The sequence below is a fragment of the Schistocerca piceifrons genome, chromosome 3 (assembly GCF_021461385.2).
Source record: "Schistocerca piceifrons isolate TAMUIC-IGC-003096 chromosome 3, iqSchPice1.1, whole genome shotgun sequence".
NCBI classification, from domain to species: Eukaryota; Metazoa; Arthropoda; class Insecta; order Orthoptera; family Acrididae; genus Schistocerca; species Schistocerca piceifrons.
The window spans coordinates 418,881,668-418,953,756 of record NC_060140.1 but is presented as its reverse complement, the minus strand read 5'-3'; positions in this window follow the sequence as shown (position 1 = coordinate 418,953,756).

Here is a 72,089-nt window from a genome sequence, read left to right as displayed (position 1 = left end):
ACCGTTTGTATTTGTGAAGCACGCTCGGTAGGAGCCCAGCAGGTCAGTCTGTCTGCGGCTAAGCCCGTGTCTGCTAAGTCCGTAGGACAATGGATTTCTTACGTTCAGCCTAACTGAAAATTTAATCACCTTTATTTCAGGTTTAGCTCGAAAATATCTAATGTTATTGCAACGCAGTGTAATTCGAGTGTGACATTCAGAATATATTCCGGTAATTGTTTTGTCACTACTTTGTGAGTAAAGTGGAAACACGTGTTGATCAGTAACTCTAACTAAGATCATCAATCTTAAATGCGAATGTGTGTGAGATTATAACGTCTCGTCTTGACAATATTTTTCAATATAGCAACTTCTCTTTATATTCAACCCATGTGGGGTGTACTTTGTGAGACCAGTACCACGTACTTATACAATTGTTTGACCCATCAGGTTAATAGTAAGACGATAGTAACCAGTTCGAGGTTTTTCTTTTGTAAATTGCTTTTCGATCTAGTTTATTTTAATTATCAAAATTATTGTGGAGTTACACTCTTTGTGTAAACCAAGTTGACCACGTGAAGCATGTGGTGTAATCATCAAAGTAGCCCTCAGCTACTCTTTTCGGGAAGATTTCACAGGAGTTAGTATGAATTTAGTATACCAGTGTGTGGTAATTACATGACGGACAGGATTGTGCTACGAACGTAACTTCTTTGGGTGAAAATTGAATCGGTTGGTTGTGGTTAATTTCCTCTTGCATATGTTTCAACATTCTTCGTGTGTTATTTTATGAATGCAGTGTTGTATGCAGTCTCCCAATCTTGGCTCCACATTTGATGTGTTCCGTAAGATTACAATCTCACATTTTCACAATCCTAAATAAGGCATCAGTTTAGTTATGAATCAAGTTTAATATGCTGAAATTTCAATGATCAATGTTAAAACAAATTTCCAAATATAAACTGATTTATTTCTTTTTATTTAAATTCTGTCTTATATATAAATCACCGGTTGTCGTATGACTATTAAAAGATTATAATTAATGTTAGTCTGGTTGGGAAATTGGTAAGCTAGACTGGATACCTGGTGAAACAGTTGCGCAGTAATGCAAGGTTAACTTCCCCAGACAGCTCACAGCTTTTAACCCGCTTTTATTGTCTATCAGCACCGCTTTCATAGCAAATTAAAGCAACAACGTTACAATACTTGTCGGGAGACGCTATTCCCTACGCATCTTTACGTGCTCGCTGTTCATTCAGAACTTTAAAGAGCGACATGACACGCTCGACGGGCATACTGGAGACACTGCCCAACCCATCTGTGCAAAGCTTTACCGGATTTTCCCTGTGGTTTCCATTTCGCAACCGATCGGAAGTTCCTCTCTGGGCAATCCTCGTATTTCTTTACCAGTGGATTATCGCCACTGAGAGAGGAATAAACTTAAAGGTTTGGTGGTTCCACAACGAGGTGGTCCATAGACTTATTAAAATTTAGGATTGAACAAGTGTGGGGAAGGCAAATCGTCGTTAATTTCGAAAGGAAGCGTAATTGCATTCGTTTTATTTAAATTACAAAATACAGAAATCTGGACGGTCGGACGGGGACATGTTTTCCAGCATACTTCGTACATACGATTCTGCACTCGAAAATAAAGATGTACAGATTGATGCAATATATAAAATCGATGTTTCCGTTCCCCACTTCAAATGGTTCAAATGGCCCTGAGCACTATGGGACTTAACATCTGAGGTCATCAGTCCCCAAGAACTTAGAACTACTTCAACCTAAATAACCAAAGGACATCACACACATCCACGCCCGAGGCAGGATTCGAACCGGCGACCGTATCAGTCTCGCGGATCCGGACTGAAGTGCCTAGAACCGCTCGGCCACCCCACTTCAAATGATGAATAGAAATTATGGCTTCATGGCTTTAATTGTTACTTCTGTACATTGTTGGTAGTATCTAACTTTTGGTTAGTTTCAACAAAATGTACGCTGATAAGCTAAAACATTATGACCACTTCAAACCGCGACGTTAGATGCCATCTGGTAGCGTTGTGGGCACTTGCCGCTGTAACGGCAAACACGGACGGGGGTCGCCCTAGCGAAGATATGGGCTGCAAATGGAGATATCCGTTGAGATAAGCGGCTTTGACAAAGGGCAGATTATTATTACGCAGAGCCTGTGAACAAGTACTTCGAAAACGACGAACCTGGTCAAATGTTCACGTGCTACTGTCGTGAACATCTACGGAAAGACCAGGAAGACAGCAAAACCTACCACTAGGCGCGAAATGTTTGGACGTCTACTAAGTGGCGTTCAGAGGCTTGCCTGCTTTGTAAAGTAGGATAGATGGTGGCTTCTCTGTCGAAAGAGCACAATGCTGGTGGAAGCAGAAGTGTTCATCGTAGATTGCTGATCATGGAGCTCCGCAGCAGACCGCTCCTACATGTTCACCCAACGACATCCTCAATTACGATTGCAGTGGGCACGCGGCCATCGGGATTTGATTGCCGATCAATGGAAACGTGTCGGCTGTTAGACTAAATCACATTTTTGTATACAATAAGTCGACGATCGTCTCCACAAGCGCCGTCATCGAGGTGAACAGCGGATCGAAACTTGCAGCGGGCCACGGACACAGGGTGGTGGGAACAATATTATGGTATTGGAGACATTCTCCTGGCCTTTCATGAGACCTGTGGTAGAAGATATGCTGACAGATGTGTACCACGTGCACCCCTTCATGTTTGAGGACTCCTCCGACGCTGATATCTTTCAGCAGTGCAACTGTCCGTGTCTCGGAGACAGAGCAGTGTTACAGTGATTTCAGGAGCGTTGCGGTAAACTTACGTTAATGTCTCGACAACCAAAATCACTTGATGTAAATTCTACGGAACCCATATGGGTCTCCATTGGGCGCCATCACCGCGTACGCATAGTAGAGGCCTGTTATTTACAGGACTTACGTAACTTGTGCATAGACACCTTATGCCACATGCCTTCAAATACTTACCAACAAATTTCCGTATCCCTGATACGCCGAATGAAATACGTATTTTGTTCCATAGAGTGACAAACAAGCTATTAAACAAATGGTCATAACATTTTGTCTCATCTGTGTACATCCACAGTCATTACATAACAGTCTCTGTTTCAGTCTATGGTAGTACAGTAAACTACAGGCACGTCAGTGTTGCTATATCCACTTGCTTTTTGTTAAGGCAGCGAAAAATCTACTACCCAAAGAGGAGTCAGACAAGGAGACATAATACCACCAGAACTCTTCTCAGCATTCGTAGAGAAAGTTTCCAGAACTTGAAACTGTGAAAATGAAGATGGAATACGTTTCAATGGAATATATCTGAACCAGCAGAGTTGTGTTGATGGTATACTGTAAGTTCTCTTGGGTGTAGATATTCTTCGACAACTAATCCATTAGTTCAATAGTGCATGTTTGAAAAAGTTTTGAAACTTTGTTACAATAAGAGTAAGAACATAAATACCATTGTGAAAAGAAAATGTTACGGATTAGTACAAATTCGTAGAAATAGTGGTTTAGTTCTATATTTGGGGTAGTTTAAGAAACCGAAATCTGGAAACCTCGAACCTTCGATTTAATTGAAAATCGATGGACGAGATTAGAAAAATTGGAGAGTCGCCAGTCTCCTGACTGGTTTGATGCGGCCCACCACGTATGCCTCCCCACTGACAACCCCTTGTAATATTCAAGCATATATTTATTCGGAAAATTGTTTACGACATCATTTTGTGTGGAATCTGAGTGCACATTCTCGTGATATTAATAAATAAGGTCTTCATCGTTACTAAAATAATAAATAATTATTTTCAGTGACATAATTTAATATCCTGTAAAAACCTGTATCTCAGACAATACCTATGGGAAAAGATAATGAAAATCTATCTTTTGATTTCTATGATTCTTCTAGAATAATCCTCCTACTTGTTGGAACTGTTGTACTGATCGGATGTGATTGATGTCTTGTAGCACTGAGGTCTGTAAAAATTGTATTACGTTGTTAAGTAATATTTGAAAAATAGAGATTCTGTGTCATTGAAATCAACACGTCTGTTTGAATATTTATTTTAATTTGATTCTAGTCCTGTATAAATTATAAGTTTTCTGTTCAGCTACAATGGAGCGCAGCCATTAGCGCTATTGATCTGAAGCGCGGTTTATGGGTAAAATGCTGAATAATAAGTGATTTGGTAAAATGCTGAATAATAAGTGATTTGGTAAAATGCTGAATAATAAGTGATTTGGTAAAATGCTGAATAATAAGTGATTAACACTGAGAAATAGTTTTAAACATTAATGCATACAGTAGAGGTACAGAAAAGATTTAATATATAGCGGGTGATCAAAAAGTCAGTATAGATTTGAAAACTTAACAAAACCACGGAATAATGTAGACAGAGAGGTAAAAACTGACACACATGCTTGGAATGACATGGGGTTTTATTAGAACCAAAAAGAAAATTCACAAAATGTCCGACAGATGGCGCTGGACAGTAAAACGTCAGTGACTGCGCATGACAATCGTGTATAAACGGAGCTGTAATGAGAGAGAGAATCAGATGCGGCAGCAGTCGCAGCATGTTGATGTTACCTGAAAAGGCGCTTTTAGTGAAGCTGTATTATCAGAATTATCAGAATCAGTCGCACGTCGCACCAGCGTTCCATACACTACTGTTTAGTTGGCACTTAGGCGTACCCATTGATGCTATCCGTACAAAATCCATCAGCATCATGAACTGTTACCTGGCGATTTAGTGAAGCGTAGGGCATTTGCGGTGTGGGCGTTTCAAAAGATGGCGGAAGACGACGATTGGTTGAGTAACGTGTTGTGGACCGACGAAGCTCATTTCACGCTACGAGGGTCTGTCAACGCCCACAACTGCAGAATTTGGGCTAACGAAAATCCTAGAACTGTCGTGGAAACTCCATTGCACGACGAGAAAGTCACGGTATGGGTTGAATTTACCACATCTACCGTTATCGGGCCTTTTTTCTTCGAGGAAATGCGTGATCTGGTTTTGTAACTGCTACCGTGATGTGTGAGAGGTACGCCGATATGTTACAGAATCGCATCCTGGCTGATAAACACCTGCTGGAACGTACGATGTTTATGCAGGATGGCGCTCCACCCCATATTGCTAGCTAGACGCGTGAAAGATCTCTTGCGCTCGTTGTTTGGTGATGATCGTGTGCTCAGCCGCCACTTCTGTCATGCTTGGCCTCCCAGGTCCCCAGACCTTAGTCCGTGCGATTATTGGCTTTGGGGTTACCTGAAGTCGCAAGTGCATCGTCATCGACCGGCATCTCCAGGGACGCTGAAAGACAACATCCGACGCCAATGCCTCACCATAACTCCGAACATGCTTTACAGTGCTGTTCACAACATTATTCCTCGACTACAGCTATTGTTGAGGAATGTTGGTGGACATATTGAGCATTTCCTGTAAAGAACATCATCTTTGCTTTGTCTTACTTTGTTATGCTGATTATTGCTATTCCGATCAGATGAAGCGCCATGTGTCGGACAGTTTTTGAACTTTTGTAATCTTTTGGTTCTAATAAAACGCCATGTCATTCCAAGCATGTGTGTTAATTTGTACCTCTCTGTTTACATTATTCCGTGATTTATTCAGTTTTCAAATTTATACTGACTTTTTGATCACCCGGTACATTATTAGTTAATAGTAAAACAAAGCCTGAACCAGATTCAATAAGTGATTGTCTTATGTTAGCTGCCATCTTAGTGAAATATTGCAGCGGCAGTTTTAAATTGAATTTTTAAACAGACATCAATTTTGATGGACAATTATTGCGACAATAATTGTGTACTGGTAACCCACAGCCCACTCAGAGGTAATAAATTCCACTTAGATTGTGAACAATCTTTAAATAAAGTGCAACAGCATCTTACCCGATAGAATTTTTTCTCTACTAAAGTATGAAGCCTGATTATTTCGTAAGAACTTTTATGAAATATTTTTGACAGGAAAGAATACATTAGTGTTGTGCGCGTGTGGTATTGTGTGTAAAAACAGTTCATTTTGCTTAAAGAAAAGTGTTGTCACGTCTAATGACAGTAGCGGTATATTGTATAACATCACTTTTGTGCATAAACATAGTGCCATTTACACTTCTTGACAGACAACATTGTTACACGATCCCAGGTGGAGATTTCTTTAACAAAATAAGGACAATTAGCCGGGAGAGGCAGTGATTAAATAAAACCTCATGTTACGCTAATAATAAGTAATTGGTTTTGTTGTAGTCCTGCCCAAAAATTGCAAAACACTGCGATACCAAGGCACGCCACACTGTTTATATTAGGATAGCACGTGCACACTACGCTCTGTATCAGTTGTTTGAGGCACGTGTATCCCTCTACGGCTTTTACCCTTTGGAGCTCCCAACACTACTATGAAAGTTATTTCGTGATGTCTTAACAGGTGTCCTGCCATCCTGTCCCTTCTTCTTATCAGCGTTTTCCATACATTCCTTTCCTCTCAGATTCTCCGGAGAAGCTCCTCATTCCTTACCTTATCAGTCCATTTAATTATCAACATTTTTCTGTAACAATACGTCTCAAACGTTTCGATTTTCTTCTCTTCCATGATTCACTACTCCAAACGTACATTCTCAGAAATTTTTTGTGGACTGTAACGCAAGCAAAAGTCTACAGATGGCATTTTTCGCGGTATGTACTCGTATGTGAAATGCCCGCTGCTAAAGCTGCGATCCCAATAGTACCGACGATCCGAGTTTTTAAGCGAATTACCTTTTCTTTCTGTAATTCCAAATCTTCTCACAGTTCATGCGAAATGTTCAGACAGCACTGATCTACCATAACCGCACTAGAAACTGGCATTATGCTTATGTTGTCAACATTAATTTTACTTAACTTATATTGGTAATCCAATTTGACTGAGATTTGCTACAAACAAATGAAAGAACACGTTTTGTGTTACAACTCACTGTTAGATTTATTTCATAAATTAAGCAGTGACTAGTACGAGTAAACTTGTTGATTTATTTTATATCAATAACATCACAGTAAAGCCTAACCTAAAGTGTTAGCATTTACTGATAAGCCAAACAAATATCTTTGTAACAAGCTGTAACAGAAGAGCCTACCATGGGAACTTCGAAGATTTCTTTGAAATGACAGAGGCAGCCCTTAAATGGATTGACAAATTAGATATGAATTTATAGACTTATTTTTAAATTATAAATTATGAAATTAATATACTTTTGTAAAATTTTGTAAAAACATTCCTGGTCGCTGTTCATATGTAATGCCACACGCTAAATAAATAAATAAATATTTAAAAAAAACATATTTGTGGTTATACTTGATATGCATTAATTTTGTATTTACATCTGAAAATCAATTTCCCCACTTTTCATTTGTACGCAGTCGATGGGCTACATTGCCTGTACACGTTCGACACGTGTAGGAACGCATTCCTGTCATTTCATCGTACAGGTGTGAAGAAGAAACACAGTATCAGTTCATATCAGACTTTCTCATTACCATGTTGATAGCACTGACATTATCTTAATATTTGTATCAATTATGATGACAATTTTCTTAAACATTGTTAGTACTGTGGTTCTTACTGATCTGACATTTTATGGAAAGTGGTATGTTAAGCATAAAGAAACTCGTTAAAGACTGCAGATCAAAGGCTGGAGGCCGTCTCAATGTCTTCATCCTGCCAGGTAAATTAAGGTAAAACAAATCGCTGACACTTTTAAGAAGAAGCTCCGCCTCGCCATGGAATACACCATTACAAACGAAGAGCGATCGACTCAGAGGTAGAGCTCGGCACCCAAGAATTCAAAAATATTGCGAGTATCCATTTATTAATACTTCTTTGTGGTGTATCTCATCAAGTAAAACTGACGGGTGACACAGGAAGGCTTTTGTTATGTTTTTCACAAATCACATTATGTTATAAAAATTAGGAAATTGACGATTTTACGTAAGGTTCATGATGGGCTATTCTGGTGATAAATGATGATTGGTATTCATAGGGAAATAACATATGTAGCGTGTTTCAGAATGACGTTTGGGGTCAAGTTCCTTACACCAAAATAAGAAAAAAACTCGAGTTAACATCGGCTCTAAAATGCATAGCTTAATGAGCTCTTCTTCATCCAGGACACTGTGAACCACAGCTCTTCTGCTGCAAGCTCTTTGGTTTCCATATGTTACGTAGAGGTAGTATGGACCGAAACAAAGACAGAATGTCCAGTAAACACGGACTGTAAAATGCATGCCTTACGAGTTACGAGCACTTGTTCATTTTCACTACAGTGAAACACATCTCTACTGGGCAAGTGCTAACTGCTCTAAACTATGGATTTTGGAGTCCATGTACAAAGGAATTTTTCTTATTGTTTTGGTCCATACTACCTCCTCCCAATACCTGGAAATCGAAGAGTTTGCTGTAGAACCAATGATTTTACAGTATGGAGGATGAACGAGTACTCAGAGCTCTTGCATTTTACAGCTCATGTTTATAGAATTTTTATTCTTGTTTCAGTCCATACTACTTCCTCTCACTATATGCAAAGCAAAGAGCTTGCAGTGGAAGACAAGTGCTCCTTAGTATTGGGATTGCATAAGTGCTCATAGTTCTCAAGGTATGCATTTTAAAGTCCATATTCACTGGATATTTTTTTCCTTCTACTGGTGGAAGGAACGGGATAGCAAATTTTTAAAACATCACCTTGAACCAGCGAGTAAACACCTGTTTTAGCTCCTCGAACTTAGCGGGGTCCCAGTGGGGGCGGAAGCGACTGTCCTCAAGCCGCGTCGGCGGCTGGCAAACTTATTAGTTTTTGAGGCGCGACTAAGTCCCGACTAACTACACTTGCCAGTTTCCCTCGGGAAGTCTGTTTTGCAGACGATTAAAATATGCGCGGTAAGTTTCCGAGAAGAAGGATCCCGGTAAATAATCCTATGTAAATCTTTCGTCGCCGGAGCGGCGCGGCGGCGCGCGCGGGGCGCGTCCCTAATTCCCCGCTCCCCTCTGCTCCTGCGCCACCGCCGCCCCCGCCACCCCCTCCGCCCTGGGCTGGGCTCCTCGGCGGCCGCCTGGAGGCGCGCGCTAACTACTGTGTGCTCTCGCCGCTCATCAGCGCGGGCTCGCCCCGAATAACGAGCAAGCCGGCGGCTGCTTATTGTTCCGCCGCTCACTCAGGGATCGCTCCGCCCACACGAAATAATTGCAACAAACTCGTTACACCGTCCGCCGCCGCTACCGCCGCCTGCTGCCGCTGGCGCGTGTCTCCGGGCCGGCGACCTCTGCTCTGCTGTTTCCCGGACAGATTTTGAGACGTGCATGGAGGCCGTCGCTGGTGGAAGCTATCCGCCTGCTTGGTGGTCTTCTGGTACTGACGGGAATGTATCTGAAGATCCCCGAGATGTGAACTGCGGAAGCTGTGTGTTTACGGCAAAATGTAAATGTGGATCAGAAGCTGTAACTGGAGGAAAACTGCAGATGACTGATTCTTTAAACCCACTGCTTAGTAAGTTAGCAGACCAAGATGACAGATTATACAGGCTGTTTTAAAGACCTTGCTACAAAACGTCTAGGGGTGAGAGATCATGTTTTGAGAAACAACTTTTGTTAGATACGAACTGTTCGCTGACTCTTCGTGGTGATGCTAGGTGTCTTTTAAGACTTGAATTGCCTTTGGGAGGCGGCTTGCCGTACACTATCTGCGGCGTTCGCATGCGATGTGTGTTGCCTATCATTCAATCATACGCTCTGCTTTAGGGGAGGACGTTGATGAAATTGATCAAAAATGTCAATTTTCGATTTATATTTTATTTGTTAGTACAACTCATGGACAGTAAGTTCCCAAAGTTTCAATGTTGAAATCGCATCTGAAGTGGCTGAAAATTAATTAAAAGTGTGACGCGGTCTCCCTGCCACGCCCACGTTTTGAAACAGCACTGTAATACCAGGTCAGTGAACAATGGTTCTGTGTATTACTTTCGACCAAACGTGTGGGATACAACTAGAAGGCTGTGATGCATACTCTTTGGTTTTATAGATCATCTTTGGCCGATCCTGCGCCTCTCAAAAAGTGTGTTCAAATGAGTCTCTAAATTCACTCATATGGAAACGATGCTCTAAAAACACATTTGCATCTAATACAGTTTCCACAATTGCAACTTATGATGCAGTTATTGTATTTAATGATGGGAACGTCGGGAGGATGAAGGTATTAGAAAGAATGGGCTTCAAGATAGGAAATTTTACTCAAGACATCCTGGAAAAATAGATTTGCAGCGCGTCTGTGCAGCTAAAAGTCAATTGAAGACCTGGTAAAGGAAAGAAGACAGACAACAAGAAACCAGAAGAGAAGCCTTGAAGGGAAAGACGACCAAGAATACAAATGTGGTGTCTTCTGAAGAAGTAATATAAGGAAAAAAGTTAGGTTGAAATTTAAATTGCGTTTCCTGGAAACTTTGTTTTTTAAAGTTTATGTACCTTTTCCTCATATTCTATGAATCCTATAATTATGAAATTTTGTACACTTATTTTTGTAAACGTAATAATTGTCTCAAGAGCAAATTTTGGAATTCTGATTCCTAACTGAGATATGGGTCAAGGTGCTTCGAATTTTGCATGAAATTAAAATTGTACTTGTGGAATTATAATTAAAAAATTATGAAAATTCTCCTATTTGAACTATTCCAAAAACCTCAAGAGAGAAGCTTACAACACATAAAGAGATGGAACAGAGAAGTTTTTGTAGAAATCTCTTGAATACTTTCTGAGAAAAAGGAACATACATTATTTTTTGAAAATAAAACTTCAAATTTCATTCAAAAAAAAGTTGAGCATATACAATCAAAGGATTTTATATGTAAATGTGTTACATTTATGTCAAGCGTGGTATAAAATTTCATTGCCATATCTCCAAAAATGTGGATTTGGTACATTTTAAAAATAGTGCGTGTTTTTCATTTTCAAAATTAAATTTCCCGATTCACCTCTAAAATATTTTTCTCGGCTTAGGAACACTCTTTCCTATGGTTTTCTCATTGAAAAATGTTGTCAGTTTATTGGGTTACATAAAACGCTGCACAACTTGCAAGTCGACTCTGCTATAAGGGACAGTCAATTGAAAACCGAACAGCTGGATCGTGGAATGGTTCCATTCAAAAGTAATCGCCACAAGTTTCAAGGCATTTGTCCCAGTGGGAGACGGGACCATCATTTCCTGCTTCGTAGAAAGCGGTTGGCGCTGGCGGATCCACCACATTCTTGCAATTTTTCGTTTGACTGAAACGGACGTCCAAGCATATCTTTCTTCAGATTGCCAAATATGTGAACATCACGTGGTGGAAGATCATCTAGATCTACATCTACGTGATTATTCTGCTGTTCACGATAAAGAGCCTGGCAGAGAGTTCAATGAACCACCTTCAAGCTGTCTCTCTACCGTTCCACTCTCGAACGGCGGGCAGGGAAAACGGGCACTTAAATGTTTCTGTGCGATCCCTAATTTCTCTTACTTCATAATGATGATCATTTTTTACTTTGAAGATGGGTGCCAACAGAATGTTTTCGCAATCGGAGGAGATAAGTGGTGACTGAAATTTCATGAGAAGATCCCGTCTCAACGAAAAACGCCTTTGTTTTAATGATTGCCACTCCAATTCACGTATCATGTCTGTGGATCTCCCCTATTTCGCGATAGTAGAAAACGAGCTGCCCTTCTTTCTATGTCTTTCTGTGTCATCCATTAGACCTACCTCATGCGGATCCCACACTGCAGAGCAGTACTCCAGAATAGAGCGGACAAGCGTGGTGTAAGCAGTCCTTTAGTAGCCCTGTTGCACCTTCTAAGTGTTCTGCCAGTGAATTGGTTTGCTCTACCCACAGCATTATCTATGTGATCGTTCCAATTCAGGTTACTTGTAATTGTAATCCCTAAGTATTTAGTTGAATGTACAGCCTTGAGATTTGCGTGACTTCTCGCATGATCGAAATTTAGCAGATTTCTTTCAGCGCTCATGAGAATAACTTCACACTTTTTGTCATTCGGAGTCAACTGCCACTTTTCGCACCATACAGATATCTTATCTAAATCATTTTTCAAATTCGTTTTGATCATCTGATGACTTTACAAGACGGTAAATGACAGCATCATCCTAACGTGGTACCGCGTCCATCACATCATACCCTTCCTACTTTCAACATACACAGACGTTCCCACCACTATGAAGAGACTCCTGTATCCCAGCACAAAGGATGCCTTGTGAATGAATGGGGGATTATGACTGGCTCTTATCGAATTTACCTGCCGAATTACTGATGTCGCTGGTGTGGAAGCACCGTGCACCTTTTTTTTCTTTCTGCAGACAAGACTTTCAGCCGCAAAAAACTTGACCTACAAATCGTCAAATATGGAAAGACTCTTACTCAACTACACTGCTATCCAACTGAGGACATGCGCTTGAATATTAGAGCATGTAACCGATCTCCAACCCAGCAATATACCACCACATACTGTGTCGATGTAGATAACATACAATTCGTATCGTGCACCATACGAAGTCGCCTCTTTTACATTATTAGTACATACTCCGTGAAGATGGACAGCATAAGTACATGCACTGTAGGTATACAAGTGGCACTAGATATTTCCTGCAAGGTCGGGCAGTCATCCTATCCCAGTGCATGACCAGAGCGCCCTCAGTGGATCGATGTCACTCTCAGAACTGTTGTGCATGATCTGACTCGTTTTCCCCACGGCACAAATGCGTTACTGTTTTTGGTCAGGACCTGCTTGCTTGGTCGCTTTTCTACACACATCTCGAGAATCTATGATTACAAGAACATAACTAATTTCACATGGTTTGCTAGAATATCATACCATTTTCACGGTACTTCTCGATATGAAAACATATCAATATCGCTTGCATAGCAGTATCGCTCTCGCGATATAATTCCAAAGATATGGACTGGAAATTACTTCTCTACAAACCCGAAACTTTAGCTAGGCGGAGCATGCTGTAACCCACAGATTAACTAGAAACTTATCCTGTCTGGGAAGACCTTAACGTGAAAAAACATGACAAAAGAAAAATAGAGTAAAATGATATCTCCACTCGCTAACAGATTCCAAATCATCCCTATAATTTACAAAGTCAAATAACGTGTTTCTCATGTCTAGACAGCCACCTGATAGATGCATACACTACAATCGATGTTGTCTCAACTAAATAAAGACCCGAAATACGAAGAAGAAATCAACCAAACTATTAACATGGGCGGGGATAATGGCCCAGCGCAAACACACATCCATATTCAACCTTCTTAAATTTTCACGCTATCACGAAAGCTGTCTAACACATTCTAAGTATCAATTCGCTATTCAGCTATCTAGAGAACCACAGGGGTAAGTCAGCTACATTCCTACACTCCAACAGGCCTTTCCATTCGGACAGCTCCTACCGTTAACGGGAAACGTGAATCATTTCCGCCACCGGCGCTGCATGCCAAGCATGCACAGGCAGAATCATTATAGAAAACCGGTCACATATATAATTTATCATGTACTTACAATTAAATGCTACGATCGCGCTTTCAATTGAATGACATTCGACCATGAGCGAAGTTTCGCAAATACGCTCACCTGACGACTGTGGCTCTGGAAATTAAAGTATCTGTACCATTCTTATGACCTGAAATACTCTTCACTTTGTTGTCACAGTATTCCACATCAAATCCATACTTTCTTTTGCACATGGCTGAACACAAACACATACTTTATAAGCCTGATGCCCAAGGCAAACCTATCACACATCCCCTACTACTAAGTATAATACCTCGCCAATAACTGATTGCCGGCGATACGAAATAATACTAACCGAAAATCAACTATTGGTGGGCATGTTTCGTAAGTTTTTCTAGCGAGTGGTACCAATGTGTCTTAGAAAGAGAGACGTAATCGTCTTACAAACCGTCACATGTTAAAAAACACAACCATATTACCATCACAAGCGGCGTTGGTTCTACAGGTGCACACAAGTATCCATGTTAAAAGCTTTACTGGCTTTATAAATCGAGGTATGGCATTGCCATCGAATGAATTGGTTTTTGCAGACAAATACCGAGACGGTGATCGTAGGAGTGTATAGTATCAGACCAGCAGTCCAGTTACACGTACCCCATGATGCAACCTCGTGATAAAGTCGCTGAATTTTGAAAGTGATTCGGCTAAGGAACGTGGTATGAAACAGGTATTCGCAACTCCCTCACGTCGGTAGATTTTTACCAGTATTTGTAATGCATTCTGTTCGATACCATGTCAGAGGTTTAGTGATTTATCCACTGAGTTATTGGTGATGACTGATTGAGGAGGTTCACAAACAATGGTAGATGTGCTAAATTTAATTCGTAAGAAATATACAGTAGCTTTTCAGATCTCTTGTGTCTCGCTATCCACTAGAAATGATGTCTATGATTTGGAATCAAGTCCCTCCATTCAAGCACATAACGGCGTTGGATCCTATGGAGAAGTGCTTTAATGATTACCAGTGAATAATATCTCTGAGACTCTTATATCTCGAAACGAGTCACCTCTCTCTAACCTATCTGCTACAGTAAAATTCCAGCCTCGTTTTAGGTAGTCCCTATGCATCATGCAACAGTCGTCTCAGACTTTGCGCTACAAACCCTGCAGCTTTGCGCATGTGATCGTTCCAGTGCAAGTCGGAACTGAGTAGAAGTCCGAGGAAACTATATCTACCACCTTCTGTACACCGTGTAGAAACAGGCTAAGCTGCGTTACTGCGACAGGACTGTGTATTGACCATTCAATGGAAACAGGAACCGAGAGAAGGATGAGGATTTTTGATACTGTACTGTGGTGGACCCCCAAACTACATACAAGTACTACAGATTAATCAGAGAAAAATTACGAACTATAAAAGCTCAACTAACTTCATCCGAGAGAGAACTAGATAGGATTTTTACCCCATACATGCATAGATACTATTGAATACACAGATATTGATCAACTGCACAAACCAGTTTAAAGTTTCATCACTTGTAATGTAGGAGGATGATCGTATCAAGTGTACTATACTGTAATTCGCATGAGACGCTCCCTGTGACCCTGTGTCGTTATTTGAAACATTGTTTCTTTTCTGCTCTAACACGCTTTGTACACTGCCAAACATTTTGTTTTTCTGCCATGACTTCGAGGTCTATGTCAGGTTCTAAACTGACATTAAGATTCTGTCGGGATGCATCCATCATGTGACATAGCCTGCGTTCGACTTAAAGCACTGTCTATGTGCGATCGTTAATGGTAAACCTGTCGGTCATCAGAGGACTTTCATTTCTACTGATGGTTCTAACATGGCTCCCCACCCATCACACCTTACCCTCTCTTCATTCAACACACACAAATGTTCTCACCACTATGTAAAGGCTCCTATATCCCACCACAAAGTATGTCTTGTGAATGAATGGGGGATTATGATTGGCTTTTATCGAATTTACCCGCCGATACTAATGCCGCTGGTGTGGAAGCACTGCCCACCTTTCTTTTTCTTTCTGCAGACGAGACTTTCAGATGCAAAAAACATCCAATAGGATGCTGCGAATTAAAAAAGAACTATTATCGCATACATGTGAAAAATATCGATTTAATTAATTTGCATACATTTTTTATACCAACGTGGTGTTAGAGGTACAATAGTTAAAGTGAGGGTGTGCATGAGTGGGTGGCATGGAGCAGAACAGCATGTTAAGTGCAGACCACTAGGTTAAATTGCATAATTTTTATGTAAAATGCAATACAGTAGTTGAAGAGGGTGGGTGACAAAGAAGAATGGAGCAGAAATGGCGTTCAAAAGTATGTGAAAATCGAAAATTGTACCATCAAATAATGGGAGGTCATAACTAATTACTTAATTTGGTATCAAAGGCGGTACTATAGTTTAAGGAAATGGGTGTGACATGGAAAACCACTTGTAACAGAACAATAGGTTAAGTGCTGACAGAGGGCCAAACATTAGGTTAAGATGCCCAAAGTACAGTGCCTAATACTAGGTTATGTAACATATTTCCTCCATGTAATTACTTCTTACAAGACCTACATGTTTCCAAACACCAGAGAATGATAAGCAAGAGAAATCCAACCCCCCACAAACTGATTTGTTTGTAAGTATGCAATATACCCTTCAATTTCCTGTTATGAGACTCTTCCTCTCCACCACCAGACCATCATCTTGGATTTCGTCACGGAAGGGACGACAGCACACTCTGGTGGTGGTACTGTGTACTAGGCCTGGATCTCATTGCAAACACACTGCTTCCCACCATTTTCCCACACCCCAGACCGCCATCTTGGATTATATCACAGAACGGATGACAGTGCCATTTTGTCACAGTACTGTGTACAAGGTCAGTTGGACTCTGGACCTTGCGATTAACACACTGCATGGAGTTACTGACTTTAATTGTTTAAATAAAGACTGAAAATAAAGTCTTATGTCCAGCACACAACCTCTTCCCACCAATTCCTAGGAAGAGGTGGCGGTCGGGTGAGTATGGATAGTGGAAGTAGCACAAGTACCCCTTCCTTCCTGCCATTTTCTTAGGTTAGTAGAAATAGTCCAAGTGGCCTTTCTTTAGTGTCAAAATTCAAATTTCCCTTCAATCCCTAGGAAGAGATGGCGGTCAGATGACTTATATTAGTGGACGTAGCCAAAGTGACCTATTTTCCCGCTATTTTCTTAGGATAGTAGAGGTTAGATTGTTCTGATAGAATTTGAACTTCCCACTAGGGAGCATGGCAGGAGGAGTACCACTTTCCCACAAAAGCCGCCATCTTGGATAACGGTACTTGCATCATCAGTGAAGTCATGGCAGCCATCTTCGATCACGTCATGCGCTGTTGCGAAGTCTACAGGCCGCCATCTTGGATCACGTCATCGCCACCATATTGGATACATCTGGCAACAATGGAGAGTGGGGTGACACCCCTGTAGCGCCCCTACTCGCAGGACTGCCACAACACTGGACCGATCAGGGGACATGTGGAACAGGTTCGACAGCTCTCGCATCCCCGTATCCCACCCCCCACAGTAATACGGGTTGTACGGAGGATGTTGCAGTGTTTCTCAACCAAATCGCTGCAGAGTAGCTCTCGTCCGATTGGCAGTGTTAAGGTGGTCTTTATGGTGCAACTTACCTGATACTCTGTATTGGTATATAACGAAATAATAATTAATAGATTCAGATTTTTTTACTTATTGCTCCTGTATATTGTTTAGAATCATGGCATTTTTGCTGTATGCATCTTATTGTTGACACTCGGAAATAATGCGGTAAGTATAAGAAGAGCACTAAGTGCCCGGAACCGGTAAAGAAATTAAATTTATTTTATGCAATTGGTTGCTTATTATTACATTGTATTTACCTGACTTCTTGTGAACAGCTTTAGATTTATTGTGGGGGGAGGGGGGAGATGTGGTACCACGTGGGTTCATGATGACCACATTTTTCAACTGCAGGGGCCCTCTGTTCGTCAAGATCCTCGAGCGTGGAGGGCAGCGCTATGAAGACACTTTGTAGAAACTGCGATGTGCCATAAAGTCGAAACGCCCGTGATCGCTGTCGGTCGGACTCAACCTGTTGCACGAAAAAGTCCTCCGGCACACTGCCAATCGGACGATGGCTACGCTTCAGCGATTTGCTTGTCAAGCTCTGCAACATCCTCCATACAGCCCGGATCTTCCACCATATGATCTTCACGTTTTTGACAATTTGAGGAAAGACGTCTTGGAGATTGGTTTCAGTCGGGCAAGGAAGTACAAGACTGGGTGCGGTTGTTGATATGTCAGCAGCCGAAGGTGTTGAACGAAAGAGGATCGTTTTGTCTCCCAACCTTAACGCGTCTGGTGATTTCCCTTGAATGGAACCATCCCACGGCAGGTGTTCGGTTTTATTTGGCTGCCAGTTGTATTTCAGTTAAATCTCGTCTCTGGGAAGAGTCTTCGAATGTAGTATTATGTGCAATGCTTAAAATGGTGAATACATGCCCGAGGAAAAAGTCATTTACTGGATGTAAGCTGACTAAATTAATCCTGTATTACTCGTTACTGATATTTTCAAGGGTTAGAAACCCTCCATCTTTAGGCACAGACTATCACAAGAACCAGAACACGTCATCGGATAAAAACAACGACTAGTTTCGTCATATGAAAATGCTAATATCGTGACTTGGAGAACCACAATACTTGCCTGTAGTCGGCCAGTATCTGTTCTCGGTATTTTTTGGCACACTGAATACAAGCATTGTATCTGTTGTTGCGAGCCTTCTGCAAGGTACTCAACTCCAAATTTCCATTACGAAGTTCGCTCGGAAACTAAGTGAGATGGGTCTGCATTCACAGACAACATTCCTGCCGAGTTTAGACCAGATTGTAATTGACAGGGCGTGTTACTCATCTACTTTCCATGTCACTTAGCATGTTTTTATGACCATTCTAGGTAGGTCGTGTTACACGATTGTGAGTTCTACTACATTCTATGTAGACACTATGGCAGTCGGCATTGATACGGTAACAAATCGGGCAAATTATTCACTGTGTGGTGACGAGTGCCTCCTAACACGATAGCTCATTTCTGTCATCTTGTTGTGTCTCCACGTCCACTCACCTTATCATGCAGATTCCATACACCCCACTGGCGCATGCTCATCATTTCTCTCCCATGAATTACGCTGGAGGTGAAGGGTAGCATGACAGCCTGATCCAAGTTCTACACCATCTCCGCGTTCTACAGTGTGAACACTGCATTCACCCTAGTGAAACGGATGTGCCCTTAACACAACTACTTGTACATACACGTAAAACTGATTACTCTGCCATTCACATTTAAGGTTTTGGCAGATGGTCCGTAGGACCACTTTCTCGACCTTTCCATTTTCGAATAGCACGTGGGAAGAACGGACATCTAAATCGCCCGTTGCGAGATCTGATGTTTCCTACAAACTTTATTCTATAAACAACCGAAAAAGTTGTAAAACAATAAAAAGTTTCGACAAAGTTTGTGCTTATTTGTTATATTATTTTTGTGGTGTTGTAGGACTATTATCCGTTGGGGCTTGCACGCCCGCCTCACGAACAGAATGTTGGGAACCAGTGATGCAAGATGGCGACAACCTTACAGGTTTGCACCATCGTGGAGTAGCCGAGTGACATTACATTTTTGTGAGGGTTGAAACCACTCGAAATTCAGAGTCGGATAGCAGTGGAATATGATGAAACTGGTCTAAGTTGGTGGTGAAAGTGTACAAGTGGACACAGAAGTTGAAACGAGGTGTAAGAAATGTTGAAGATTCGCCACGTGCAGGATTCTCTGCCTGTCCTGTCACGGAGAACAACATTTCGAGAGTTAACTGGGGAAAAATAAGTGAACTACAGTGAGTGGCGTGGCAGCCGCGATAAACTTGATTGTCGGATCAGCTTACCACGTTGTTCATGACATACTGGTGTCCAAGCAAGCGTGTACGGTTTGGGTTCCAAAACATTCTTCATCAGAAATGAAGGAAACGTGAGCGGATGTGTGCAGGGCGACCTGAGATTCGACTGCTTGCCCCAACCCCAGTATTCCCCGGATCTAGCACCTTCAGTTCATCACATTTTTGATCCACTGAAAGAGGCTCTTAGTGGTTCAAGGTCTGCTGATGATGAGGAAATACAATCAGTAATGCATAAGTGGTTACGCATACGCCCCCCGTAAATTCTTTGCACGCTGCACTGAGAAGCCTGTCCAGCTCTGGCATTAGGAGGATTACGTTAAATATAAATCTCGTTGTAAATTATTTAAAAAAATATTGAATGAACCTTCTGTTCCATGACTATGATCGTTCCGGCTCATGTAGGTGCCGCATTCAGAGGAGGAAGTTTGTAGCTGAAATTCCGTAAAAAGATATAGCCAAAACGCAGAACACCGTTTTCTTTTTTTAAAAAAATAGATAGCTATCCCCGCTTCATTATCGCATCCACTAAAATTACTTCCCTATTTTCTAATAAAGCAACAACAGTTGTTCTTTTAACTTTCTCGATGCCCTCCGTGAACCCTATCTGTTAAGGATCCCAAACCACACTCCAGTGATCCAGAATAGGAAAACAAGCGTGGTATAGACAGCCTCTTTAGCAGATTTGTGGCATTTTTTAAGTACTCCGCCTATAATACGAGTACGCAAGTTCACCTTCGCAACAACATTTTCAATGTGGTGGTTCCAATTTACGCTGTTCGTAATCCATAGGTAGTTGGTTGAATAGACAGTCTCCAAATTTCTGTTATTTATCATGTAACCAAACTTTAACGGAATTTTTTCTGCGCTTATGTGGAGAGCCTTACTTTTTATTGTTTAGGGTCGATTGCCATTTTTCACACCGCACCGATACCTTCTCTGAGTAAAAGAAAAATCGTAATCGTATAACATGACCGGCTGGGGGATCCCAAAGGGCAGGTTCAGCCACTTAATTAGAAAGGTTTCTCCTATCATCCGCGCCCACAGGCACTTTTCCTTCGCGATGTAGGAGTAGTGTGTGGAAGTGTAACTCTTAAATGTAAATGATTGTAATGAGTGTGTGTGTGGTCTAGTACCATGTTCGATGAGAGAAGAGAGAGGGTGAAAACGGATGTGGGAACATAGCCTACTCCTCTCGAAGAACCCTACTGGGCCTACTCGGCTTAGTCCCCATCCGATAGACGGTCCCCGTCGACAGTGTTGCGTACGTACAGTTCATGGGACATTAAGGAGAGATTTGGAATTTTATCAACGACAGTGGCGCAAAGACTACTGATCGGGACGTTACGCCACCGCCCCTCCTACCCACCTGCCATAAAGACAAAGAGATAATCGTCAACAGCACACGGCGTACCCGGAAGGTCACCCATCCGAACAATGGTCACGTCCGACGGTGTTTAACATCGGTGATCCGACGGGAACCGGCCTATCCACCTTTCTTCTTTTTTTTATAACAGTAATTTATTGACTATTCGTCATATACAGTTGATTTACATTGAAATAAAGATAATAAACATGAGCATTACATACATTAAAGTATCCGGACACATGGCTGAAAATAGCTTACGAGTTCGTGGCACCCTCCATCGGTAGTGCTGGATTTCTGTGTGGTGTTATCCAACCCTTAGCTTTGATGACAGCTTCCACTCTCGCAAGCATACGTTCAATCAGGTTCTGGAAGGGTTCTTGGAGAATGGCAGCCCATTCTTCACGGAGTGCTGCACTGAGAAGAGGTATCGACGTCGGTAGGTGGGGTCTGGCATGAAGTCGGCGTTCCAAAACATCCCAGAGGTGTTCTGTAGGATTCAGGTCAGGACTTTGTGCAGGCCAGTCCATTACGGGGATGCTATTGTCGTGTAACCACTCCTCCACAGGCCGTGCATTATGAACAGGTGCTCGATCGTATCGAAAGAGGCAATCGCCATCCCCGAATTGCTGTTCAACAGTGGAAAGTAAGAAGGTGCTTAAAACATCAATGTCCGCCTGTGCTGTGATAATGCCACGCAAAACAACAAGGGTTGCAAACCCCCTCCATGAAAAACACGACCACACCATAACACCACCGCCTCCGAATTTTACTGATGGCACTACATTCGCTGGCAGATGACGTTCATAGGGAATTAGGCATACTCACACTCTGCCACTGGATCGCCACATTGTGTACCATGATTAATCACTCCACATAAACGTTTTCCACAGTTCAATCGTCCAATGTTTACGCTCCTTACACCAGGCGAGGCGTCGTTTGGCATTTATCGGCGTGATGTGTGGCTTATGAGCAGCCACTCGACCATGAAATCGAATTTTTCACACCTCCCGCCTAACTGTCATAATACTTGCAGTGGATCCTGATGCAGTCCGGAATTCCTATGTGATTGTCTGGATAGATGTCTGCATATTACACATTACGACCCTCTTCAACTGTCAGTCAACAGACGCGGTCGGCTGTATGCGTTCGTGCTACAAGTGTCCCTTCACGTTTCCACTTCACTATCACATCTGAAACAGTGGACCTAGGGATGTTTAGGAATGTGGAAACCTCGCATACATACTTATGGCACAAGTGACAGCCAATCACCTGACCACGTTCGTTGTCCGATGAGTTCCGCGGAGCATCCCATTCTGCTCTCTCACTATGTCTAATGACTACTGAGGTCGCTGATATGGAGTACCTGGCAGCAGATGGCAGCATAATGCACCTAATATGAAAAACGTATGTTTTAGGGGTGTCCGTATACTTTTGATCATACACTGTAGTTTACGTATATGAAAATATAATGAATTAGAAGAAGCAAAGAGGAAATACATTTTACAAAAAGCAAACAACAATGGTTACAGTCAACTGCTGGCAGATGGAGGTAAGGTGGGCAGGGTCCGAATCCCGAGGCCTGAGCACGGCGCGGCGCCTCCCCTCCCTCCTCCACTTCACCACCCACCCCCCTCACTGAGCTGCTCCTTCACAAGATTTCTTTTATTTTTGTTTTATTTTATTTTTCTAAAAACAGCACCAATAGCGGTCCGGTCTTTGAAATGGAAGATTCAGCATGTTCCCAAAAAGCTCTCGGAATCGAGGCAGTTGCAAGCAAAACCAACAAACTTCCGACATAAACTGACGAAAAGCCAAATGGTCATCATCACCCTCACCAGCAATAGCAAAATGTACCAACCGTGTATTCATACTGGTCTCTGAAAGAAGCAGCCGACCGCAGAATTATATCAGCGGAATATGCAGCTTCAGCAGACCGAGTGAGGATAGTCAACTGCTTCCTGAGCCAGGGCCTGTTTTGCTTTCGGGGCCAGGATCAGTCTGACAGATGAGCACTACAGGTAAACCGATGCTATGTAGAGACGCACACCTACTGCATTTTGCACTTATTTGTGTCGTCAATCCTGATACGATACAGGCTCTATGGTGCCTTGCACAACACATACGTATCCAAAAGAGGTACCTTCTGAAGAGAGCGTCGTTCACTTCCCAGTATTGCCCCCTGGATCTTATCAGTAATCGATCTCCCATTGAGAGTCGCTATCTGGAGCAGACAACGATCTATAACCACTCCAATTCACGTACTCGTATCTCTATCGATAACAGTCGCCCACGTGGTTACTGCTTCAACGAAACCCTGTACATCAAGAAATTTACTTTTGCCCTCGTTAAGTTGCGCTTCTGAGACACGGCAATAATCATCGGTGGAGTAAAACCATCATATAGCCAGCCTAAGCATAAACAGCGAGGTTCTTTCCAGAAAGTGTCGAATCCTGAAGCTTGGGAATAATCTTTGGGACTCCAGAGATAAGGCAAACAAATACATCGAGAGCGAATCTCCTGTGGCAGTCACCAATGGGTGGTAATCTGGGGTCTAAGTTACCTGTTTACAGCTACCGAAGCTGTATTGTCTGTCAATAAGTTCGATGACAATCTACGAGCCTCAACAGTAAACCTCATTATTTCCAAAATCCGAAGCAGGAATTCATGATTCATGGAAACGGAAGACTTATTAAAATCAAATAAGGCAAATGCACGGTAGACAGAAGTTACGGCAGCAACCGGAACCACATCACGGTTTTCCGCCACAGGTGTAAGAAAACAGTGACTCGGAAGACAACTCTGACATTCGCCGACGACAGCCCCCAGCAAGACAGACATCCTGCGAGTTACCACCCGCACCATGTTCTTGTAACTGCTGAAACTAAGTAAAGTGAGAGGATGAAAATTATCAACAGTATTACGACCATCATGTTTGGATATCAACACAATTTTCGCGACCTTGAATGGAGCGGGCAAACAGACACCAAAGATGGGTCAAAAACGGACATAAAATTCATTTGGGAGCACATCAATAATTGGCAATTCATGAGAAAGTGAGTAACAATAAGACCACATTCGTTATCTGAGTGAAAGGCGACTAAGAATTCGGCGTTCCGCTCGGGCTCGGTCGAAGGAAGAGTCGCTAGGTGTACTCTCGTCGTAAAGGTCATCATAGTACTGGTGTAAGACGTGAACGACATCAACATGTGTTGTCAGCTGACGGCTCTCTGCTGCCGTAAGAGAAGTAGTGCAAGAGCGGCGATACCGAACTCGATGTCGAAGCAGATGGTATATCGAGGTCAATTCCTCCACCAACGGTGATCGTGATTTACATCGCACCCGCAGCTCTTCCACCTGTCGCCGCTTCAACTGCAACGACTTTTCTTTAACACTTCGTATATCTGTTATTCACAAGGGGGAAGAGGGGGGTGGTTTTCTGCACCGTCATACAAGGGAGAATAGTAAATTTCATTATTTCTCCTCCGAAAATCCCTCACCCTAGCAGCACAACAAATGATCAAAGTTTGACGGACCTCTGGTCCACCACTCCAGAGTGGTAGCACCTACCAGCGGATCTAAACTACGCTCCCCCACATCGCGTATCACACCACCAAGAGAAGGACCTGCCAAGAGAGGAACATGCAACATCGAAATAGTTTCAGTGGTTGGCGAACAAGTTGGGGAGTGGTGTCCAAAGCACAGTGACCAGCAAAGCTACCAGAGATAATGTCCACTGCAAGAATGCGACCACCTATCCAGTCCGATTAGTAGAAATGGTCAATTCTGCCACCAGAAGTCTCAATAAAATGCGTAAATTTGACCATCGCTGGATGTTTACATTGCCAAACATCGTCCAAGTGCGTCAAGCATATCAATTCGTTTAAATCCCGATAGTAATTACAATGGCGAGACAGATCAACAGGATGCAGAACACAGTTAAAATGACCACACAATAAAAGACCCCGAGGACTCCTTTGTGAAAGATAAATAATATCATCTTTATAAGAAAAGCGTACGTTCCACTGTGTCACCAGTACAAAACGGAGCATATAAGGAAACCTCGATGAGACTCAAGTACCTCTATTTCACCAATGGGCATGTTTTCCCGAAAGAATAAGGCGATTCCAATAGAAAATTACGGAGCCACATTAAAAACAGTTCGAAATCAAGGGAGAGGGAAACTGGCAAGTAGAATTTATCGGGATAACATTACATTTGCACAGGAGTCATATACGAGTACAAAGTGACACAACGAAGCTACGCGCAGCTCTGTTAACATTTGTTTAATATTAATGGTGACAAATACATACACAATGAACAATCAGAACATTATGACCACTGCACACCGCTACGTTGGATGCCTGCTGGTGGCATTGCGAGCACGTGACGCGGTAACAAAAGTATGTAAGCGGACGGGGAATCGCCTTAGCGAACACATGGGCTACAAATGGGGAAATCCGTTGAGATGAGCGAATTTGCCAAAGTGCAGGTTATTACTACGCAGAGTATCTCGAAAACGGCAAAGTTGTTTGAATATTCGCGTACTAATGTCGTGAACGTCTACAGAAGGAGGTAGAAGGACAGTGAAACTTCCATTGGGCGCTAAATCGTTGGGCGTTTACGACTCTTCACAGAACGGGCGGTTCGGAGGCTTATCTGCCCTGTAAAGTGGAACAGATGGTGATCTGTGACACCTGCACCGAAAGAGCACAATGCCAGTGCACGCACAACCGTGTCGAAGAACACCGTTCATCATATATTGTTGAACATGGAGCTCCGTAGCAGACCACCCTTATATGTTCACATTTTGACATCGTCAATTACGATTTCAGTGGGCACGGGACTATCGGTATTCGACCGTCGATCAATGGGAAGTGTCGGCTTTTAGAGTGAATCACATTTTTGTTACATTAGGTCGATGGTCATTTTCACAAACGCCGTCATCGAGGTGAATGGTGGGTCGAAACGTGCAGCATGCCACTAAAGCGGGATGTTAAGAGCTGATTTAGCTATGGGGGACATTCTCCTGAGGGTGCGTGCGACATGTGGTAGTAATCGAAGACTCGCTGACAACTGCGAACCATGTGCACGCTTTCATGCTTGATGTCTTCCTCGATGGCGATGTCATCTTTCAGCAGTTTGATCGTCCGTGTCTCGAAGACAGCAATGTTACAGTGGTTCCGTACAAATTCTCCTGAGGTAAATCCTGTGGGATGCATCTGGTCGCTATCGGAGCCATCACCGTGTATGCAAATCAACGGCCAGTTATTTAGGCGAATTACATGATCTGTGCTTTGACATCTAATGCCACATACCTCCATAAACATACCAACAAACTGTCGGATCCCTGGTAAGCAGATTCAATTATATATTTCGATCCAAAGACGAACAATCAAGTTATTAAGCAGAAGGTCATAATTTTTTTGACTCATCAGTGTATGCTAGAGCAATCAATCATAATAAGAAACACCAGTCGCTCATCACAGTCCACCGCGGAGAGCAGGAGTTAGTTCCGGCACCAACTGAACTTCTGAACTATACCCTTGGTTGTTTTGCGCACTCGTATACGTTCCGGCTATTTAACTCAATTCTGAGGCATAAGAGTCTCTGCAGGCGGGGACGTAGATGGATATTCTACCACTTGCACACCATTCTGTGACTTTCCAGGGTCCGAGGCCTGCTCCACAGAAGGGTGACTCTGCAAAGTATGTCGACTCCCTAAAAAGTAGGGCAATCAAAGTGAATCTCAGAGGCAGCGGGAGACAACTATGGGATAACAATTTCCGCAACGAGAGTTGCAATAGGCGGCAAATCACGATCCCCATCGTCAAGAGCAGACAGAGGAATAGGATGGCATTGTTGCACAGTATTACCAACTGTACTTGTGGTGAAATCTGCGAAGGATACGACTCCGACAAACAATCACTCTGGGATGGCTCCACCTTGCCAGGGCTATGTGGCTATGTGATACCACAGTACTTGTAGGAGTAACGGACAAACACGTCTCATGGGAAGATGGGAAGACGGGGCGGGGTAAGGCACAACCAAATCTTCACCATCTTGAGTGCGGCGCCGCTTATTACAAGTCACGCGCACCGCCGTCCATACAATAGCAGGAACGTCGTGAGGCTTTACTTGTAACGGCGGAAAATCACCAGCAGGGATAGTGGAAACTGTCGGATGACCACCAGAAACGAGAAAAGATGTTGCCCCAAGTCGTTCCCGGGGCAGACTAGATCAGCAACCGTTAACTTGCGGCGCTGTTCTAAGAAAGACAGTAAAACAAGAACTGTTCACGGACAATAGCTTCGAAGATGGGCCCTTTTATTGCAAAGGAAACCCATCCCCACCTGCACGCTGTACGTAATATGAATACAAGAGCCACAAACTTGGAACTGAGACGGAATATTCTTTTAGATTTGCATTTCTCCAAAACTATGCCCTTCTAACATTACAGTTTTTGCTGACTGACTTGACCAGAGTTGACGGCGAATGGATCTCGCGTCACCACACAGCACAAAAACTTCGTTACGATAAATATCCTCTACCTCCAGAGGAAGACTGAATATTCCAACATTGGTATATTCGTTGTTCGCATTCGCAAGTGGCACCGCACTGAATGAACCATTTCCATGTCGTAAGTGAACCGGTTCATCAAGCTTCACTAGGAACTGGTTACGTGAAGGGAATCTAAAAATTTCACAAAGAACACATGAATTTCAGTGATAAAATAGGCAGATGCACTTGGTCCAAGGTAACATGACACCATCAACTAATCCGTCATGGACTTCTAAAGATCGGCGCTGCACCGTCAGGTGGCTTGCGGAGTATGGTTGTAGATGTAGATATCAAATGAAAAACTTACGTTAGCTTTACGTTAAACACTCCTAGACCCATGAGAAACGTCAGTAGTGGACTAGGCCGCTTTCAGACACACACCCAACGATGTCACACACAAGAACATAAACACCACTAAAGTGATAAGTTCCCAGCCGCGCGGGATTAGCCGAGCGGTCTGAAGCGTTGCAGTCATGGACTGTGCGGCTGGTCCCGGCGGAGGTTCGAGTCCTCCCTTGGGCATGGGTGTGTGTGTGTGTGTGTGTGTTTGTCCTTAGGATAATTTAGGTTAAGTAGTGTGTAAACTTATGGGAATGATGTCCTTAGCAGTTAAGTCCCATATGATATCCCACACTTTTTGTTTTTATTAGTTCCCAAGCACTTTCGACGCTGCAGAGGAAAAAGTAAGCAAACAACTACCAGCTCGCTCGGTGAACAAGACGTAACTGTGGCCGCTAGACCACCTGGACCGGCAGTGTACCTCGAGCCGGCCGGGGTGGCCGTGCGGTTCTAGGCGCTACAGGCTGGAACCGTGTGACCGCTACGATCGCAGGCTCGTATCCTGCCTCGGGCATGGATGTGTGTGATGCCCTTAGGTTAGTTAGATTTAAGTAGTTCTAAGTTCTACGGGACTGATGACCTTAGAAGTTAAGTCCCATAGTGCTCAGAGCCATTTGAACCAAGTGTACCTCGGCACGACCGTCGACATCTACTCCTGGTGATGAATTTACCAGAATGTACACGAAAGCAACGGCAAACTGTCCGAGAGGGCTGCTCAGATTATCTCCAAAATTTATATAGATTAAGAACTACAGAGGGCTTATAACTAGACTGAAGGAATAGAAGCGACGGGGGACCATTGGCTACAAACAAATGACTGAGTAAGTAGTCACTATCGATAGCATACTAAGTAATCCCTAACGAGATACCCCTTTCGTTGCACGCTGGTGTAGTCTGTCTCTCATCTCGATTGGGAGTCCTCATGACAGGCAGCGAGCGCCGGGCGCGGACGGGCCGGTGGCGAAGCCACTTTGCGCAGCAGCTAATCAGCGGCGCCGTTGTTTCTGCGCCGCACACAATAATAAGCTATCGAACTGCGGCGGCTCCCCCCTTACTGTGCGGGTGTGGGGGCGGAGTGGCGGGGGCGGGCTGGGATCCGGAAGGCCGCGCCTCGCCCTGCCTCGCCACGTCTCGCCTCGTCTTGCCAGCCGCGGCGCCGCCAGCGGCGCAATTTCCGTTTTCTGCTGGCCATGTTTATTAACGAGCGCGCCACTATCGGAGGTTGCGGCGCCGGCCCGGGAGACACGGCTCAGACGGGGGGACCGGCGCCGGTTTCCTGTGCGGTCTGCCTTGTTACCGTTGTTTTCGTTAGCAGTGCTCCCGTATTTCATAGGTAAGTGGCGAGTAAGGTCATCATTACGCTGTAAAGGATCTGTCACAAAGATCTTTTATCAAAGTCGTTTGTTCAAATCTCTTACAGTGTACTGGGGAAGCTTCATCAAAGATATCTTTTATCAAAGATTTTTGATGAAAGCGAGGGCCTAACTTTACTCAAAATTCGCCGTTTGTACACATCATGTCACGTCAGTCAGTGTAAAATCTACACGTCCACTATGGAAAACTGATCGTCCTCGTTTTGGCCGGATCAACATTCATATTATATTCTCCACGTCAACAACTGTTTTGTAGATCGTAGGACGCCAGCGATAAACACGATGGCATGCGACAACGAGTCATCTTGCCGACTGTCCACGGTGTTACCAGGGTACGCATTTGTACAGCAGTGCGGAAACAGGATGAAGTCAGGGGCTGATAACGAAATTAGAGTATTCTCGCGACAGAAAAGAGACCTTAACCCGGACGCGTGCTATAGACTATTTAGCAGCACGCGTATCCGCGGCCGAGGATGCGCGGTGATAACAGCAGCCATGGTAGTCGGCCGCACAGCACATTGCCATTGATTACGTAACATGTGTTTACACACAGAGAGGTCAAGATTGGAATTAGTGGGTGAATAAGACAAGTAATTAAAATATTTGTCTAACAGATCAATATAATTTATTGAACAAACTGCTGCATCCTTTAGACGTGGAGACTGATTATAATATGAATATTAATCATGCCAGAACAATCGATGTTCTACAAGGACCATCAGTTTTCCGTGGTGGACGTCGCTGTCGAAGTGCCTTTAAACTACAAAATGACGACTGTGTGTATCTGGTGGGTGGGTACCATCAAAGTGATCACTGAAAACTATGAAGAATACGGGAAAAAATAGCTGCAGAAATCAGCTGTATTCGAAGAGACTGCATTCTGGACGAAGTAAGCTTAGATAGAAAGAGAGGATATGGAAAGGAGACCGAGACACAAGAAGGGAACTCTTGTGACTGTGTATGTAAGTGGAATAAATGTATTTATTTCTACTGTGTATAACCTAACCTAACCTTAGTAAATTCCTCCTTAAGTTATTCATAGAGGCCATAACGGGCATAAGGGCAGATATTTTTATATGTGGTACCTTAATATAAACACACATCTGTGTGATGGTTGTTATCTCTGTGCATCTAATAGCCTTTGTGCAAACATTTACTGCCTGATGTTGGTCTGCATGGCCGTAACTGCACCACTAAGTCGACTACACCTGTCGGTATAGACGAACCGTTGTGGATCTACGTGTCAACACTTCAACACCTGACCTGCTGCTCTGGGGAAAATAAGCATTAATGGCTCGCTCTTGTCACATGTACTAGGAAGCATTATCCAACCTAAAAACATACGACTTGTAATAGCGTAGCCAAGAGGTTCTACACGCTTCAGTCTGGAACCGCGCGACGGCTACGGTCGCAGGTTCGAATCCTGCCTCGGGCATGGATGTGTGTGATTTCCTTAGGTTAGTTAGATTTAAGTAGTTCTAAGTTATAGGCGACTGATGACCTCAGATGTTAAATCCCATACTACTCAGAGCAACTTTTTTGTATTAGCATAATTACTATCCTGCAAATGATGTAAATACTGATGTAGTGATTGTTCACTACACCATCCTCAGTCACCAGTAGAAATATCTGCACTAATATGGCTTACCCCTGTATACTGATTCACCTGTTTCTGGAATAATACGAGAAATGGTACAATGTCGGATATCAGAGTTATATTGAAAGCTGGAGTAGCTTCCTCATGTTGCTCATAGTCTTAACCTAACCATGAGGCGATTTGAAGGAGAAACGGCTTTCATGATTTAAGTAATGAAACTCTGCACCAATTACGTATTTTTTCTCGGTTTGATGATGCTTTTCGAGAATTCATTCTCATTATCAAGTACAAATATTTATACAGGAGTTTTAAACGATGTTCAGGAAAGTCGGGCAAAAGAAATCTGTTCAATTGCAGTAAAGTATAAAACACAACTGCAGGGCAAGAGAGGTAGAACACCACGCATTCCAATACCACATAAAATACCCACGTAAATATTTGCTTTTAATAATAGAATAAATTCTCTAAACGTATCATATTAAGCATGAGAAAATAAATAGTCTAATATTTCATTATTTCATTCACGAGTGACACAGCTACAGGCTTTCCAAAAATATAGATTGTGATGAATTACGAAATGACATTTATTAAATGAGTGTCGTGTACGCAAATGTACAACTTGTACGTCGGGATAGGCTCAAACAACACACGAGGATCTGCTTTCGTGAGGGAAAACTGAAAAGTTTGTTCACCGGTTCTTAATAGATTTTCATTTATGTCCTCACATTGTAGCTCACGAAGCAACTTCTGGTGAACATTTCGCCCTTCTCTTCTCGCTATTCACGTTTTCACCCACCATAGTTTTCATTTCTCTTTTTCCAAGCAATGCGTTCGCCACTAACTTAAGCTGTTGTACAGGCGATTAAACGTTCGGCATCCATTTCCGAGCAATTACGACACAACATTTTACTATGGTGTAATAACTCAAGCGAAGTCTTTTGGTCAAAGATATCTGACGAAATCCTCGACAAAGATCCTTGCATATATGGATTTCAGAGGTTAGATATTTGCAGAATTTGAATGCGCTCTGCTTGACAGGGATCAAAAATTATCTGAGAACTGGCCTGTCGCGATTCGGCTAAAGAAGTTGCAATAATAGACTCTGCTACAAGTCCTTGGGACATGTGATGGGGCCCGCTATGAGCCCTTCTCTATATGTGGGTGTCCCCTCCACCCCCCCCCCCCCCCCTACTGTTTAGGCCATGTCCGCCAGCATGATTCCATGTGCGTGAAAGCAGCGACAAGGTATCCCAGACCAGGCCGAAATACCTGCTCTGCGGCCCTTCCTTGTTCTTCGAACTAACACCAGTAACGCAGCCAATTCGCCATCTTCGCCTACCAAGTTTCTTTTCGTCCAGCTTGATCAACCAAGTGATTTACGCGAATGTTATTGGAAGACAGAGAATCAAAAGTCCGTTTCCGCGCACCATCGTCGATTCCCACTTAAGCATTTTCCTGTTCTCTGTGATTATCGTGAAATAGTGAATGTGGACTTGCATGGTGAGAAAAGAGCTGAGAGAGCCATCGTCATGTTGAGAATATTCTACAGATGGAGCCTCTCTTAGCTTCGTGTATTCCACTTCCTCCTATCATGCCAGTCTCCTTCCTGTAGATTTCTGGCATCCGCTGCGTACCGGACATCCTGAATTTGGCTCCTTCTAGGTCGTCCACGCTTCCATCTTTCCGCTGGGTTCCTCTGCACACTTTCTTTGGGCATCGGCTATCATTTATTCTTTCTAGATGTCCACTCCAGTTTAGACGTTTCGCCTCTAAGTATCTGTAGTTGATTTATCGACACCCATAGACTCTCTTAGTGTTTGGTATACTGTTCAACTTGGAGGCGTCACAATTTCGTCTTCAAAAGTTTACCTCTAGTGCAAGCAAATTGTTTCTCTGATGCTTCTTTACTACCCATGTTTCTGTTCTGTACATGGCGAAGATTTCAAGAACTGAACGACATATCACCTGCTTCCTACAGAGGACCGAGTTCAGTTGTCGTTCAGCCCTGTTTCATTATTAATGTCATCTTCACCGGTTTGATGATATCATAGACCCCAGATACTTAAAAGGCTTGCAACCCCCCCCTGCCCCCCCCCCCCCCCCTGTTTTAACTGGTTCGACCTCCAGAACTCCTATGTCACCAACTTTCATGCATTCGGTTTTGGTCAAGGTAATTGTGGTGTCCAGTTATTCATATTCCTCATTTAAATTTCGAAGCATGTTCTCAGCAACATCCTCGTCGCCTGCAACGGTGACCGGAGGCAATATGGAGATATTAGATAGCTAGGAGCAGTGGTTGTGTAAAAAGTGACAAATTTGGATAGTAATATTTGATACCAGCAAACATCATCTGGTTCCGAGCAAATCTGAGGCTGGTGTTGATTGAGTGACCATTTCCCTGTTAACTTTGAACTGTCTTCCTCTTTGCTGTTAGGGTGATTATCAGTGGGTATCGCTAAAGTCAGTTAAAGGTGATTTACTAGAACTGTTAGTGGTAAATCTTTTCAGTCTGGTGCTTGGGTCATGGAATCTTACATCAGTGTAATTAGATAATAACAAACCTGTTAATTATTAACTTTTAATTCGTGAACTTTAACTGCGCCTGCGGATCAAACCGAGATTTGTGACCCTTACTTTAAACAGATTTTACCTGCGTAGCAGAGTAGAAAATTGATTCCCGTCCGCAAATAAACGTTTCCTATTAAATATGTGAAGCATTAAGTCGCAGGATTTGTCTCGCACACACCGCCAAGAGGATTTGGATGCTGACCGAGATCGTGAGTGTGATTTCTAGCGACGTCACGGAAGCTTCGAAGAAGGACGAAAGGAACGTTTCATAGTGACCATATCATCGTTTAAACTGTTCCAATATCTCGAACGCTCTAGCAGGTGACCTTCGAACATGTGATGACGTCTTCTTCTGAGCCAATGACAGCCAAAAGAGTGTGCCAGTCTTTGTAACAACTGAGTGACAAATGCAATGGCTGGCTTCCATTACAATTATTGCGATCCCAAACAGACACTCGCTTCTTCACTGCGCTGACGCCATGACACGGTATTACATTACAAGAACTTTATTTTAACTGGCACTGGCTCACTATCCGTTACCTTGCGCCTTTACTGTCCTAACATCCTTATTAGCCATGCGAAAGGGGTCTGCAATTCATTCAAGTAGTAAGCTAAAAACAGCATAACAGCATTAGTTGTAGTCATCAGACTGTTCATTGACGTTTCAGCTTCACTTGTTGAAAACCACTGCCTACTGCAAGGTAGACAGCACTAACGCAAAATTTGAAATGAACGTTGTAAGCTCAGTTCCTGTGAAAGTTTGTATATTAGATCCTATCACTTCCGTATCAAAGGCAAGCGCTTTTACATTGTAGTAACACACAGACCCTAGCACTCTTCAGATTAGAGTATCTAATTCCTAAAGCCCTAGCATGTAAAAAAAAACTACCCTGACCCAGAAAAGTAATTGTGAGCTGGCCACACCTTTAAGATCTCAATTATAAATTTCATATGTAGAACTTTAATGGATTTTAAGGTCCTAGCTGTAGATCCTAAAGTGGGGACTTGTACAAAACAGAAACAACCTTCCACTTAACAATTAATTTCGTCAATAAAGACATAGTTGTCATGAACCGATAACGAAAAACTGTCGAACCGTCTTATATATATATATATATATATATGGTCTGCAATGTTTCTTGATTATGGAAAAAAACTGTGCCTTCCTAACACAAATGTTGTTGTCAGTCAGAAAATCAGTCTCAAATCAAACCTCGTTAACCCCAAATGAAAGACATTGACTGTCAACATGCAAATTAGGAAGCTGATACATTCAATATAGCAAGCTGGACCTTAGACAGGTGATCATACAAAATTCCACAAGTGTGGAAGAATTCCTTACCGCGCCGGTACTGCTATTTATAAGCCCCATAATTATTCACTGACAACCGTGACTCACCAATTGTGGATGAGGGCATCTTGCTGTTACCAAAACTCCGGTCCCTGGTCGTCCGCTAAGATGCACCTTGGGTTACATTTTTCTACCAACTCTTCCGGTGTGCTCTCCTTCACAGCTTCACACGAACCTCTTTGATCCCCTCACCTCTGTGCTTAACAGCTGACTCTGATACTTTTAGCTGGTTCTTACGCCCTGCTTTATTTTCCTGCCAAAGACTGCCTGCCTGCCCATAGTGGAAAATGCAAAACACGGCAAACCAATAGTGAGGTCGCCAAGATAATGCATTCTGATAAAACTCCAATCAAATAACAAAACACCAATCCACTTCCAAAAAAATGGCTGCTTCAGTTCCATCTCTGTGTTGTCACTAATTATTTTACTAATTGCATGTCCTCGCACCCAGCAACCAGCCTCGTGTTAGAGCTTCTCTGAAACTGGAATGTGGCTCACAAGGCTAGGCCACTATTTTTCTGCAAGTCATGTTTCTCTTGAAAAGCGTCTGATGATTATCTTGCAAAAAACTCTCCGCAAAACATGAGGAAGAGGAGCTGTCCTGCCGCTTCTGTCTGTGCCTGGCTTCAGTGAGTCTGTTGGTCAGGGCTGAGCTATAAAACTACGCAACAGCACACTACCCCCTGACTTGCCCCCAGTTGTTTCAACATCTGAGGCACCGGTCTATGCTAAAGGCTAAGGGTCTCACTTATTTTTTTACCCGTTGAAATATCTGCCTACCCTGTCTCAAATTCAACATCCTATGCTTTCCCACACACACAAAAATCATAGAGAGAAAGACGTTAGTTCAACATCGTATCAAATGAAAGGAAATAATGCTACACAGAGCTCCGTAAGAACAGTGATGGCGGAGTGACATATTTTGATGAAAAGATTTCCAGTGGAATCCGAACCATTGACAACTTCTAATTGCAGAATCAGCGTCATAGTACTAAATATATCTGACATTGCCAGAATAGGGGAAAGAGAGCGTAAACAGATAATTAAATATAAAATCATAAAAATTTTGAAAACTTTCCATGGTATGTTCTGTCTTTGCAACTAAACTGAAGAGCCAAAAGGTACACCTGCCTAATATCGTGTAGGGTCCCGGCGAGCACGCAGACGTGCCGCAGCACGATGTGGCATGGACTCGACTAATGCGTGAAGTAGTGCTGGAGGGAACTGACACCATGAATCCTGCAGGGCTCTCCACAAATCCGTAAGAGTACGAGGGAGTGGAGATCTCCTCCGAACAGCGCGTTCCAAGGCATCCCAGATATTTTGCAATAATGTTCATGTCTGGGGATTTTGGTGGCCAGCGCAAGTGTCTGAACTCATAAGAGTGTTCCTAGAGCCACTCTGTAGCAATTCTGGACGCGTGGGGTGTCGCATTGTCCTCCTGGAATTGCCCAGATCTGTTGGAATGCATAATGACATGAATGGATGCTGGTGATTTGACAGAGTGCTTACTTACGTGTCACATATCAGAATCGTATCTAGACGTATTACAGCTTCAACAGTTCCCTGCTGACATGCAGCGTCCATGGGTTCATGAGGTGGTCTCCATACTCGTACACGTCCATCCGTTTCACAGAATTTGAAACGAGATGTTTCCCGTCATCAACAGTCTAATGTCGGTGTCGACGGGCCCAGGCGAGGCGTAAAGGCTTGTGTCGTGCTGTCACAACGGTACCCGAGTGAGCCCTCGGTTCCGAAAGTCTATATCGATAATGTTTCGTTGAATGGTTCACACGCTGACACCTTTTAATAGCGCAGCATTGAAATATGCAGCAGTTTACGGAATGATTGCACTTGTGTCTCGTTGAACCATTCTCTTCAGTCGTCTTTGGTCCCGTTCTTGCAGGATCTTTACCCGACCACAGCGATGTCGGAGATTTGATGTTTTAGCGAATTACTGATATGGCTCTGAGCACTATGGGACTTAACATCTGAGGTCATCAGTCCCCTAGAACTTAGAACTACTTAAACCTAACTAACCTAAGGACATCACACACATCCATGCCCGAGGCAGGATTCGAACCTTCGACCGTAGCGGTCGCGCGGTTCCAGACTAAAGCACCTAGAGCCGCTCGGCCACATCGGCCGGCGATTACTGATATTCACGGTACATTCGTGAAATGCTCGTACTGGGATATCCCCACTTCATCGCTACCTTGGAGATGCTGTGTCGCATCGCTCGTTCACCGATTATAACACCACGTCCGAACTTGATAATCTGACATTGTAGCAGTAGTAACCGGTCTAACAACTGCGTCAGACACTTGTTGTCTTATATAGGCGTTTCCGACCGCAGCGCAATATTCTGCCCGTTTACATATCTCTGTATTTGAATACGCATGCCTATATCAGTATCTTTGACACTTCAGTGTACGTAGAAGACAGTTAAATGTTTTTGTATGTTATTCTCTGGTTTTTTCAAGCTAGAATGAAATTTTACAGCACAAGTTTGTGGCGATAAATTATTGTTTCTTATTATTTACTATTTCAGATGTTGACAGATTATGCGTGTGATCCTGGAGATGTGTTTGCTGAGTCCCCAGAATCCAGAGGGACAATTTTCGTCGTTTTCCCCATACATTTATTAAAATGCTTCATTTGCACATTTTACTGTTATTGAACGTCTGTACGTTTACAGGGAGTAGTGTATCCAACTGTTTCTGTGTGTTTCCCTTTCGTCGTCGCGCGTGGTAGCCGCGTGGACTTAGGCCCCTTGTCATGGTTCGCGCGGCTCCCTCCGTCGGAGGTTCGAGTCCTCCTTCGGGCATGGGTGTGAGTGTTGTCCTTAGTGTAAGTTAGATTATGTAGTGAAGCGTAGGGACAGATAACCTCAGCAGTTGGGTCGCATAGGAAATTACCACCATCTAAGATTCGTATTTTAAATCTTCACGTAAAATCTGTTACATTCAGCTGCAAGTAGTATTATAGAGCCAATGAGCAGTGTACAACACCGACGCACTGCCCGGAACATCCTTACCTTAAAATCTTCAGGAAAAAATCTGTACAGTCATGCTGTTTGTGACAGCACTTATAACAAAGAGACTGCACAGCGTTACAATTTTGTTTTAGTTCAATTACAGCTAAAAGTGCCAACCTATGTTTGCATTTACTTACTATAACAATAAGTTCATAGACATGTCAATACACAACAATTTTACCACAGTTTACACACTCAGGTATACTTGATAACTGCAAGACGCCGAAACGAGCTCGTCGTGTGACCTGTGCCACTACAAGTAAATGAACGAATAGTGAAGCAAGAACCTTGTACTTAAAATAAAATTGGTATCTCATGGTTAATCCATATTCAGTCATACGTTCATCAAATAATACTTATGAAGAGGGCATCTGTTCTTTCATATCGTTAAGGCTAATCGGCTGATGACCTTCTTCAGTGCGGATGCACACGAATTGCCTGAACTCTTACGGGACTCGGTGGATTGTCTGCCGGGAGTAATGGGTATAATGGCAGGGGCACTACGAACCTAGTGTGTGCACTATAAGTTGAGAATGTGGGTCTCACGACGAGCGTACTGGAAATACGTCCCTGCAGTCACAGTATCCTCTGTGCCCTCGGTGGCTCAGATGGCTAGAGCGTCTGCCATGTAAACAGGAGAACGCGAGTTCGAATACCGGTCTGGGCACACTTTTTCAACTGTCTCCCGTTGACTTATATCAACTCCCGGCAGCAGCTAATGGTATTGATTTAATTTTAATTCCAAATAATACTTAGACCCGTGTAATGTTCTCAATGAATAGGTCTCAACAATAACAACATGTATACCAAATTTCATTGTACTCTGTGATTATTAAAGTGACTTTTGTCCAGTTTTGGTCTGAGTTCTGGATACACAGCTACAGTCCTCTGATCCGCATATTGTAATGATTGCATTATCACGAACAGTAGAAGTCCTTATGAGTGGTCTGTGGGATGCACACATGTATGAATGCTGTCCTTCTTGCGTACCTTGCTACCGTCTTGCCATCCGTAATCCCTCGATGCACGTGAAGCTCTTACGACCACGCTTGTATATAAAATTGCCACACATTATATAAAAGCAATTGCTTACCATGTCAGTTGTGGACCCATTTTCATTTATTAACTTGTGTGTACCTTATGGTTTATGAGATTTCCTTATTTATTGATCCATCAATCCCGTATGTCAACTGTTATTTAATTTATGGCTTGAAATTTATTTTCCAATCTTTTTTCATGTAATATTTTATTTGTATAAGTTATTATGATCATAATTTTACGTCGGTTTTGATATCGAGATAAGAATAATGTTTTTTCACTCTCCTGTACAACTGAATTTTTTGGCAAATGAGGTTGCTGTTCAGTACCATCGCTATGTACATTATGAACTAGCCTCATTTGCCATTTTTATGGACCCCTACAAAATTCCCAAACATATTTGGTAGTCCGAACCATTATTTTAGTCTGAATTAGACCTTGACTTGGTGACTACACGATCACAGTCAATGAAAGTGTGATTCATCCATCATATAGGCTCACCGTATAAAGGAGAAATCGAGTCACAGACATGCAGAACAAAAAGACTGCTATAAACGCGAGTAAGTAGCTATCTATCCTTTACATAATATTGTTGTTACTCCATCCTGGATTTTTCCATTGTTTTATTTTGCCTAACAGCTTTTCAACCGCCTCACAACCCAGTGCTGCTTTCCTTTGTTACCAGCCTCTGTCGCATTACTTTACTCAGTGTCCGTCTCTTCCTTTCCCTCTTTCCTGTTTTACCTGTCGTCTTCCAAACCGCACACACTCTAAGTTAGGAGACACACTCCATCAACCGTCTCACCCGGTCACAACACACTGATTGTTGGTGCAGAATCTCAGGTCCCACGTCAATGTGTGTGTGTTTCGCAGAGAGCTAATACTTACAGCATTATTTTTGTTGCGCCCGTCTGTGACTCAACTTCTCCCGCGTATGGTGAATAGCAGCCTAACCTTTTCATACTGATATGTGTATCCTGCAATAGCAAATGAACTATTGGTGTATGTTTCTCGTTTTCCCAATACCGTACTCTGCCGTATTATAAATCACGAATTTACCTGTGCCATATGAGTGAGTCATACGATCCAGTTTCATATTGCCATGGCCTCAAATTACTTTCAGTTATTTACAATAACAAGCATTCAGAAGTCATATATACATCATACTTACTCCTTCGCTCACAAAACAAGAAAACAAATTAAATCGGTATGATTTACCATGAAATATAAGGTTAATGACAAACAAACATTCTTGTGTGAAATAAAGTAATTTACAGAAAAGTGTTTTTCCTTGTTACTGAAATGCCAGATATAGTACCAAACTACTTTACGAATCGTCAGCTATCACGTATTCACTTATGGACTTGTCAAGATGTTAGTGTTTCAGATAAGCTTTTAATTCCATGGTTTGTATACTAAGGGACGAAATTTACAGTGCTGTTAGCTACTGACATTTGAAAATGTATAAGGTTTTTTCAGTTGGTACATAGCAAAGTTTAAGAAATTTTTTTCAAAATTAGGTTACGAATCAGTCCTACATAACTAATAAACAGAAACCCAAGCAGATTATTATGGGTTTGTACTGTAGGTTGCCAATGAATTGGCGTAAAAAGTTATTATTATTGTAAAATAACATACGTAATATTTTGTCGGATGGGTGGTTGTGATATCTTTCTGTTTTTTTTCTAGCAAATAGCTGAGTCGACAAAAAACTTCTGCGGTGGAGAAGCCGTGACTCACCACCCGTATAAAGGTAAATTTTAACTGAACCTCTGCGGGGGATGTATGGCGTAACACCACAAGATTAAGAGATTATGAGTCCTATTGATTATGTCGATATGAGAAACTTAGAAGTAGATACCAGGCTACAGCTTTATACTCAAAACTATAAGTTTTGCTTTTATTATAGGGTACATTTAAGATACTCAGAATGACGATGACATATATGTTATTAAGAAAGTTCTTGAAAACCCCATAGGAGTTAGTATTTTCATGTTATCATCTGCGAAATGTTTGTACTTGTGGAGTTAAAGCTGTTACTATTTTCAGTCATTGCAATATTGGGCTGTTCCGCACACTAATGTAGTGCTACCTCGCTTTCCCTTCTATCTGCAGAAGTAAAACGCAGGAGAGACAAATCATGAAAATGTAGTACAATCCCGATGAATCAGCAGAAGGCACACTTATAAAAATGTAGAAGAAAATCTGAAAACATAAGCAGTGGCATGAAAACTCTGCAGAGATTGGATATGGTCTGTCATAAGATAGATGTACATGAAGAATACAAAATTCTCAGACACAATATGCCGAATGAAAAAAAGGAACGATAATTAATGCTATAACCGTTTTTAGTTGCCTTTAGAACATTAAGTAAGTATTAATAAACTACAAACAGTATTTCAGCGGCGTCTACTTCTACAGGTATTTTTAAAAGTAATGATATTTGTTAGTAGAAGTACACGATTTATCAACACCTCTATAAAAGATTATCATACGTTAAACCATCTACTCTATAGCAGTAACGTGTCTCGATAACTTACATAACTCCCGTGAGACTTTGTGAGCAGGGCAGACTGGAACAAGCTGACACACGGTGGAGGTAACAATGCTCAGTTCTCACTCATTGCTGCTTCGTCGCAGTCCAAGCTGAAAACAAAATACGATCGCAATAATCTGAGTAAAGCTTAAGCATTTTCTAGTTCCCTGAGGCAATTTTTCGGATTCTGTTGGAGTTTTCACAGCTGTAATTGTTCATTTATTGTTATGTGTAACTGTCGTTAATAACTCTGTATTCAATGATGTCTAGATCGCAACCATTGTCTGTTACATTATACCAGATTCACCATATCATTCCCTATCAATATTGAGGTTACATTCCAAGTCTATTTCTCTCGCCCGGCTTTTGCTGAAATATCTGTTCGGGGTTAGTTGTCACGAAATTTTCGGTGGTTCTTATCACACGCGACAAGCTATCCCGGCAATACTTTTAGTAACTTTCATTAGTTTCAGATAAAGTTATTGAGAAGCCGTAGAGTAAGACAAAATGAGGAGAAGATGCTCCAGATTTTCTGTTTATGGTAGAGAGGAAGGTAAAGAAAAAGGGCGTAATGCTGCAGCTGATTATCCAATCACTTATAGGAAATTGATGATAGAAGGGCAGTTCGGCCTTCCACACCAACGTTGGCTATGTTCCGAATAAGAAATGTTTTTTTTTTATTTTATTTTTTTTTAATATGAGGAGAAGTAATGAAAGCAATATCTTCTTCAAGCATCTAACGTTTGCTGTGCTTTAATGCCAAAAGAAATAAAAGTCCTGTTTTATTTATAGCAAATAGCACCTTTACAAGTCCGTTAGAAAGGACTATTTTACTGTAATTGGACCTAAATTAAAATAACTTAGTAAGAAGATCTGTATTTATTGTTTGTTACTTTCACGCAAAAGCTTCGTATTTTTATGGCACGTTGACTTCTTTCGAAACGCATATTTCGCCGAATGGCATGCAAGATTTAACGCACTCCTGCTGAACTTTGAAGACACAGAAAATGTAGAGTACCAAACACACACACACACACACACACACACACACACACACACACGCACATCACCTACATCTTTCGGCCACACTTGTGTTTATGTCCAAATATAGTGATTTACAATGGAAGAACTGTGCCAAAAACTGTGTGTCGCAGAAGCTAATGTGTGAGTATTAAACCGGGGACCTAGAAACGACGGAGAGGCTTCGTCCCGCCGTAGCCCCGAGTGGTTCACAACTCCACAACAGGGCACAGTAATCCACCCACCCCACCATCACCCCACACCGAACCGAAGGTTATTGTGTTGTTTGCCCGCCCCACCTTTCACTAGGGTCTAAAACTGATGTTTCCTTGCTCCTTTTCCTGTATAACTTTTTTTACCCTTTCCAAATAATTGATAAAACTGTTAATGTCATCCCTGCAAACAACAATAACTTTATACGCCAACTCATTGGCAACCCACAGTACAAACCCATAATAATCTGATTGGGTTTCTGTTTATTAGTTATGTAGGATTGATTCGTAACCTAAATTTGAAAATAATTTCTTAAACTTTCCTTCCTGGGATTAAACGTTTCTCCTATCCAGAAACATTTTTGCAGTTCCATCTGTTTTTTAATATCTCAATATTGTTTTAAAAATTGATCCTTACGTTTTTCTAATGTATCATATTGTTCAGTAGCAGTCACACACCATGTTCTAACATCTCTCGAAAATTATTAAGTAATAAAAGCGATCTTCTTTCTGTCTGTGTCTAATCTCGACAAAAAATTTTCAAAGTCATTCTTATTTCGCAATGCACAAAACTGCGCCCCCACGAAACGGCGCTCAAGACACACGCCCTAGTTACGCCACTGAGTGTAGCTGAGTGGTGGATCAAATGGAGAACATGACACACAGACACTGGATAGGCTACGTAGCTATGGGTATTACATGTACAACGGAACTGCGTACCATTATTTTCAGAAATTTTCATTTCGGTACCTCGAACCGGTCACGAAATAGACTGTTCCGTCACCTTAGTATGACTGCCTGTCGGAAGCCTGAATAATCACCTTTTGCAGCATTGACGCTGTGAGACAGGCAGGAAGAGTGTCACTGAGGTTTTGGAGGGTACGGACAGGGACTTGGAGCCATGCCGACTCGTGCCGTGCCTAGCTACGCTGGGTTTCTCAGCTCGATCAAGGTGGTCCCACGGATTCTCGGTTGGGTTTAAATCCTGGAAGTGTGGTGGCAACAAGAGTACAGGAAACACACCCTCTTCCCCTTCGAATCACGCTGTGAGCTACGAGATGCGGTGTATTGTACTGTTGGTAGATGATATAGTACTGAGTATAACAAACTTTGTGCCGTCGAGAATGATGAGTCATCCAGCGATTTTCAGGATTCCACAGAAACATTCCTCAGACCATAACGCTCCCTCTTCCAGCATGGATGCTCACGACCATTGTTGCAGGACCATAAACGCCGATGGCCATCTGTCCGATGGAGTATAAAACGCGATTCATCTGAAAAGGCCACCTGTCGCCACTCGGTGGACGTCGAGTTGTATTGGAGTGAAAATTACAGCCTTCGTCGCCGATGAACAGCAGTCAGCATGGCCGTTTGAACCAAGCGCCTGCTGCGGCGGCCTTTATGCAGCAACGGTCGTTGAGGAGACGCTGTTGGTAGCTCCTTGGTGCATCTGGTCGGTCAATCGCTCAACATTTGCACATCTATTAGCCTGTAGACATCCCCGCAACCATCGTTCACCCCTGTCGTTTATGGCCCGTGGTGCACCACAGTTGTCTCAACACCGCTTTGGATAGCATCATTTTACCATGCGGCGGCAAGCGAACAGTTTAAAAACTCATGGGTTTCGGAAATGTTTCCACCATTGGCCCGAAAGCCAATGATCATTCCCTTTTGGACGTCAGATAAACATCTCTACACTGCTTTCCGCGCGCCCCAGAAACGTTTGACGTATCGCCACTGCTAGCGCTGTCGCGTGTCGTCTGTGACTGGTTACTGCACAACGATGTCGAACATAGGTGGGAGATCATGTTGCTGTGAATGGACTGTGTGAAAGGACTGTAAATTTTTGGAGGTTCACAGTGTACTTTGAGTCATTCCCTCAATGATATTAACGATTGCTGTTTCCTTCCAGGTTCTGAATCTTGATTCACGGTTTATGTACACCACTTCATGTAAAGTTAGGTTTGAAACAAATTAGCCGTGTTTTATTCTGACTGACAGAAAAGTGGCCGTTGCGGACGGCTAACAACTCCACTACAGAGGTGAAAAGAGGAGGACGTAACGCGGTGCGGGAGGGATGGCGTTAGGGTAATCTGTCGGCGTGACCCGGCGTGCCGTTACAGATACAGCGGGGGCGGGCTCGGCAGGTGCGCTATCTGTCCCCGCAACGGCCCCTCGATGCTCCCCCGGACTACGGGGGCCTTTTTGTTGGGGCGCAGAGAGATTATTGAAGCAGCCGCAACAATAACGACCGATGCCACCCCCGCTATACAGATAGTCCCCCAGTCCCGTGACCTCCACCTCCGCCCCCGCCCCCCTACACCTCAACCGCATTATGATAAGATTGCTGTTAAAACGCCACGCTGCCCCCGGCGTCGTTTCGGCTGCATCGACCTGAGCTCTCCTCGGGACGGGGCCGCCCTGCCCCTCCTTGGCGGCGGCCGCGGTTAATGGCGGACTGGCCGGCCCCGGCTCTTTATTATCATAAGCTATTACGTTATCTCTGGGCAGCCGCCGGCCGCCGGCCGCTGGCCGCGCCGCTAATTCCATTGCGATTCCATTAGAAACTCCGGCCGGGCCGCCGGCTTGTGGCTGCCGAGCTCTACCGCCGCTGCCGCCGCTACTGCCGCCTCCAGCCGCCCCCAGTCGCCCCCGGCACGGCCTCCTGTTTATTTACAATTACGGCGGAAGGTACGGCTGGCTGGACGTGGCGCGGGTCATCGGAAATCAATTTCTTGAAAATTGCGCCCTCTCCCTCCCCGTCCTGGCTTTCCTCTCCCTTCCCTTACCGATGTGTTCACCGAGGCGCACCGGAATATAAATTAGCGTTTTACACAAGGTCCGGCGCCCAGTCTCTGTGTGTGAGCGCGTGCTGACGTGTGTATGTATGTGTGTGTGAGTGTGGGTGTGTGACGCTGGCTGAGCCCTGTCACACCTATCGCTTTAACTTCAGATTAACTGCGTCCAGCCTCTTTAAAGTATATTACCTGTGCGCCACACCTCTATATCTTTCACCATATTCCCTCAGAGATGTTGCAGGAATAAACCAACGCCACAACCATAGATTGGAGCAAATAACACTCAGTGGACATCTGTTTTTAGGCCAAAGAACAAATGGGATTATTTTATTTGCCTACCAGCTGAGTACCCGACGATGCCCTGGTAAGTATGTACTTCAGATCGATTAGTCTACCTCCTCCTTCCTCCTCTCTCTCTGCATCTCCTCTGCCCTCTCTCTGTCCTTCTCCTCTTTTCTCTACCCACCTCCCCAACCCCGTCAGCCGGCCACGGTGCCGAGTGGTTCTAGGCGCCTCAGTCCGGAACCGCGCGACTGCTACGGTCGCAGGTTCGCATCCTGCCTCGTGCATGATGTGTGTGATGTCCTTAGGTTAGTTAGGTTTAAGTAGTTCTAAGTTCTAGGGGACTGATGACCTCAGATGTTAAGTCCCATAGTGCTCAGAGCCATTTTTTTGAACCAACCCCGTCCCACTCACTCTCTCGAATTGTTCAAATGTGTGTGAATTCCTAAGGGACTAAACGGCTGAGGTCATCGGCCAATAGACTTACACGCTACTTAAACTAACTTATTCTAAGAACAACACACACACCCATGCCTGAGGGAGGACTCGAACCTCCGGCGGGAGGGGCCGCGCAATCCGTGACATGACGCCTCAAACAGCGCGGCCCACTCACTCTCTATCTATTACTGCGCCCCTCTCTACCCATCTCTTACTCCCCCCTCCGTCTGCCCATCTTCTCCTCTTCTCTCTGTCCATCTCCTTCCATTTCCTTTCTATGTTCATCTCCCCTCTGCCTGTCCATCTCCTTTTCGCCTTATCTCTGTCCTTTCCTCATACCTCAGAAAATACGTATGTTTCGTACAATGATGTAATTTTGTAAGTACATTCAGCAGCATATGTGGACACTATTTGCTACATGTGTTGCGAATAGAATTAGCAGCAAAGAAGCAATAAATGTATAGCTCGTGACAACCTGCCTGAAGCGACAGTTTTACTGCACGAACAGTGAAAATGTAGTGAGCAATAAACCCTCTTCCCTTTCACTTTTTGTGTGTTTTGTCAGAAAGATTCATAAAGGTTAGAAATTATTTATAAGGTTTGCTGCAAGTCACTAAGCGCCCTCGTTCTGTGTTTTCGTGCATTGGCGCCTACATTACTTTTTCATTTCCAGTTCCTCCCCCCCCCCCCCAACCCCCCACCCCACCCCCGATAGTTTCTTGGTTCTTACCGCAACAGCAATTATTTTTCGAGACAGTAATTTATTTGTGTACGAATTTTGGTTGAAATCGGTCCTGTGGTTTCGGAGGAAACGTGGAACATACATACAAACATACATACACACTACGTACATTTTTACAATATGTATCAATATATTTTTTCTGTGATATAATTTTTATGAAATATAGTCTTTGCGGTGCACCTAGCTACGCTGAAATTTTCAGTGAAAACTCTATGAAAATTTGTCAAACGACTTTGGAGATTAGGTTTTTAAAGACACAGAGACGCGACCGAGGTTTACAGATTTATTATTGGTATGGAAGTATAGATAACAGCAAAACAATAACATACATCTACGAAGATGAACAGCTAATTTGCTCAGCAAAATCTCTCGACATGTTTTGAGACGGTGCGTGACACAGAAAACGATACCAGTATCTCACTTTCATTATACGGTTGTTTCCGAAGTGTACAGTTTTCCACGTGATTCCTCATTCGACAACACCCAGTGATATACCTACTAGGTGCGGCAGCGGAGTGCGTTCCATGGCCGTCGTTGCCGTACGAGCGTAGCGCTGATAAGTCCTTAGCGTTTTTCCGTAAGTTTAATAAACGCAACAGATACAGATAACACAGACTTTAGTTATCAATAATATATTCTGCTTCACAGTTTACAACAATCTTCCAACGCTGGGGTAAGTTTTCAGATTTCGATGCCGCGACTGTAGAAGTCATGTGGCTTTGAGGTGAAGAACTCGTCGTACTATGTTCGGAGCGCATTTTCATCCGGAAATTAAGGTCCTTGAAGGCTGTCTCGACAGAGGGCGGAGAAGGTAAGAAGCTGAGAGCGAAAGATGTGATGAATGAGGTCGCTGTGGAATGACTTCTTAACCGAATTCCTGTACAGTGTTTTTTTATGAGTCTCTTAGAATGCCGGCAGGAGTTGTCGTGTAGCAGCATCACTTGACGCTATCTTCCCGGTCATTATTATTGCAATGCGTCTACAAGAGGTCTTAGTTGTTGACAATAACTGTCAGCACTGATGGTTACTCTTCGGGGAAACTATTTGTAGTACACCATACCGTCGCCGTTTCACCACATGCATCATGTAATCTTTTGTGGAAGCGCGTAAGTCTTTGCACGGCGAGTTGCTGCTTTGTTTGGGCTCAACCAATGCTTTCTTTCCTTACGCTATCTTAATGAAACTATTTATCGTCACCAGCAGCGATTCTGTAAGGGGATGGTCGGTGTTGTTCACGTGCTAATTGATGACGAGCAAGAGGAGACGCACATATGACAACCCACTGATTTGTACGTGTTTTGGGTCAGACCATGCCGTACTCGTACACCCTACTTTTTAGCCTTCCCCATTTCATGCGAATGTCGCACGACAGTGGGATCACAGTTCATCACATTTGCCAGTTCTCGAGTATAATGAAGTACATCATTGTGGATTAATGCGTTTAAACGATCTTCATCAAACCCCAAAGGTCTCCCTGAACACGGAGAGTCACTAATATCAACACGATCATCCTTGAAATGAAAAGTCCATATTCTTACCGTGCTCTGTTTAGTTCCATTATCCCCACACATGGCGCAAATGTTTCTGGCTGACTCCGCTGCTGTCACAACTCTACTGAACTCAAGCAGTAGAAGATTTCGGAAATGTTCCGAATTCTCCAATTGGCACTCCGTTTTTTAACGTCCACAGCTCCACTCAGTATCTGTAAATGACAAAATAACCATATGTAAACTCAGATAGCAACAGTGTACTACAAACAAGAATCACATCGATGAAGAAACCCATAGCAACCGGAATACCAACATGCAAAACAAAAACGCTTGTGAAACATCCATAAGACATAGTCGGATGTCAGTGTAACTTCGTAACATCGTCGCTTGCACTATCGGCGGGTATGTAAATGATTAGATTTGCAATTCTCTGTGAGGAGAACTGGCACCAGAGCACATTAGTGTTGTTCGTGTTTAGTGCTGCTACCAATCCTTGTAGGGTATATATGAATACTGAACAGCGTCTGATGTTGAGAAGGATGCGGAGATGCTGCATAACCGAGGGTCGCAGCGTTATCACCACCTGACAGGGTTTGAATGTAGTTTCATCGTGGGACACCATTTGTCTGCTGGTCGAATCCTGCAGTATCCATACTTATGGAGCATTCATATGTGACGGGGGCCGGATGTTGAGCTGTATGGAAGCGTGATGGGAGAAATACTCGTCGCCAAGATTCCAATCGAGCATATGTGACTTCTACGAGGGAGCATGAACTCATTGAGGACCCCTTCAAGTCGGTGCCTGGTGTCCAAGGGCAAGTAGCGGACTTCCTGCAACATTCTGTCACATCCCGCGCCATTGGTAGGAGACTAACAGCAGCATAACTAGGGAACTATGGTCCCACACGTAGATTGTCGGAAACACCATATCACAAACGGCACACGTTTTTCTGCAATAAAGCGTGGTTCTGGACGACACAGCATGATCGTAGTCGGCGTGTAGGGCGGCGGCAAAGGGAGAAGTCTCATTCTTCCAATGATTTAAGAGGCATGGCAGTGTTACTCCTGACATTATGGTGTGCAAAGCCACCGGTTATGACTTTAAGTTAGAGCTGGTAGTGATCGAAGTAGCTCCGATGGGTCAGCGGCAAGCTACGGACATCCTGTGACCTCATGTGTTATCTCTTATGTGACAGTACCATGGTATCTTTTACGACAGGACAACGCTTGTCCACATACGGCAAGTGTGTCTGTGAAGTGCGTGATGCTGAGGTCCTCTCGTGGCCAACAAGATCCCCAGGATTATCTCCTGTAGAACATGTGTTTAACTCAATTCGGATTTCATCTCCGTCACAGTGGCAGTATCCAAAATATCAAGTATCAGTTAGAACAGATGTAGTCCAGCTAGCCCCAAGACAAGAAACAATTCCTTTATGACACCCATCCCAACCGAATTAGTGCGAAGAAGGGGATGGATTGAAAATCATTAAAATTGATGTAGGTTGGATATCTATGAAAGAGAATCTTGAAGAAATATGGACTGGACTATGTTAAGCTACGGTTCCATCCCATCTACCTTTCCTTGTACAAAGTCACTTCTTTCTTGTTTTGAGCATGGGACCGTTCTCTTAATGACTCAATGTAAAGAATACTTAAAGCATATATTTGGTCTATCTTGAGCTTTTTCATTCACTGGAAACGAAACTATGAGAAAGGAATACATTATTGTTGGAAACAATGTGAATTAGCGACTGTTCTTTGTTCCATGTTTTGTATTGTATGAAACAAAAATGAAGTATTGAATTCTGTATCTTTTACTACATTGTACGTTGTACTAATGTCAATAAATGGGCAAAATCGAAGTTTGCACTGGGCGCCAGTTACTAAGTTACACCACTGACTATGTCTCCTCTAACGTATCGTTTATGAGCCTTGTGGGAGCGAACATGATTGAAAGCTGGCCCTGAAGACTGTAGTAAACTGAGGTGGAATTTTCTTTTAATATATCTACTGACGGCGTCTTGTAGATTTCTAGAAAGCGTACTTGATTATCCTTGAAATAAGTGGAAGTGTACAGAACAATGAGACGGTTAATAACACTGCCACAGTTTCTCGCGAGAGACAGCGCTCTACAGTTGAATTCTGTTATGAAAACAGATCCAAAAACAGAGACGTTAACGGAGGGAAATACCAAAGGAATTCGTGTCTAAACTGCTGATTGTCTGAAAGCTCTCAATATTTATTTTTTCTCGGGAGCTGATCGGTTAGAGAGGTTATTTGGAGTCTAAATCAGCTTTCCATGGAGTGAGTTGGAGAGTTTCATGCTTGGACGCTATGCGGAGCATAAAAGAGAGTCGATGACTAGTCTATAGTTAAGAATTGACAGTCATGGTCCATAGTGACAATCGTGGGACAAAGAGACCATAGTCCCACTCTGCATTGTTGCCAAATATATTCAAGATGGCGTATCCAAACGGCGGCCACAGAAGTGGCAACATTGCACTGATTTCATGGTGGCAAATTTAAATTTTTGCTAGGGAATAGATCAATTGGCTACCTCGAAAACCATCAGAGGGCGCCGTTAACCCTTCCCACTTCAATTCAATACCCCTCCCACGGTTTAATCCAAGATGGTGGCCCAAGGCAAAAAATGGTGAGAAATTCGCTAAGTTTGTGTCGAGGTGCTAGGCTGAGAAAGGCAAGTTTAAACAATACGTTTAAAAATATTGTTTATTTACTTCTGAAATTGCAATACACCTCGAAATCGATGCTGGTGATAAACAATTTAGACGGTGTTAAGCAAATGTTTATTCCGATAGCGGAAGTAATCACGTAATTACACTGTCATAGATCGCGCTTAACATATCTGAAAAAACTCTCTCGTTCACTCTGTGTATCAGAGTCATGGCCGCTGTAAAGAGCCATACGGTGGACCACTGCATACCGGCCACTGCTACCAGCAAACACAAGGCCAGGCCAAGTACCTCCTGTCGCATTGGAAATACCTTCACCGTGGCACACTTTTCTTGTGCCGTTGAAGATGAACCGCTTCAGGAGATATTAAATTTGGTGTTCAAGCAACATCGGAATATTGTTATACACATATCTTGAAGATATCGCAGGAACTGACTGTATCACAACATAAAGAGAGAGATAATGCTTTGCAGATGACACAAGAATATTTAAACAATTTGCGATGTAATTACACATTTTATATCCAGATGTACCACCTCATATGAACACAGGCTCTTAAAAGATCGAGGCGGACTCTGGCACACTTTTGAAATCCCCCAATCTTCATCCCTGAGACACTTCACTCCGGTTTGTGGGAAATTTGTGGTAATTATAATCCAGATGTTCACCGGTTTTCGACATATGTTTGTTTGAAGGCACTGCCAGGGAGAGAAAAATTTCTGAGCCCTACAACAGCTGTGGTGTTCACCACTTTTCCGAAACGCTGAGTGTGCTTAGTTTATACTTGCTGCTGCAGTCAGGGATGTTAAGGCTGTTATGTTTTATTTTCCTCGATTTTTGTAGCGCACGTGTCTAAGCACAGATCGGAAAATCAGAAAAATTACATACCTAAAATTACACGACGTATTTGGAATCCCACAACAGACCGTGAAAAAGAAAAACACAAACAGAATTCGGAATAATGTCCTGCAAACGAGAAAAATGTTTGGGATTTACGTTGAATTTTTCGATTTCCTACAACCACTGGTCTGCAGATGCTCTAAAGCCACAACTGAAGGTGGGTGATAGCATCCTATCCGTCTGAACTAGAGGAGGGTGGTCTGCTTGAACTTGTCTCTGAACACTCGAACGAAGAAGGCATCATGTGACTCTCAGACGTCAGATAAATTTCTGTAGAAACCTTCCCCTGTCTTGTTTGAACAAATCTGTAGAGGCTCCTATATCCTGCACAAAAGACATGTGGCTCTGTGACATCATGGGACTTACTGTAAACGAAGCATTGTAATCGGTTCTTACTGAATTTACCAGTCAAATTGCTGCTGCCGCTGTGGGAGCAGGGTCTAGCACTTTCTGCAGATGGACAAATTACGAGACTTTCAGTGGCAAACTAATTTGTACAGATCGAATAACATGGACCAGTCATATTACACTGATAGTTAAACCCTGCAAAAGTGGTCTACAGATCGTGAAATACCAGAACTGCCACCAAGGACATTTTCTCAGTTACACTGCTCTGCTACGTCGAGAAATTTTTGGGCGTGAAACCGATCTCCAACCAAGCTATATAGCCACAAACGATACTACCATATCAATGTAGTAAAGACAATTCGTTCGCTGCACTGTACAAAATCATAACTTCCGTATCCTGTCTGTAGCTATCGACCACCAGACTCATACATATACCACGAAGACAGGCAGATTCCAAAAAACATTAGCATATGCTCAGTATAAAGTCGCAAGACTAGATATTTCCTGTGAGGTCGGTTGGTCGTCCACCACGGCCAGCGGTCACAAGGCAAAGGCGTAGCACACACTGACCTGATGGCGATCAGAGCGCCCTACGCAGTCAGCAGCCACTCTCCAAACTGGTGTACAAAGGCTGCACTGGTTCCCCTGGCACAAAGGCATCCGCTGTCGATACTGGTTAAGGTGTGGCCAGCTTGCTGACAACGATTTTACAACGAACTGCGACTGACTCTGGAATTACAAGAATATATGTATTATCACTTCGTTTGCCAGAACTTCATACCATTTACTTTATAGTTCTTGATATAAACCACATAGCAGTATGTTACCGATCGCTTGCACAACATAATCCCTAGGATAAACAGTGGAAATTATATCTCTAGAAACCCGAAACTTTAACATGGTCGTTATGTAGATTGGACTTCAAACCATTGAGAAACTAGAACCTTATATCGTCCGTGAAGATCTTTACCTGAAAACTCGAAAACAGAGCAAAATAGTACTTCCACTGATATTTTATAACGAATGCTGATGTCAATGTTATAACAGATTCCAGATCATCCTTGCACTTTTCGAAGTTAACAATGGTTTTAATACTTATAATTGTATGTGTTTCTCATGTCTAGAGAACGAGTAAACGTCTCTTCCACATGTTTTCCACCATGTAGATGCACACAACACATATCACAATCGATGTTCTCTCATGCAAATAAAGATGGGGAATGTACAGAACGGCTGTACGAACAGTCAAGCAGTGAATTAACATGGGAGGGAATAATTGTCCAGCGCCAACACTTGGCAACATTGAATTTTCTCAAATGTCCATCGACAATACAAGCAACACATCCGATGGCGGAGACAGCCCAATACATACTGAGTATTAGTTCACTATTCAGCTATCCAGAGAGTGCCGCGACTATGACATGCCCTGAAGCTGCAGGCAAGAGACAACTAATTGGTCGGCCGCAACGTCACTTTGTACCCACCACTCGCACACTCGCAAGCGACTTAAGCTGAAAATGCCATTCATTCCGGTCACAAGATACCTCCGCCGTGCGCTCCCGCAGGAAAAACTGTGTCGTCCTAGGAAACCAGCCACATATTTGTCACTGTAATTACAATTAAATATTACGTTTGCAGCCTCGATATGGTGACATTCGACAATGAGATAGCCCCTTCATATGGTTGTGGCTCTGGAAATATCAACACACACACACATATATATCCGTCGGTCACCGAATCTGTTGTTGGGAAGCGTACGAACACTTCGACTGAAATGTGCAGGAGCTCCGTCGTGCGTGAACCACATGTTGTGTCGTACTTGTTAAGGCACATGTTCTAGCAGCACAGGTAGAGTATCCCGTATGAAATCATGATAACGTGCTCCATTGAGCGTAGGTGGAAGAAACTAAAATGAGATCTAACATGGAAATTAAGCGTTTCCGGACACATGTCCACATAAGATATTTTCTTCCTTTGTGTGTGAGGAATGTTTCCTGAAATTTTGGGCATACCTTTTTGTAACTCCCTATATATATATATATATATATATATATATATATAGCCCTCTTATGACTGGACATAACTTCCCATGTAAAATCCTTCATCCCCACTACGGCTATCGATGAGTTGGAATCGCACATTTCCATGTTAACAGCATGCCTCCCTTACGACCTCACATGTTCATTTCCCTTGCACATGTCAGAACAATGACCACAGTAACTTAACACCCAACACAAACTTCACACAACCCCTACTAAGTATAGTACTTCGCCAATAACTGATTTCTGGTGTCGTCACGTGTGCTGGACTGCTGTTGTAATTGCTCGTTAATATTTTATAAAGTTTTAGTTTTCAGTTACTTATTTTAAAGTTTATTTGTGTTAATATTTGTTGTAAAAGTAACTTATTAATGGATTTTTATGAATCTCATTCTGTGTTATTGACTCTAGTGGTCTGTTATTCGTAAGTATGCTTACGTCGTTTATCCAAGTCTCACGCCTCAGTAGTGTGATTATGTGATTATATTTCGCGACATGCGGTTGAAGCTGTAGCGCTTATGAAGCTAAGTACTGACAAATTTGTTTGTGCACTGTTATACAGTTATTAAATTTAATAGTTTTCAACGGAGTATCGTGCTGTTTGTGGCGAAATAACGATTTAATAAACTTTTGGAAACGTTCGCTCGCTTTTTTTTTTTTTTTTTTTTTTTTTTTTTTTTTTTTTTTTTTTTTTTTTAGTTTGCAGTGCGTTCGAGTCGTTTAGTAAATTTGGTGCTTTAGTTTTCAGCTGAATTTTCTTATCGTTTCTAGTGAAATATTTCAGTAAAATTATCATTCACTGTTTTAACTTCATTGAGTATTCCAGTGGCCGCTTGGGTTTTTCGTTTTAGCTAATTAATTTTGTAAAGTTTTATTGGTATGGGTATTAGTTGCGGTTTAGTAGTATGAATTGAAGTTGTTACTTTCTTAGTAGAGAGAGAATTTCGAGACCGCAGATGGTAGTTCTACAAATAATTCTACTAATGTAACTGAAATTAGGTAACGTAGATTTTTAGGTTTTTTCACCATGAGTGGGAAGTGTGGGTTCTGTCGTAGATTTGTGAGTAGTGGATTACACTGTGGGATTTGTTCAAAGTATTCTCATTGAGGGGGAGTGCAGTGGGGAAGCCAGTAGGCATTCTAGCGAGATCTCTCCTGGGAATGCAAAATCTATAGTAGAAATAAGTTGATAGAGGAGAAGGAGCATAAGATCTGTGCCCTTCAGGTCTAGTTATGATACGAAAAAGGCGGAACTAGATAGGTTGAGGAGGGTGAAGGGTGCTGGGGAATGAGAACTGGCATTTGGCAAGAAGGCAGGTAGGAGGAAGAGGTATTCAGACAGTTGTACTTTGCTTATATTAAATAGATCTGATCAACTATCAGAGCTGAGTGGAGAGAAGTCTCTTGTAGCTGTAAGTATAAGAAACATGCAGAAATCCTCAGCAGTTGTGAGGCCTAAGTCAGTTGCAAATCTAAAAGAAAGAAGAAGGTTCTGCTGCTAGGTAGTTCAGACAGCAGATGTGTGGGCCAGCAGTTGCAGGGGAAGTGTTGAGGAGTGAGTACCAGGTCACCAGCATTGTGAAGATTAGTGTTGACTCATGTGACTGACAGCATAGGGGAGCTATGTAGGAATTTTACGAAGGAGGATCAGGTAGTGATAATGGGTGAAGCAGGGAATAGTCTTGGTAGGGACGGAGAATGTGATGTAGGTGGTGACCTAGTAAAGATAGCTACTCAAACTCGTGGCAGCAACGTGCATTTCATGCAAATGTTTCAGCGTCATGATTGGACTCCTCTTAAAGCAGCGATTAGGCATGTTAACATGTGGCTGTAGAAGGCACTGATAGCAGAGGGCATGCGCCACATTGTAGTGGTGCCAGTTGAATCTATCAGTATATTGGGTTTCACTACACGTGGTCCGCCCCTCAATAGGTATGAGAAGGGGAGGCTGGCAAAGCTTACTGGTGACAGTGTAGCGGGTGGTGGTGGGATCACTCACGGAAAAATTCCTGTAGCTTCTGTTGTTGGAGCTGCACTTTTTTAAAACTGAAGTAAGCTCGTAGGTACACCTGCTTAAAGGAAGTCTCTCTAAGGAATCACCTGCAGAGAACGTCATGTTTCCAAGTAGAGAAGGAATCAGCATGTTTCATCAAAATGTAAGAGGTATTAGTGATAAAGTTAATGAATTGCTTATAGATATTGACTCTGAAATAATTGGTATATCGGAGCAACTCTTAAACAATTTGACAATTCAAATGCTTTCTTTACCAGGATACAGAGTAGCTGGCTGTTTCTCAAAGATTTCCTTGCGGTGTGGGCGACTGGCCATGTACATAAAAAACAGTATTCCATTTGAGTCCATAGACGTAACATGGCACAGCACTGATCAGATATTTGAATGTTGTGAAGGGGCAGTTGAATTCAGTGAAACTAAACTTCTAATTTTTGTTGTTGATAGAGCCTCTAACTCTGAATTCAGAGCATTTCTGCTCAAGTTAGAGATGGTTCTTCATACACTTTATAGGAAGTGCCAGAAATTAATTATAAGTCGTGACTTCAATATTAACTTTGTATATGATTGTGAAAGAAAAAGGATGTTGGTAGATCCCCTAAATTAATATGATCTGATGCAAACTGTGTTTTTTTCGAACTAGGATGCAGGGGAACACTACCACAACCATAGACAATATTTTTTTTCATTCTTCATTACTAGATGGGGATTCTATTAGTAGAAGGATGAATAACCACTGAGACCATGATGCACAAATTTTAACACTAAAAGGCTTTTGTACACAAACAAATGTCACATATAATTACAAACAACGTAGGAAAGTTAATCCAACGGCAATAGAGTTTTTTAGATCTCGTCAAGGAAGAAGAGTGGCAGTATGTTTGTAACGAGTAGAACATAGATGACAAATATATTGCTTTTCTTAACATATTTCTCATGCTCTTCGAGAGTTCCCTTCCATCAGAAAGTTATAAACGGGGTATTAGCAGTAAAAGGCAGCCCAGGTGGTTGACTAGTGCGAAAGGATATCATGTAGAACAAAGCGGGAATTATATCAAAATGTTAGAAGTAGTCACAATCTAGCTACAGTAGCCCATTAGAAACAGTACTGTAAGGTACTTAAAAATGTTATAAGGAAGGCAAAGAATATGTGGTATGCAAATAGAACAGCTATTTCACAAGATAAAATTAAAACCATAAGGTCAGTTGTGAAGCACGTGCCTGGTCAGCAGCACAAGGTCGACGATATAAAGTCAGTTCGTTGTAAAAATATTTCCATTACTGATAAAGCAGATATATGTACAGTACTTAACAAACATTTTCTGGCCATTGCTGGCAAATTAAATAAAAATTTAGTTTCTACAGGGAATCATGTAACTCTCTTGGCAAATGCCTTTCCGAGATTGATATCTGAAATACTCCTCTCTGATAAAGCCAAGGAGGAGATTAAGTCAATAATTAAATCTCTGAAGACTTAGGACTCTCGTGGATATGATGGAGCGCCTAGCAGAATATTAAAGTATTGTGCTGCACATATTAGCCCTGTATTTAGCCATATTTGTAATTTTTCCTTTAGGAATGGTCAGTTTCTTCAACGATTAAGTTCTCAGTAGTAAAGCCGCTTTATAAAAAGGGAGAAGGGGATAATGTAGACAATTTGACCTATTTCTATGCCATCAGTGTTTGCTAAAGTAATTGAAAAGGCTGTGTATATAAGGATAATTGATCATTTTATATTATGTACAGTTAGGCTTTAGAAGTCGTCTAACAATTGAAAATGCTATATTCTCTTTTCCCTGTGAGGTACTGGATGGGTTAAACAAAAACTTTCGAACGCTAGGCATATTTTTTGCTGTAACGAAGACGTCTGATTGTGTTGAGCACACAATATTGCTCCAGAAGTAGGACCATTACGGAATATGGGGAGTAGCTCACAATTGGTTCACCTGTTACTTTAACAACAGGCAGCGAAAGGTCATTATTCACAATGTCCGAGTGGGGTACGGTCAAATGGGGGATGCCACAGGAATCAGTCTACTGGCCACTCCTATTCCTTACGTATATAAATGATACGCCCTCTAGTATTATGGGTAAGTCTAAAATAATCCTGTTTGATGATGACACTAGTTTGGTAGTAAAGGATGTTGTGTGCAACATTGGCTTGGTTTCTAATAGTGCAGTTCATGATATAAGTTCATGGCTTGTAGAAAATAAACTAACGCTAAACCAAAGTAAGACTCAGGTTTTACAGTTTCCAACACACAATTCAACAAAACCCGAGGTTTTAACATCACAGAATGGGCATATGGTTAGTGAAACCGAACTGTTCAGATTTGTAAGTGTTCAGATACATAACAAACTGCCACGGAAAGCTGACATTCAAGATCTTTTTCAAAGACTTAATGCTGCCATTTTTACTATTCGAACGGTATCTGAATTAAGTGATCATTCTACCCAAAAAGTAGTCAACTTTGCTTACTTTCATTCGCTTATGTCGTATAGTATTGCATTTTGGGATAACTCTTCCAATTCTAAAGGGATACTTTTGGCTCAGAAATGGACGGTTCAGACAATAAGTGATGTAAGTTTGCGAACCTCTGGTCGACCCCTGTTCATTAGTCTAAATATTGTGACACTTGCCTCTCAATATACGTATGTATATATTCTTTATGGTCGTTTTTTTGTTAAGAATATCAGCTAATTTCCAAGACTAAACAACTTTCACTCGATTTATACTCAGCAGAAATCCAAGCTGCAGTTGAATCGGACATCCTTAACTCTTGTACAGATAGGTGTGCAGTACACTGCAGCATCAATTTTCAATAAGCTACTACAATAATTCAAAAGTCTTAGCAGTAATCCACGTGCTGTCAAATCGAAACTGAATAGTTTCCTCAGGGCTCACTTCTTCTATTCTGTTGAGGAGTTCCTTGAAATATTAAGCTGATTTTTATGTTATATTGTTGATTGTGTTTAGATAAGCTTATAGCTTAATTTTTTTGGGTTCATAAACGTTTCATTATTGTCTATTATTACTTTTATGTTGTAATTTAATGTACTGACACCTTCCACGACCGTGGAGATTTGCTCCTAAATTTGATCCTATAGAACTGGACATGTAAATGAATAAATATATAAACCAAATAATACTGAGCGAAAATCCGCGATTGATGCACGTGTCTCATTTTTCCTTGCAAGTGATACCAGTGTCTCTTAGGAGGAGAAACGTGATTGTCTTATAAGTGACCAGATGTTAACAACATGATTGCAGCTACCATATTAGGGTCAGCCTGCATAAAAATGGATCTTACTTATACACGCACACACCGATATCGCGCTAACGATATCGATGTTGAAAAACTACACATGCTTTACAAATTAGGGTTGTGTATTAACAGACCAAAAGTGCAGGGGCACATCTCTGGTCGTGTAAGCTCATAATAAAATCACCATTCTCACCAAATTTAGAAGCTGATTTGGCTAAGGATCGTGGTACGAAGGCTATACTTGCAGCTCCTTCATGCTATCGGTAGATATTTTGCAGCTAAAGACAGTATTTGTAATACATTCAATCTCGATGGCATGGCAGTGGTTCTGCAGTACGTCCACTGGGTTACAGGCGAGAGAGGTTGACTGCGATTGATCACATGCAGCAGATGGTGTGTTATGTGAGGAATCACGTAAAAGATGCAACACTAGACTGAAATCTTAAAAAGTATACAAAATCCTGTGACTAATAAAATGGCTTTTCAGACCTGTAGTGTTGCGATTTCTGGTAGAAATGCTGTCTGTGATTTGGAATCCAGTCTTTCCATTCGCCACACTCATTTGCATTCAGTCCTACGGAGAGGTCTTTTAATGATGACAGAGACTGGTGAAACGTATTCGAGGCATTTTCATGTCTTGAAACTAGTCATCTGTTTCGAATGTATCTGCTAATGAAACCCATGCACCAAAACTCGAATGTGGTTTTAGACAGTGCTTCTGCATGTCGTAATTGTTCTTCAGTCTCTGCCCCACCCTCCCTGCAGCTTTGTCCATGCAATTTCCCAATTTTAGTCGGAACAGAGTGCTATATCTTCCACCTTCTGCAACCCATGGAGAAACAGGGTGCGCTGAGTTAATGCAACAGGAGCATGTTCTGAGTAGTTGAAGGAAATGAGATGATGATGTCATAGTTCTGCCAACTGTGTAATGTGTGTAAGGCCAGTGTGAAACAAAGCTCTCGCCTGAAACACGAGGTAGTAGAAAAGACAGTACAAACAGTTACGATGGTGTTCCTTATCAGGAAAATTTTGACGACTCCACATGTTACGGGACCTGGAACATGGATAAGGATTTCGCTACTGCAGTGTTGGGTATTTTTAAACCACGTACAGGTACTGGAGTCCGAAGGAGACCTATATCCCTAAGGGTGCATTCATATCTGTCACTCAAACACTCTCTATATCATCGTTGTTTTGTACCATGTAATAGAAATGGAAATGAGCTTACGGGGCAGGTCTGGCTACCTTGGTGTAGGTCTTATTACATTCGACGCCGCATTGGGCGACCTGCGCGCCGGATGGGGATGACATGATGATGAAGATAACACAACACGCAGTCCCTGACCGGAGAAAATCCCCGACGCAGCCGGGAATCGAACCCGGGCCCCTTAGGATCGCAGTCCGTCACGCTGACCATTCAGCTTGGACTACCATCTAATAGAGAAAAACTACAAAGTATAAAAAAAGGTCCGTAACGTCACCTTCTAGAGGATTTGATAAGATTTTACTGCATTTCCCTTCCAACATATATTATCAAAAAAATACATATATGTGTTGAAATTGACCTTATGTGATGATCCAATTAAATATATACGCTCCTGGTAATGGAAAAAAGAACACATTGACACCGGTGTGTCAGACCCACCATACTTGCTCCGGACACTGCGAGAGGGCTGTACAAGCAATGATCACACGCACGGCACAGCGGACACACCAGGAACCGCGATGTTGGCCGTCGAATGGCGCTAGCTGCGCAGCATTTGTGTACCGCCGCCGTCAGTGTCAGCCAGTTTGCCGTGGCATACGGAGCTCCATCGCAGTCTTTAACACTGGTAGCATGCCGCGACAGCGTGGACGTGAACCGTATGTGCAGTTGACGGACTTTGAGCGAGGGCGTATAGTGGGCATGCGGGAGGCCGGGTGGACGTACCGCCGAATTGCTCAACACGTGTGGCGTGAGGTCTCCACAGTACATCGATGTTGTCGCCAGTGGTCGGCGGAAGGTGCACGTGCCCGTCGACCTGGGAGCGGACCGCAGCGACGCACGGATGCACGCCAAGACCGTAGGATCCTACGCAGTGCCGTAGGGGACCGCACCGCCACTTCCCAGCAAATTAGGGACACTGTTGCTCCTGGGGTATCGGCGAGGACCATTCGCAACCGTCTCCATGAAGCTGGGCTACGGTCCCGCACACCGTTAGGCCGTCTTCCGCTCACGCCCCAACATCGTGCAGCCCGCCTCCAGTGATGTCGCGACAGGCGTGAATGGAGGGACGAATGGAGACGTGTCGTCTTCAGCGATGAGAGTCGCTTCTGCCTTGGTGCCAATGATGGTCGTATGCGTGTTTGGCGCCGTGCAGGTGAGCGCCACAATCAGGACTGCATACGACCGAGGCACACAGGGCCAACACCCGGCATCATGGTGTGGGGAGCGATCTCCTACACTGGCTGTACACCACTGGTGATCGTCGAGGGGACACTGAATAGTGCACGGTACATCCAAACCGTCATCGAACCCATCGTTCTACCATTCCTAGACCGGCAAGGGAACTTGCTGTTCCAACAGGACAATGCACGTCCACATGTATCCCGTGCCACCCAACGTGCTCTAGAAGGTGTAAGTCAACTACCCTGGCCAGCAAGATCTCCGGATCTGTCCCCAATTGAGCATGTTTGGGACTGGATGAAGCGTCGTCTCACGCGGTCTGCACGTCCAGCACGAACGCTGGTCCAACTGAGGCGCCAGGTGGAAATGGCATGGCAAGCCGTTCCACAGGACTACATCCAGCATCTCTACGATCGTCTCCATGGGAGAATAGCAGCCTGCATTGCTGCGAAAGGTGGATATACACTGTACTAGTGCCGACATTGTGCATGCTCTGTTGCCTGTGTCTATGTGCCTGTGGTTCTGTCAGTGTGATCATGTGATGTATCTGACCCCAGGAATGTGTCAATAAAGTTTCCCCTTCCTGGGACAATGAATTCACGGTGTTCTTATTTCAATTTCCAGGAGTGTATGTATTGGTCTACTGGAGCAGGTGGGAAGTAATCAAAGTCAGTTGCACATACCAATGAAAAGTTTAATCGCCTACACTATAGTAGGACCATATCCCACAAACTATCAGTCATAAGAAAAGGTCCCTGTGTTATTGTTTGATAAATTATTTTTTCTGCTGTTACACATTCAAGCAGTGTACGACTACAGCTTTACACACTGCCTCTATAGGAAGCACTAAATCAACATTAACACATATCGATCCACTGGCTCTCACAGAAAACTAGAGATTGCAAGATATAAGCTGTGCTGCTGCTTCCACAACATTCAAGATGATTGCAATAAAAGACTGACACAGTGTTTCTTATTGACAAAAATTTGGAACATATCACACTGTATGGAAACTGGAAGAGTTTGTGGCATTGTGGAGCATTTACAAACAACTGCAAGAAGATGATGACTTCTACCTTTAATCTCATCTTTCATGGTAATGAGGTAGGAGACGTCTTGCTGTTCGATTTAGATTGAATCCTCATATTCCAGTCATGAACACAATCACTATTTTGGTGCTGGGCATCACCAGAAAGTGTAGCCCATACCAACACTCTCTCTCCCTCTCAAACAAGTGACGTCAGTCAATCATTATGTGGTAATCAAAAGCGTACCAGAGGATGGATGGGATGGAAAAGACATCATTGATATGGGACGATGTACTGTAATAACGATTACAGTTGTTAGTGTGCTTAATTTTAGCAGTTTTATCAGTTTTTTCTGTTATTTCAATTCCAAGCAACAACATGCCCCCATGCTCCCTACTTTTTCTATCATCACTAAACAACTCCTCCCTACTTTTGGAGTACCATATTGTGTCTTAGGAAGTCGGGATGAGGGGTACACTTACCATGGGAGGTCTAGGCCCCCAACTATGTCACACATTAACACAACAACTAGCGAATCAATAATTACCAATTTATTTAAAACAAGCTTTTATAAAACAGATATAAGGCAATCAACAAGTGGCCATGTTTAGAAATATACAATCACAAGTGACTTAAAAGATGAGCCACAGAGGTTTCAGTGCCTCAGAAACATAAATTACAATCTGAAGATGATTTTAAAAGGTGGCATAGATAGTTATTTTAGGCAATAATTAGCAATATGAAAGTGATTTACAAGGCACACCAGTTCGTTATGAACCCAAATAACACAAGGAGCACGACAAGTTAATTAATACAATTGATTCACAAGCAAATTAAAAACCCCAAATTAAAAAAAAAGTCTGCCAGTGGCGCCAGGCTGTCCTGGGCAAAAGGTGACTTAAAATGCTGGAAGCAGCAGACCAGCCGTCCAAAACAATACCTAAACGCTAGGGCCCAACTGGGAGTCACTTCTCATTAGACGAAACGTCACAGCTTCTGTGCACCGAAGGGGAACATGGCGCCGCTCCCACACACCCCAATTGGCAGAAAACTGGAACACAAACGGACCGCAGAAAACACGGAAAACACCAAGCAAACATCAATTAATGTAAGTTACGAGATCAATAAACAACAATATAAAAGAAGAACCAATAAATGGTTTCAATAGAAGCGACTGGAGTCTTTCAGCAATATCAATGCTGTAAAACATTTAAACTAAGAACTGTACACAAATCCAATGCTGAAATTATAGTATCAGAGTTCTACACTCTCATAGTTTGTCAAACAATATTTCCACATATGATTAAAGCCGACAATGTGTACAAAGATGAAATGGAAAAATTTTCAACATAATATTACGTAATTCAAGCGCACAACTTCACAACTATAGTAGGATTTGTTCACTTTAATTTCGTTGCATAGGTCTGCAATGTAGCTGCCAATTGTGTAAGCTCGGTATACAGAAAATTACAACTAGACTATGACCTAATATCTTCAATACCTTACAGTTACTACATCATTTGGGAACACTGATTTTTTAAAGAAAGTAGTGACTGCTGGTCTCCATGCGGTCACACGCCTTGCCGGCTGCTCTTACTTCAGCAACACGTACGTTAGGGCAACCAACCAACAAGTTCACTCGCTGCAACACAAATCGTTCAACGAAACGATGGCACCAATATCACTTACACCTTCGACGGAGAGCGTTGTTCGAGATGGTATCGCGGGATGAGTTTCTCCGAGAAAACAGTCAAAAAAACAATGTGACGAACAGCAAAATTTTCAAATGTGTGTGAAATCTTATGGGACTTAACTTCTTAGGTTATCAGTCCCTAAGCTTACACACTACTTAACCTAAATTATCCTAAGGACAAACACACACACCCGTGCCCGAGGGAGGACTCGAACCTCTGCTGGGACCAGCCGCCGCCCAGTCAATGACTGCAGCCCCCTAGACTGAGCGGCTAATCCCGCGCGGCGACGAACAGCACCCGGAGTTGATATCAGGTAGGTCCACCACAAACTCGCGACCATGTTGCAAGGTAGAACGGCCGCTCCGCTGCTGGCCGAGACCGCGTGTTTTCCTCTTTCGTCCCCGCGAGCACGTTCTTCCGCCTCGTAGTGAGACCAAGCCCAACTGCCGCGACTGCAAAACAGACCCCAGATGACAACAGGGGAAAGATCGCAGTACAACCGGGTAAACGATAGTGCCGTGCCAAAGAGTTGGTGTGCCAGAAAAGGGACACCACGGCTCAACCTCCGCCACTCAAACCTGACCAGCGCCCCCCCCCCCCCTTTCGTCTTGCCATCACAGAAGGAAGGAAAAGAGACTTATCTAACAAGCTTGATTTGACTAACGTGCACTCTGAGCACCTTGCTCGTTGCAAGCTCCTTAACTAACAAATTAACAGGACTTGAGACCCTGGTGACGACACATGGTTCCAAGTAACGCTGTACAAACGTACGACCATTCCGACCAGAGATATTGTTAACAAACATCTGATCCCCGGGGTTAGCCTGAAAAACGCTTCTGCCTTGGTTATAACGTTCGGCTTCCCGACGATGGGCTAACTCGATGTCGTTTCGAGCACGCTGCCAATTTTCCCTAAGGGTATCCGAAGTAATGGAAAACGGCAACAAGTCATTGATTGGGGAGAGGCGGATTGACCGGATATGCCAACATTAACTCAGCCGGAACTGCCCTAGACGTTTCATGCTCAGCCCTGTTGAATGCGGAATTTAACCACGGGAGTGTAGTGTCCCACCTACTGGAGGATTTGGCATGGTAAATTATAAGCGCTGCCTTTAGGTTACGGTTAACCCTTTCTGCCAAGGATGCTTGCGGATAGTAAGCAGTAGCCGTAATATGACTAATTCCACTACGGAAGAAAAACTGTTTAAACTCTCTTGATAGAAAGGCACGCGCATTATCGCGCCCAAACCATGAAAAATTACGAGTCAGATGACGTATAGTTATACTCGCAGTGACCCCGGTACTGGGCAGCAACCATACAATACGCCAAAAGTCATCCACGGCGACGAAGATATAACAGTATCTTCCCTTAGTCCTAGGCACAGGTCCTACAATGTCGACAAACATCTTATCCGTAGGTTGCTGCTCTTTTTTAGATTGAACTAGACCTAAAGGGTGTGAGAACTGGCCTTGCTCCTTCTACAGTCGTCACACTGACTACGAGCCGCCGCACGTCGCGGTACAGAGAAGGTCACGTCACATGGGCCCGCACCTTGGCCGATATTTTGTAGAGGCCGAGGAGCTCTCCTAGTATACAATCATGAAAATACTGAAAGTGAGGTGAAACTAAATCAAATCCTAACATACTGTGAATGCAGTATGTCACTAGAGTAAAAATACTTGCCAATTGCGAATATACGATTGTCATCGTGCACACGCAAAATGGTCTTAACATCAGAACAGAGACAAATGAATTATGTGATAAATAACTCTTCGTTGAAATCTGAGGACTATATAAAAAATAAAAGACGCATCAGCTGGTCCGGGTGGTCCATAGCGACATCAAACGTGAATGAAAAATAGTAGGAAGTGTTTCATGGAAAAACTTGTTCAGTAATAACGTGAAGGAAGAAATAGAGGTTGTTTTTCTAACAATGTATCCGTAGTTCAAAGCATGTGGTATTGAATCAAGAAGTTAAAAGATTGGCAAAGTTTTGAAAGAGGAAAGTTCTTCAGTAAGAATACTCGAGAGATGAGATTCAGCAATTTTTAGTGCAGAAGAGCGGCTGAATATAGACGCGAGCAGTGTTTACATTACTGATGGAAGAAAATAATTCAAGATTCAAGGTCAGTAAAAAAGCGAGAAATGGAGAGGAGAGAGAGAGAGAGAGAGAGAGAGAGAAGGCGGGGATTGTAACTTAAGGTTTGTGCTACGAAAGGAAATTTACTTCATAAATTGATTGCACCATTTATTCCCTGTGCAGTGACATCGACATTGGGGACTAGACACAATCGGTACGGAAGGTCGCTGAGAAGGTACGATTATGCAGCCGATTGCACGAAAACGTATCCCGCGAGCAAAGGGGGAAAGGTGTGCCAGAGGAGGAGGGGAAAGTGTAGGAGTGGTGAAGGAGCAGCCAGGCATGGCGCGTTTTGTAACGAAACAAGCGAGGCCGGGCTGAATGGAGGGGTGGTAGGCATTGTGTAGGGTATGGGTGGAGGGTGGGGGTGGAATAGCTGAGGCGACGCCGGTGCGGGTGCCGCTTGTAAAGGCCGGGCCGCTCGCCACCCTCTTTTCATGGAGTCCCGGGAAATAACTGTCATCTATTCTGGAGATAAAATCGTAATTGAATCTGGGTTGACAGCAGATTTGCACAGCGGCGCGCCGCACTACACACACACACACACACACAGGCAGGGGACGCGCGCGCCACCCGTCCCTCTTCAGCCAGCGGCGACGCCGACGGCAGCACGCCCTGTCGTCTGAGGCACCAACTAACGGCTCTCGGCGCTGAGGGCGCCGCATCCAGCGGTGACGGCGGCTTCCGCTACGAACCGCGGAAGGCGCTTCACTCGTTGCCTGGCAACCGGATCGCTTCTTAGACGACCGGTAGAGAGCACAAAAGGAGCGAGTATGAGTCCGGTACTGAGGGTTGCATAAATTAAAAATCAAGGTGCTACTGTCGTGTCAGTGCTTACTGGCTTCTCCTTCCCCTACAGTTCCGCGAGTATGACAACTCTGAGAACGGTAGCGCTGCGGTTGCTTCTTACTCGTCGACCCGTTCTCTCTTACTAGAACACGCGAGTGTGTGTCATCAGTGGCATGTTTCGAGTAACATCTACACTTCTCTTGTCTCCATGTTCAAATCGGCGTCTGTTGCCAAAGCACAGGGCAGTTTACAAAGATCCATCTAATTAAGACGCTAATGTAGTTGTAATTGCCACATAATCCTACAACAATTTATTATTTAAGAAGCAATAGAGGAAATGATGGGTCAATAAATTACCAAAAGCTCAATCTTGGTATGAAAATAAACGTCAATCCCTTTGCTTAGGCTGGTAATGAACCCACGCCGATTCCCATTTCATCAGCTGTCGACAACCGTTAAAAATTCGTTAATCCGTTGAAAAAAACTTATATTTACTTTGAAATTGCCGTAGATAATGACGTGTCACAACTTGATCCACGCAGCAAGGGAAAACGTTTTAGGGGAACTTCCATTGTTGCCTAAGTTAGAATGCTATGTATAACGTTAACGGAACGAGACCACTGATTGTATGTACTATTGTGTATGCCAAATACATCAGTCTGTGTATTCTTTTTGTCTGGTTGTGTAGCATATCATTCATTTCTGTAATTTTTCGAAGACTGCTGTAAATTTATTAAAATATGTAACACTAGCACACAGCCTATGTACAATAAATTTGGAGCAGTCTTCGAAAAAGTTTTATTGAAATATTCACACACACACACATACACATACACACTCTCTCTCTCATATAAATCTGAGACACTGAGAAGCGTAAGGACCTAAAGTACACCGCCATCGAGCCCACATTGAAGTGAAGCTCAGAGAAAATGATGAGACAGTTTTTCATGAATCTTCAGAAAAACAGTGCGGGCCAACAGCACTGAAAACTTGACTCGTCATAAGATCAACAAATGACAGAAGCATGCATATATCCTCAACACATATCATAAAAATGGATGTACATATATATAGGGTGAACATTAATAACATGTATCCAAAAATGCGTCGTTGCCACAGTAGATGGTGCTGACGAGTGACAGTTCCTCTGACTACTTGCCGTGCGTTCCTTGTGTTGCAAGTTGTGTGATTCATGCAGCGTACTGTAAAGCAGACTGGTCGGGGACAAACTGAGATGGCGTTTGTGTACAGCCAATCAGATGGAAACAGTGGAGAGGTAGCGCGGTTGTGCTAAGCAAGTACCCTCAAAGACACCAATCACATCAAACCACATTTCAAGCCCTTCTTAGGCGTTTATGTGGTAATGGTTCCTTTCAGACAGTCGAATGTGCAGGGAAGCAGCGGACTGTGCGCGCACCAGATATGGAGGACCGGGCTCTGCAAAATATTGAGACGATCCGTAATACAACCTTCAGGCAAGTGGAAAGAATAGTTGTGGGGGTAAGAACCACCTACTTACCTGAGGGGAGGGGATGGGTGTGAAGGAACAGTCTAACACACGACACGCGCCTGGCCATTCTGTAGTCACCCAGTATTTGAGAATGAGATTACCTAGTGGCTTAGAACAAACTTTAAAATAATTTCCAACCCTTACGAAACTTTTCATCGCTAACAACTACCATAATATTATGAATGAGAAAATATTTATCATTTACTACATTCTCGCTGTTCGTGCAGTAAAACTGCCGAGTGAAGCATGACGTTTTAATTTAATACTTTTTTACTGTTGTTGTTGTTGTTGTTGTGGTCTTCAGTCCTGAGACTGGTTTGATGTAGCTCTCCATGCTACTCTATCCTGTGCAAGCTTCTTCATCTCCCAGTACCTACTGCAGCCTACATCCTTCTGCAACTGCTTAGTGTATTCATCTCTTGGTCTCCCTCTACGATTTTTACCCTCTACGCTGCCCTCCAATACTAAATTGGTGATCCCTTGATGCCTCAGAACATGTCCTACCAACCGATCCCTTCTTCTAGTCAAGTTGTGACACAAACTCCTCTTCTCCCTAATTCTATTCAATACCTCCTCATTAGTTATGTGATCTACGCATCTAATCTTCAGCATTCTTCTGTAGCACCACATTTCGAAAGCTTCTATTCTCTTCTTGTCTAAACTACTTATCGTCCATGTTTCACTTCCATACATGCCTACACTCCATACAAATACTTTCAGAAACGACTTCCTGACACTTAAATCAATACTCGATATTAACAAATTTCCCTTCTTCAGAAACGCTTTCCTTGCCATTGCCAGTCTACATTTTATATCCTCTCTACTTCGACCGTCATCAGTTATTTTGCTACCAAAATAGTAAAACTCCTTTACTACTCTAAGTGTCTCATTTCCTAATCTAATTTCCTCGGCATCACCCGATTTAATTGGACTACATTCCATTATCCTCGTTTTGCTTTTGTTGATGTTCATCTTATACCCTCCTTTTACTACTAATTTTATTTACAAAAAAAAAAATGGTTCAAACGGCTCTGAGCACTATGGGACTTAACATCTATCGTCATCAGTCCCCTAGAACTTAGAACTACTTAAACCTAACTAACCTAAGGACATCACACAACACCCAGTTATCACGAGGCAGAGAAAAGCTCTGACCCCGCCGGGAATCGAACCCGGGAACCCGGGCGCGGGAAGTGAGAACGCTGCCGCACGACCACGAGCTGCGGACTTATTCACAAGAAATATTCCAGGAAGTATTCACATACACCACTGAATGTACCAGCAAAATTGTATCATTGTAGGGCACAAAGTTCAGAACATATAACGTCCTAAACACTGATATGGGTGGAAAACTATCACATAATGAATGATGTTTTAATTCATTACTATCAAATCTATTCACAACACATTTGGCAGACAGCAGCCACATATACCACTGGATGTACCTGCAAAATTACATCATTGAACAGCACATGGTTCAGGAGATACGATGTCGTAAACATTAAGCTGGGTGAAGATGAAACAGAAGGGTGAAATTCGCTAGAGATAAGGGTGAAATATATGTACAGTTTCGTGTGAAATATGTTAAATATATGTGGAACACCTTTGACATGTGTTGACAGAGCTGCGGATAATATTCTCATCCTAAACCCCTGCAACGATTTCAACGAAATTTGGTACACAGTTTGGTTACGATCTGAGAAGAAATACTGAGTGAGAAAGAACTATCAGCGTCCTAATGTGGTGAGTGTGGTTATGTGGAGTGAGAAGGGAGGGGATGTGGAGATGGACAAAAAGCGATGGAGAAAGATGAGATTTACACAAATACTAGAAGGAGGAGGTTTATACAGAAAGGGGAGTGGAACTGGACAGAGAGATGGGAAAAGAGGAGATGGACAGAGAAAAGAAGAGGAAGAGATATACAATGACAGAGGGAATAAGAGTTAGGTAGAAAGGGGGGAGGAGGAGATGCACTAACAGAAGACTGGAATAAATACCTACTCATCTAGTATATATATATATATATATATATATATATATATATATACACTCCTGGAAATTGAAATAAGAACACCGTGAATTCATTGTCCCAGGAAGGGGAAACTTTATTGACACATTCCTGGGGTCAGATACATCACATGATCACACTGACAGAACCACAGGCACATAGACACAGGCAACAGAGCATGCACAATGTCGGCACTAGTACAGTGTATATCCACCTTTCGCAGCAATGCAGGCTGCTATTCTCCCATGGAGACGATCGTAGAGATGCTGGATGTAGTCCTGTGGAACGGCTTGCCATGCCATTTCCACCCGGCGCCTCAGTTGGACCAGCGTTCGTGCTGGACGTGCAGACCGCGTGAGACGACGCTTCATCCAGTCCCAAGCATGCTCAATGGGGGACAGATCCGGAGATCTTGCTGGCCAGGGTAGTTGACTTACACCTTCTAGAGCACGTTGGGTGGCACGGGATACATGCGGACGTGCATTGTCCTGTTGGAATAGCAATTTCCCTTGCCGGTCTAGGAATGGTAGAACGATGGGTTCGATGACGGTTTGGATGTACCGTGCACTATTCAGTGTCCCCTCGACGATCACCAGTGGTGTACGGCCAGTGTAGGAGATCGCTCCCCACACCATGATGCCGGGTGTTGGCCCTGTGTGCCTCGGTCGTATGCAGTCCTGATTGTGGCGCTCACCTGCACGGCGCCAAACACGCATACGACCATCATTGGCACCAAGGCAGAAGCGACTCTCATCGCTGAAGACGACACGTCTCCATTCGTCCCTCCATTCACGCCTGTCGCGACACCATGTTGGGGCGTGAGCGGAAGACGGCCTAACGGTGTGCGGGACCGTAGCCCAGCTTCATGGAGACGGTTGCGAATGGTCCTCGCCGATACCCCAGGACCAACAAATTTGCTGGGAAGTGGCGGTGCGGTCCCCTACGGCACTGCGCAGGATCCTACGGTCTTGGCGTGCATCCGTG